At 37.5% G+C, this 72,089-nt stretch overlaps 2 protein-coding genes and 1 long non-coding RNA gene across 3 annotated transcripts; 1 reads left to right on the plus strand and 2 right to left on the minus strand.

The window, feature by feature from the left end:
* Positions 1-10,060: 10,060 nt before the first annotated feature.
* LOC111480512 (exocyst complex component SEC5A-like) lies at positions 10,061-40,524 on the minus strand. Its single transcript, XM_023125595.1, has 21 exons — positions 40,027-40,524; positions 39,550-39,701; positions 36,674-36,768; positions 30,808-31,002; positions 30,504-30,631; positions 30,260-30,418; positions 29,043-29,147; positions 27,000-27,074; positions 24,257-24,394; positions 23,962-24,150; positions 23,446-23,586; positions 22,817-22,943; positions 22,527-22,737; positions 18,032-18,147; positions 17,732-17,936; positions 12,762-12,858; positions 12,153-12,230; positions 11,926-11,982; positions 11,509-11,658; positions 10,918-11,127; positions 10,061-10,523 (listed from the first exon to the last, which is right to left on the minus strand). Exons 1-21 carry the CDS (start codon positions 40,405-40,407, stop codon positions 10,317-10,319), a joined length of 3,216 nt encoding a protein of 1,071 aa, XP_022981363.1. The 5' UTR covers positions 40,408-40,524; the 3' UTR covers positions 10,061-10,316.
* On the minus strand, positions 20,675-21,521 carry LOC111480733. The gene is made up of 2 exons (XR_002717907.1): positions 21,432-21,521; positions 20,675-21,349 (listed from the first exon to the last, which is right to left on the minus strand). It is a non-coding gene; the product is annotated as an uncharacterized LOC111480733 (long non-coding RNA).
* Positions 40,525-62,786: 22,262 nt separating the features above from the next.
* LOC111480755 (anaphase-promoting complex subunit 11) lies at positions 62,787-65,078 on the plus strand. Its single transcript, XM_023125919.1, has 4 exons — positions 62,787-62,800; positions 63,515-63,556; positions 64,357-64,475; positions 64,806-65,078. The coding sequence occupies exons 1-4, from the start codon at positions 62,787-62,789 to the stop codon at positions 64,919-64,921; spliced, it is 291 nt and encodes a 96-aa protein (XP_022981687.1). The 3' UTR covers positions 64,922-65,078.
* The last annotated feature ends 7,011 nt before the right edge of the window (positions 65,079-72,089 follow it).

The following is a 72,089-nucleotide window of genomic DNA, read 5'->3' on the forward strand; positions in this document are numbered from 1 at the left end:
TATTGAGCATGTTATGTGTTGATGAGTGTCATATTGCATCATGTCGTTAGATCGACATAGGACACAATCCTCAGAGCATGAAAATGGTATTAATATAAATATCTATGAGTATGTGTTACCTAGAGTAACAAAGAGATGAGACTAAAGGGTTATGTCAGAAGAGATGTTATGATGGATTTAGAGGGACCTCATGCCTATTGTATGTTCATAAGCATAGGTCTACTTCCCCTAGAGATGATGAGTGTGGACGCGCACAATACGATGATGAGTGCGAATGTGCATGAGCGCGAATGCACACAGATGAGGGTGTTCATGAGGCGCATGACAATATGGGGTTTAGCTGAACTCCGGACGTCGCTACAGATTAACTTGACCGAGGGTCCAAGGGGTGTGAGCACCCTAGGGATTCACACTCGCACGTGTGAGTCGTGTGTAGGGAAGTATTACACATCCAATTTGTTTGAGATTGGAGGCCACCTTATGATGATTAGAGATAGGTCCCTAAATCATGATTGCATGTGTTTTCATTTGCATGACCCCCTATAGTGGGGCCACTTACTGAGTATTCTTCGAAATACTCAGGCCGTATGCCACATCATTTTTTAGGTAAAGGCAAGACGCACTTGTATGGAGGGCGGCGGCATCGCGAGCATAGACTGTGGCACGTGCATAGGGTAGACTCATATTTAAATTCCTAGTCTTAAGTTAGAATAGGTTGTTTTGCATTTTATTATTTTAAACTATTTTATATTTATTTTTATTTTTTCTAAATTTCAGTATTTCGTATTTAAGCTCGTAAGACCATGGCTGTGTTTTCGAGAGAAGTTGTTTTAAGCGTTTTTCGAACTTTAAGTTATAAATGATGTTCATGTAAGAGTTATATTTCCGCATTAGAGATGAACATGAGATGTTAGTAACGACTCTGAGTATGTGGAAATTTAGGGTCGTTACAGCCTGCCACTATGCCTCGTTAGGCTGGGTCAGTAACTACCTATCTTATGCCCTTGTCGGCTCAGATCAGTAAAACTACCTGTCTTAGGAATAGTAACTACCTGTCACTATGCCGCTTGGCTAGATCAGTACAAAGGTCATGGCTCGTCCAACTAAGCACTTCTGACAGGTTACCACAGTAATATACTATGGTTACCCTCAACCCCCTGTGGGTGACTATTAAATCGGTACATTGTCGTTTACATAATTCATGACTTATGATAATTGACACATAACAAATGGTCCAACTTACAATGGGCTACCCAAACCCCACATCCAATGCCTAACAAAGAATCACGACATACAACACGTCACCATGCTAATCACGTAATAACCATCTAGCTCAATATGAAAACATACCATTCCAAACGCCTATCAGAAATTTCACATTCATGCCAACGAAATTATATAACCATAACTACAATCAAAGTATAACCAAACACATTATCAAAGTACCACTCCCATGAACTAAATTTATCCATCCCTAAATACGGTACTAAATTGCTTGCCCACAAATCCAAACCGACGCCTACAAGCATTACTTAGAAATTTGCTCTAGATGGTTACTTACCTCATCGTAGACTTCTCAAAACTTTATCGAGTCTTCAAGTATCCACTTGACTAAGCTAGTTGGATTTTTCCTATAAATAAGGCATTATGGAATGTGTGAGTCAAGTACTTAAATCTGAATAAAGACGAATCAAATGGTGTGAATTGGAAAAATTCGAGTTTTGATTCTATACAGGTGGGTCAGGTCAGGCCGTGCCTCACGATTTTTGCCCTCTTCTTCCCACCTTCTTCTTGATCTTTCTTTCCTCTCAGCACCCCATGTCTCGTTCTTCACGAAGACTCATCAACTTCCCTCGTCCATACCCTAGGTACGCGACCCAGTGTAATGTATTAGGGTTTTGGAAAGGAACAACGAAAAATCGCACCACTAGGGCTTACCGTCGGAGTTCTTCCTTTCTCAACCGTTTAGCCCCACCGTCGCTGACGAGCGCTCAAAACTTCATCAATCATCTCCTCCGCCCCACCTTCTTTCTTGTTGTTCGCTTCTCCCGTCATCCTCTCATCTGTTTTCTTCTTCTTTCTTTTCTTTTTTTTCCTCTCTACTGTTTTTCGTTTCCTTTCTTTTTTTTTTTTTTCTCCTAACCTAAAATGGTAGTACAACTAGCCTTTCTCTCTCTTCATTTGATTCCAGCTGCACGACTCTTATAACAAGTAACCACATGACTGGAGATTGAGCAAAGTTCAAGGAGATTGATAAGAAGTTCCTTGAAAATGTGAAGTTTGGCAATGGATCAATTGTACCGATCCAAGGCAAATGATCCATTTTGTTCCTCTGCAAGAATGACAGTTTTGCTTGTTTGGAGATTAAACAACTTTCAAATAGCTTGAAGAGTAATATTATTAGTTTTCGTCAGATGACGGAAGAAGGAAGTAGAGTGGAGTTAGCTGGCTCGTTCCTCAATATGTTAGACAAGAATTGAGCCTTGTTGATGAAGGTAAAACGGTCGCTTAACTGCCTGTACAAGATACTACTTGAGACCAACCAGCCCACCTCTCTATTGATGGCACTCGCAGACCGAGCTTGGCTATGACATGTAAGACTTTGGCACATAAACTTTCAGAAGCTCAAAATGATGGTTGAGAAGAAGAGGGCTAAGAGGCTACCCAAAATCATAGACCCAAACAAGCTATTTGAAAGTTGTCTAATCTCCAAACAAGCAAAACTATCATTTCTGGCTCAAACTAGTTTCTATGTTGAGCGACCATTACAACAGGTTCATGTAGATTTGTGTGGCTCGATCACTCCATCATTGATTGTTGGTAACAAGTATTGTCTCTTACTTGTTGATGATTATAGTTGTTGGATGTGGGTGTACATGCTTAGAGAAAAAGGAGAGGCATTATGTGCGTTAAAGAAGTTTAAAAGACTCATTGAAAATGAGTATGATCAGAAGCTAAAAACCTTAAGCACTGATTGAGGTAGTGAGTTCTTATCCCAAAAATTCCCAAGGTTTTGCAAAGAGAAAGGTATCAAGAATCAACTCACCGCACCGTGCACTCTACAAAAAAATTGTGTGGTCGAACAAAGAAACTGCACCATAATGAACATTGCAAAGAAGCTTAGTCAAGAGCATGCAAATCTTGGCAATTTTCTGGGGCGAGGCAATATGACATGTAGTTTATCTTCTAATTTGTTTACCAACAAAGGCATTGGATACTCACACCCCCTACAAAGCATGGTTGGACAAGACACCTCACTTTGAGTACATAAGAGTCTTCGCTGTACAACACATGTTAAGACTGCAAAAACATATATCAAAAAGCTTGATGATAGAAGCCGAAAGATGTGTACATTGGCGTAGAGGATGGGACTAAGGCACAAATTGTATGATCCACAACATGAGAAAATTTATGTAAGTAGAGATGTCATATTCGAAGAAGAGAAGAATTGGGATTGGTGTAGCATTGGTGATAACAAGCAAATTGTTATAGAGTTCATTGCTCTGGAAGAAAATGGAGACGTAGTAGACCAAGAAAGTGCACCAACAACAACATCAACAAATCCACACATGTCATCAAGAAAACTCGGGCGAGAGCACAGGAGGATCCACAACAGAGGGTGGGCCAAGTAAATATCGTTTTCTTGCTGAAATTTATGTGGATACACTTGAAGAAGAATGAGATCCTGACAAGTTAGTGCTGCTCGCGGCTTAGGAGCCGACAACTTACCGTAAGACAGAAACTGAGACGATGTGGTAGGAGACCATGCAGAAAGAGCTCCAAGTCATTGAGAAGAATAAGACGTGGGCACTGACTAACTTACCACCTGAACAAAAGCCCATCAGTTTGAAGTGGGTGTTTAAGTTAAAGAAGATTAATGAAGAAAATGTCATCAAGCATAAAGCAAGATTCGTGGCGAAATGATACATATAGTGACAAGGAGTTGATTCTGAAGAGGTTTTTGCGCCTATGGCTAGACTGGACAATGTAAGGTTGATTTTTGCCCTTGCAGCTCAACACGGGTGGTAAGTTCATCACGGACGTCAAATCAGCGTTCCTAAATTGTGATCTCCAAGAAGAAATGTATGTTGCCCAACCTGAAGGGTTCGTCATCAAAACCCGTATTGATCTTTTTCTTTTCCCTTGTTCAATCTATTGAAGGAGCGAAGCCACTTTACAGTTAAAAGAAGGAATCGGAAAGGGAGAATTTGATAAGCCAATGATTTGTTTTAGTCTAGAAAGAAGTAAAGAAGTACAGGTTTTCATGCTAGGTTCGATGAAGTTTGAGATGATGCAATTTCAACATTGACAAAATAGAAAGACTAGAGAGAAAATCTCTCGGGTTGTTTATAAAGGCTGCACGGTGACAATCGGGAAAAATAAAATAAAATAGTAATAATAATAATAATAATAATAATAATAATAATTAATTAATTAATTAAAATATATAATTAAAAAAAACATTGGTTAACCAATCCCTCCTCCTTCCTTCAATCTCTCACCACTCCTTCCATAAAAATAAATCTGTCCACAAATCAGTAATTCCTTCTGGGTAAAACCAACAGCAGAATTTCTTCCTTCCTACGAAAAACAAATAAAAAAATGGCTAAGGAGATATGTCATTTGAAGAAGTAGTTGTATGTTAAATCTTCCTTTTATTTTATTAAGTAATATTAATTAGAGGGTACGAACACGTACATCCAATGGCAGGACAACGATCGTTATGCTTTGCATAGCGCTGCCGTGACGATTACTAATTCTAACGGGTTCCGGCATAAGGGGCTCCCAAAGTATGCCCACCGAATAAGGAAAGTGACCCAGTGGTGTGCAAACTAGCTGGTGAGCCCATACTTGCACGTATGGGCTGTGTGTAGAGTATATGGTACACGTCCAAAATTACCCGTTATGACAGCACCGTAGGGAAAACGAAACGAAAGATAGGTCCCATCATTTCATTGCATGTGATTGTTGCATTTAACCCCAATAGTGGGGTCACTTACTAATTATTTCTTTAAATACTCAAGTCATGTGCTACTACATTTTTCAGGTTAAGGCAAGACATTCCTGTACGGCTGATGACGACATCGCAACTCGAGACCATGACACATGCATAGCGTAGTGGTATTTGTTTTCTTAGAATTAGGCTTGACTATGTTGTTTTTAACTTAAACTCTTATTCATTTTATTTAGTCTTTTGTTGTGTCGTTTTAAAGATGTTTTTGAAACACGTAAGTCCATGGCTGTGTTTTAAGATAAAGGTTATGTTTTATGGAATTTAAATGAAGTATTCCGCATTCAATGTTTATGGTACGTATACAATAGAGACCTTAAATTAAGTAGAAAATTTCGGGTCGTTTAGTGACCTCCAAGAAGAAATGTATGTTGTCCAACCTGAAGGGTTGATCATCAAAACCAAAGAGCACAAAGTGTACAAAGTTGTCAAAGGCCCTCTACAATTTATGACAAGCACCGAAGACATAGAACATACGTGTGGACAAGAGCTTAAAGAGTCTAAACTTCATGAAGTGCTTGCAAGAACAAGTAGTGTATACAAGAAACAATGGAGTGGAAACCCTCATAGTTGGCATGTACGTTGATGACCTGGTCGTCTCTAGAACAAATGTGGAAGGTGTCAAAGAGTTCAAGCAGTAAATGATGAAAGAATTTGAGATGACTTATCTCAGGTTACTGACGTACTACCTCAGTATTGAAGTAGACCAAAGGAAAGATTGCATCATGTTAAGCAGTCGACCTATGCTAAGAAGTTATTGCAGCAATTTAAGTTGGCAGAGTACAACCCGACCAAGTATCCCATGGAAGCAAAGTTACAACTCAAAAAATATTTTGAAGGAAACTTGGTGAATCCACTGACTATAGGGCATCATCGAAGGTTTGTTAGAATGGTGATTAGGTACATGCAAAAGGCCACTATGATGCATCATCAAGCGGTTAAGCATATTTTCCGCTCATGTGAAGGAAACCACAAGCTACAGGCTGAAGTATCAAAGAGGGCGAGGTCCTGTAGAACTAGTCGATTTTACCGATAGTGATTTAGCTGGAGACATTGACGATAGAAAAAGCACCCTAGGAATGACATTTTATCTCAACATAAATTTTATCTCTTAGTAATCTCAGAAGCAACGAACTGTGGCACTATTTTCCTGTGAGGCCAAGTTCATGGCAGAAACTGCGGCATTGTGCCAAGCATTGTGGCGGAGAACATTGTGAACAAATTGGCTTAAAAGTGAACTAAAATCGATAACTCTTTACGTCAATAACCAATTTGCGATTGCATAGATGAAGAATCTGGTATTTCGCGAACACAGCAAACACATTGACACTCGCTTCCATTTCATCCATGAGTGTGTCGAGAAGAGACATATCATTGTGAAGTTCATATGCACCAGAGAGCAACGTGCACATATTCTTGCCAAGACACTAGCACACTAGCACGGGTTAAGTTTGCATATATGCAGGAGTTGCTTAGAATGAAGAATCTCAAACAAATTCAAGATTAACCGTGAAGATGTGAGCCAATAAACTTAACTTAGGATAACAAGTTACTTAACTTATGGAGAAATTTTAGTAGAATTGTTAGTAGTTGTCAAATTGTGGACTAAGTTTAGTGATTTAATTAAGAAGATTTTTAGTGGTTTTAAGGAAACTTAAGTGATTTTTTCACTCTAAGATGTATATTATTTACATTTTTGTTCAAAATATTTCTCCACTCAAGTTATTTTTTTAGTTGTTTGTTTTGGCGGTCACATTGAAGAGCCTCCCATGAAAAAACATACCTAATATATGTGGGTTAGTTGGGGAATCTCTCTAATAAAACTAAACCTACCTCAATAGCTTAGGAAAAGCATATAAAGGTAAATGCCATTTATCATCATAAACCTAAGAATAAATGTGTAAACAACTCGTCCACAATATGCTAACCAATCAGGCAATTCATGTGAGTTATTCTCAATTTAGGGTTCCATTTCTCATTCAACTAAGACTTGGATGTCCTAAAGGGATACTTATAACTAATTTAAAAGGTCAAGAACTCCACCTTGAAGTCCTTCACATCTAAGGATAATTAATAACTTGAGTGATTAACTTTAAGTCGCAAAGGTTAAAATAAATTTGCGATTACCCGTAAAGGATTCCAAATAAATTAAATCCTCAACTAAAGCTCTAATCAAAATGAAAGACTTAAAAGACCATCGATGCTTAAAAGGAAATTTTTTTTAATAAAATAGAGATGTCACTATATGCATGACTTAAACGATACCATGGATTTAAACGTTCATAATAAAGACATGACTAACATGTAAAAAAGTCTATGAAGTTATTTCATAAATGATGTCATAGACTTAAATATTCATAATAAAGTCATTAAAAAAATATTGTTATGAACCATATAGCGGAAACCAAATAGCAAGAATTTAAATAAAAATAAAGCAATACCCTGATGTAACCTAAGGGATGCAAAAACAAAAATGAATGCAATTATCCTAGCTTCGGATCTCATGGCCTTCAGTGAGATGTCATCATCTGTACAAGAGTGTCTTGCCTTTACTTGAAAAATAAGATTAGCACGTAGCTTGAGTATTTTTAAAAATACTCAATAAGTAATCTCACGGTTGGGATCGAAAAATGCAATGACATGCAATTTAGTGAGAGACCTATCCTTTCATAAAAACATCATGGCCTTTGACTCCACTTTCCAATTGGAGCAGGGTTGGAAATGTATTACTTCCCTACAAACGACCCACGCACGAGCACATGAGTCCACCAGGCGGGCTCATATACATACCCCTAGAATTTACTCATCAGGTTAGCGCATGCTCGCACTACTAGATACTACAAAGGAAAAAGGCTCGCATAATATCATGGCGCACATAGATATCATATGGTACGCGTTCATACTAATCATAATGGGAAGTATCCTGATGCACATGACATATGTATATACATGAGGTCCTCAATAGTTTAAAACCATGTCATGAACAATTTATTATTGTTGCAAAAGACAACCAATAATATCATTGTCAAGTACAAAAGTCAAATATAGAGCAACGACTAGAGCAACTCAAAAAATTACGTGTGGGAAACTCTTAATGGAGAATTTGCTCCAAAAAGTTGACTATATGATACTACTTAATTGTGACAACCAATTTGTGGCTTGTCTAGTAGAAAATCTAATATTTCCTGGTAGAATGAAACATGTGGAGGTGTACTGCCATTCTATTAGAGGTAAAGTTTTGAAGAAGAATACGGATGACCAAGTAGCAGACTTGTCTACAAAAGGGCTAAATATTTGCAAACATGAAAGTTTTCATTGTCAGCTCAACATGATGTGATGAGTGAGGAATAGTGCAGAGAGGAAGTGTTAAAATATCATCACTGGCCCAATATAGTTCAACCTATTAATTTTATGAGCGCAGAGAGGAAGTGTTAAAATATCATCACTGGCCCAATATAGTTCAACCTATTAATTTTATGAGCTCATTGTCGGTATATATTTTAGAAAAAATGATTTAGGTGTTTTATGGATATACATATATATTTTAAAAAAAATGACTTAGTTATTTTAAGAATAAATGATAACATATTTTAGAATAAATTGTCCAATCTCTTCTGTAAATATTCTTCTACCATACAAGACTTCGATCACTAACAAGATAACACATAGAATTTACAACATCGACTTCGAGCACTACATGTAAGATATAAATTGCCTACATCATTTTTCTCTATTTCTATCACCATTTCTCGAAATCTAACAATCGGCTTAAAAAATAACCATACTTTTTGTAGTTAGAACATTTCATGTCATACTTTTTGTAGTTCGAACATTGAATGTGAGAAAAGTTACCACAATCACTTCCTTTGTTTCTTTCGCCTCCTCCTCCTAATGATGAAGAATAGTTTTCTTGCTAACTTTTATAATTCACAATATTTCTATTATCATAATCTCGTTCACCACATCATTACGTCTTTCATGAGAGCCACCTCTAAATGAAGTTTGCATCTGAAAAGCTTCTCGAAGAGTAACGTCATCTTCATTTAATCTAAACTTATGGAATTGGAAAGAATCCATAAAACTATTTACCGAAAATATGAATAAGTTTTTTTGATTCTTCAGATGCAAAAACAATAAAACTCGAACCTTCTTTGCATAAGAATCTTTTTAACAATTCTTTGATCCACAATTTCATTTTTTACAGCTGCAAGTATAAAATTTAAAAAAAAAAATCACTTATGCTGTTTATGCTCCCGTGGAGATGGCTTTCAAACTGATTCCACGTCCGCTGAAGAAATTCCTCCTTGGGTGAATCCGGATACCAAGCAAGTATATCTTGGACTAATGGTCCCTCTCCCGATTCAGTCACATGTAACCAGGCTTGAAACCTACTGTGCCCCTGTCCAAAAAAAGAAAGTACGGTCTTGATTTCGCACGCAACAATCCAATCCATTGGTCCTCTAAAACCTTTTAATAGCCATTTCTCCGCTCCATCATCTTAATTTAATCAAATTTAGATCTAAGAGTCGGTAGTTCTACCATTTTTACCCAACAAGTGGACTTTAAAGTATCTCAACTCTTTGAAGTTCTTTCAAACATATCTTCCATAAATGAGACTATTTTGATTCTCACTCCATTATATCATCTATTGACTGCACCAATGTTAGTAGTTGTGCCACCAACCTTGATCCACCTTATCAGAAAATAAAAACGACCAACCACCAACCGAATAGACCAATCAGTAGGTAGGCAATAAACTAACTCTGGTTTAAGACCACACCCATCCCGTTTCCACTGGATCTATTCCCAAAGATTTTAAGACGTTTACCACCATCGACAGTACCTAATGCAGCCAAATTCTTATAGGTGCTTCTGATTTCTACCTCATTTAGCAAACTATAGATAAACAAAATGAAAACTGGACTCTTAAATCTTTTCCAAGAGAACCTCAGCGTTAATCAAGCGAGACAGTTACAGACTTTAGACTACCAGAGAGAGCATACCAATCAAAACTTGATAGTTCTAAAGATGAAAAGACAGACTTCGACAAATGTATAAACCAAAAACAGTCCGAGCATATTATTAACAAAAATATTCATCGAAAAACATAACGTAGCCTCGGAAAAAATACAGCCAGTCCCACATCGCTGAAAGTAAATAATAGACATTAACCAAAGACAGAAAAACTGACCATGGAAAGAATAAAACAAGAATTACCAATGAAGATTTAATTACAAGGATGAATGAAAACGAAAAGTACTGATGCATTGACATGGGAATATTCATCAAACAAACAAGTATGAGACTACAAACGTTGCCTGCTCCGGGAAGAGGATCTCGGAGATCCAGTGGCAGTTGTGCCTCTGTAAGTGGCATTAAATGATGTGTATGCAGCCTTGATTGGTTCTGGAACAGAATCTAATGGAATCGACTCCGCGAAGCAAGCAGTGTTTATTCGCGTTCTCTCAAGTTCTTGTTGAAGTAACTCTGTGCTGTACTGCTGAGACAGTGCCTGTTGCATGGGAAAGTATTCAATTATAGTCCAAAGCAAGAAACTGCAGTAAAAGAAAAGAAATCATATGAAGTAATTACTGCTCCATTATAAATTGTAGTGGCTGATCATATTATATTGGAGGCTAATCACATGTTTTAGTCCCTAATCTTTGTGTTATTTCAATCTAATCTCTGTTGTTTACCTTTCAATCTACTTCCATACATTTGAATACTTAAAAGGGAAAATTTGAGAAACTTTGAGAAAACATGTGTTATAACATGAAGGGAAATTTTGAGAAAGCGCCTAAAATGCATGTGCCAAATATAAAATAATAAAGAGGAAGCCAAAGGAATATATTATTTTGAACTTTAACATGTTACAAGAGAATGCAATGTAAAAAGATGCTCCTTACAATAAGTTCATCTGGGGCAGCTGCTCCTTGCTGTCGTTCATCTAGAGCTTCCTCGCTCCCACGAGTCGACTGACGATTATGGCCTTGATTATCAGCTGCATCTGTCACACTTTCAGTAGCTTTCTCCAAAAGAACTCCTTGTAAAGACTTCAAAGACTTTCTTGCTTCGGGTGTGAAATAAGGATTTAATATGGTCTCAAAGTACTCAAGCTGCAAAAGGAACACAAAGTCAGCTACTACCATTAAAGTCTCATCTAAACGAAGCTCCACCAGTGCATGTTAAATGTTTGTGCATGATACATGCCCCATTGCAACAGAAAAAAGACATGAGATGGAAGGATTTTTTTTCCTTCAACTCCTTATTTTTTTACCTTTTTTTTTTCTGTTGGAAATAGATGGGAAATTTATTTAGTTTATTGCCGTTGATATAGACCAACAGTTCCTTTTTCTAGCCTTTTACTCGGTTGAAAGCTTAAATACATGAAAAACATCCTATACTTGACAGAATCGTATCATAAAGCTAATGCTGATTCTCTAGAACCTCTAGGTTATTTAAAATATAGAGAAACTTCCTAATGTTAAAAATTTTACCTCAAGCATGAGTTGACAGAAACCATTTGTATCAAGTGATCGTAGCTCTTTTGTTCCATTTTCATCAAAAATCCTAAGAAAAGTATCAATTAAACCTTCAACAAGAATGCCTAGAGTCTTGTCCAAAAGGGGCTTGGCACCAGCAAAAACCTGAATGAAACAATGGATTAATATAGGAATCAGTTAACTGAAACTAGTAATTAAAACTAAGAAGAGAGGAAAATGGAACAAGAACAAGCGAAGTGTTGGAGAGGTAACTTTTCGACAAAGGAAATAACACTTTCAGATAATAAAAGATTTTAAAAAAAAATTGTACAATTACAAAAGTTTCAGCATCCAGAAGAAAAATCAGAACAATGAGATGCAATTGCTAGCTTTTTGCACATGGTATTATCCTAAAACTCATGGTAAGATTACCTCAGCATGGACAGATACAAGAGTGTGGAGTAGCTCTACAGCTGCATCACGCACACCCTACAAGAAGAGGGGGAGGAAAAGAATAAAGGGAAAAAAAGGAAAAAAAAAAAGCAAAGAGAGCTAGTTTTAGATGCCCAATTTAGAAAGCATAAGTAAGGACAACAAAGGGCAGTGCTATCAGTTGGAGCACTTCGTACGAATGGTCCCCAGTAGAGAATACTACTTACCTTAACTGCAGGAGCAGCTCCCCAATGGACTCCAGAATCCAATAAATAGTTTGTGGCAGATATTCTCATCAAGTTTGCCTGATAGGAAGAGAATCACCTGTTAGTGCATAAATGCTAGGTGTAAACCTAAAAAATCTGGCTAAAATAATGATGAAAAATAAACCATCTGCTGCTAACTTTTGGGGCCCTGGAAAAGGAAATGTTGAACAATTTTATACCATAAAATAAGAACTTCGGAAAAACTTTTGAATAAGCAAGGTACAACGGAAGATTTTGTTCTTTTGGCTCCTCTTGGTCGTGTATTTTTTTTGTTCTGTACAGTTTTAATACAAAAAAGGAAGTATGCAATAGATATACGCTACAGGAAAACATCACAGAATTTTTTCTTGAATTTTGAAATTTTAAACTGTTCGATTGGATGAAATAATTTGACTATTTATGTCATTACGAGTCCCCAATTATCTTTAAGCTCCAAAAACTGCAGAGTATGTGTGTGTGTAAATAAAATATTACTTAATAACATAAGTTTAAACGCATGAAAAATACATAAACTGTAATCAACACTAAAAATTAATGGTGTTAGAAACTTAGAACGCATTTCAGCAGTACCTTTGCATGTGTGTACTGTTCAAGGACCTTTTCTTCAAGTGCAAAAAAGGACATAACAAGATCTTGTAGGTCACTGGTAACCTCTTCAGTTTTTACCCTACAATGGCAAGAGGGCGTTAGTGGAGAACCCACAAATACATAAAACTTTTTCAACATTTGCAGTCTCCTTTTTTATTAAAAAAACAAATTTATTGATGTATGAAATTTACAATAGAGAGAGAGAGAGAGAGAGAGAGAGAGAGAAAGCCCCCCCAAAAAAAACGAGAGGAAAATAGAGAATTTAGTTTCCACCAAAATAAAGCAAGGAAAGGAACATTATCATCAAAAACCGGATATGTTTTTTCCTAGGCCTAAAAAGTTCTATGGTTTCTTTCAATCCAAACTGACCACAAAACCCCGGACAAGATTCTGCCAGAGAATTGCTTCATTTCATTAAAAGGGTGATCCAAGCAAATAAAGTTTAAAAGTGTGTGGGGATCCTTTGGTGAGGACAACATCCAGTTGAAAGCAATCCTTAAAATCATTCCAAAAGAGCTGTGCAAAATTAAAGCAGATAAATATGCGGGATTGTCTCAAAATCAAATTTGCAAAGGATACACCAGCTAGGAGAGAGAGCCCTGGAGGGGACTTCATTTGGAGTCTGTCATGAGTGTTTAAAGTCCTGTGTGCATGTTCCCAAATGAAGAATTTAATCTTCTTTGGACATTCATCGGACCAAATGCCCTTTGTAGAAAGATAGGGATTTTCCACAAACGAGGAATCAAGGGTATTGAGCAAGGATTTCGAAGAGAAACTTCCAATCTTCAATAGAGGCCACACACAACTATCCTCCACATTAGTTAAATATGTGATATACAAGACAAAGCTCAATTCTGCCCATCGGTAATCTCATCTTTCCTTTAAGGACCTTCTGAAATTCAAGTCCCACAAAGCCAAATCATGATGCCACAAATCTTGGAATGAAACATGCTTGTCTATTTGATAAGGAGAAACGTAGAGGGAAAAAAAGGGAATAATTGAGTCACACAGCCAATGACCATGCCAAAAATTTGTGGAAGCCCCATTTCTAATTTTCATCAGCACAGAGCTGTGAATTAATGATTGATGCCTCAATATTGCCTTCCAAGGGCCACAAGAGGAGGGTAGAGAGGAAGTACTTGGATGGTTATTGAGGCTGTTGTGCCAAACTGAGCATCGATAATCAACTGCCAACGCACCATTTTTCCCTTTTGTTATCTCTACAACCGTTTAGCTAATAGAACATGATTCTTGTCTTTTATACTGTGAAGACCCAAGCCACCTTTCCCAATACGAAGAACTTTACCACATTTAAATAAGATGTTTAAGAAAGCCCTCAACATGTCCTTCCCAAAGGAAGTTACAAAATAATCACTCGACGTTCTTGGAAATCTTGTTAGCCATCTCGAAAGGGAGATGGTAGGGAGATAAAAGAGAGTTGCTTGGATAAGCATGTTCCAACCATTCAATCTCCTTTGTATTTTTTCCACAATGAAGGACCAAAAAGAGGAAAGCTTAGGGTTTTCATTCAATAGAAGACCGAGATAGGAATCTGGCCACCTCCGATTTTACCACCAAATTTGGCGGCAGTGAAGTGAAGAATGCTATCCTCAATATTCCTACCAATAATTTCTCTTTTTATATATAGGAACGAAAAACCATTTCATTCATATATGAAACATATATGCAAAAGATCCTATCATGTAATACAAAAAACATCTCCAGTTGGACATGAGAGTAGATAGACTATAATTACAAAAAGGAGATAATTTGCTCCATGACAAGGCTAATAAAGAAGTAGATTCAACAAAAGAACAACAGCTTTGTTTCTTATCTGAGAAGATATGGACATTTTTTATTCCATAGGAAAGCCGAAACAAAATTCTGCCGTAGGTTCGTTTCCTGGGAACAAAAGGATGCCCTGTGAGGACATAGGTCAGAAGAGAGAAACCATTCCCTGGCCTATGATAATGCAACCACATATTCTCAAACCGAAAGGGGGAGGGTCTCCAAGTAGAACAACCAAACAATAAGAGAATGGGGAAATGGTCCGGTGTAGGCCACTCAAGTCTTCTCACTTGAGCATCTGAAAATTTTTCCAACACCTTCACCGAAATGTGGAAGCAGTCGATTCAAGTGAGAGTTTGATAGTCTGTAAAATCAGACCAAGTGCATGGCACATTTTATAGAGGAAAATCCAAAAGTGAGCGCTTTCAATAAAGGAATTAAAACGTTTTATACTCCTCAAGACATGGCCCCTGTTAGATTCTCAAAGGTCCATCTAATGACATTAAAATAACCCCCCAACAGCCAACCATCTGAACAGAGGGAGGATAAAACATAAAGTTCCTGCTAGAAATGAGGTATATTCTCCAACTTAGGTGGCCCATAAATACCTGACAATAAAAGAAGTGTAGCCATCGACAAGGAGATATGAATAGGGAGACAGTACACCTTTGACAACTTCAAAAATCTCTAAAGAGTGATCATTTCACATAATAATGATACCACCCGATGAACCAGTAGCCTCAAGAGTTGACCATCGAATATGTCTGGAACTCCAAAGAAATTTGATGGTGAGTCTTTCCACCAAAGCCAACTTTGATTCTTGAAGAAAACAATGGAGGGATTATACTTGAGAATGAGAGATTCAATGAGATCCCACTTCTCCCAAGAACCTAAACTGCAAGTACTCCAAGAGAGAATAATCATACAGACAACCCACCCTTCACCTGCTGGGTAGGTAATTTATCATAATTGATATTAGAGAAGAGACTCAGAGTTATTCTATTTGTTGGTTGTTTTTGGCTTTTTGTTGCAGATGGTATAGACATAATACGGAGACGCTTCTTCTTTAGCCAAGGGACTAAGAAATGAAGATAAATTGAGGGGAGCAACGTGTTGAGGGTTGCTTTCTAGAAGAGTATTTTCTTCAAGCAATAGGGGTGAAGAGGCAAAGCAGCTTGGGAGTGGGGATAAAGGCAACCGATGAAGGGATGTCGAAAGTGGGGATAGGGGCAAGGGATGAAGGGACGGTGGAGGTGGTCACAGTCTCAATCACAAAGAGTTTAATGTGAATCAAAATTTAAAAGATATAAAACACTGCACTTAAATATTAGACATTGCATGTCTACCATGAAATCTTGTACTATATCTAAAAAAATTTATTATATAAAAAAAAGGAAATATTTTAACTTTCATCAATTTCAATAATACAAAAACTAAAAATACCCTTCATCGTTAATCTTAGATGTGAGTACTTTGTTCAAAATATACCTGGAACTTTCAAAATTTTCATTAATATCCTTAAACTTTCAAAAAGTTTAAAAGTACCATTAGTACCACGTTTCAAAAATACCCAACTTTCAATAGTTGGATTAATACTTGTACCCTTTAAAAAAAGTTTTCAAAACACTTCTTATCTCCTCTCTTCAATCTATGGTCAAACGACCATTTCGCTATTTTCCTTTTTTTTTTCTTTTTTTTTTTTCTATCTTCTTCGATACTCTCCCATTCTTCTTTCATCACCAATTCTAAAATAGCTCCTTATAGGCTATATAGCAAGAAGAAAGGAGAATAACCCTCCCCTTCTTCATTCTCCAATCTCTAAGACTACTCCTTTCAATCAAGGTATATAGGCTATATGGCAAGAAGAAACTGAATAATGAAACACAAAGGGCCCTTAGAACTTAAATGTTTTAACAAGATTGTAAGTTAATAGTTGTGTGTGAGTTAATACCTCATTTCAGTTTAATACACAAAAAGAGAAACACATTGAGAACTCGGGTCATATTTTTTAGAAAAGCTAGAGGGAGAGAAAAAAAAGAAAACCTGTGCGTTACCAAATTTGAAGAAATTAAGATTTTTTTGACCGTTCAAATTAGTCTGTTTGTTGTGATTAGTTAAAGGATTCCCATAATCAAAGATGATATTTCTTTGTCGGCCCTTTTTTATATTTGGTTATTCATCCCTTTGTTGAGTTTTGAGGGCAGCTTTTTTTTTATTTTTTTTTATTTTGGGGCTTTGCGGGATTTTCTGGGGTCTATACTACTTGAAATTTTAGATCATGTTTGGTTCTGGAGAATTGGTGTAAGAATTGGACAAATGGGAGAAAACTGAAAAATTTTAAAAATATATATATATATATATATATATATGTATGAAGGAAAAAAAAAAGAAAAAAAGTATCTATATAAGTTGTTTTATATTTTTTTCCGTCAAAATAACTTCAAAGGAATTGACTATCAGATATTAATTTTTTTTACACTTATGTTTGAGCATATTCAGAAACAAGAGTTTCTTCAATTTATTTAAAAATTGTTCTCAAAGAAGAGAGAGAGAGAGAAAAAAAGGAGAAATGGGAGAAGTTTTAAAGATCGAGAACGAAATAAGGGAATTAAGAGGGTATGGAAGAAATGAGGGAAAAAAAATGAATATAAGAAAGTGTTAAGCCATACATTGAAGCAAAAGAGAGAGAAAATGGAAGACAAAGGTAATCTAAGGTAGATAAATAGTTTTCATCCGTATCATAACCATAAGAGCTTTTAAAAAGAAAATTAACCTTCAAGGTATTAATGAAACTTTTGAAAGTTCAGCAGTATTTTTGAAACGCGGTAATAACAGTTCCTGCCTAAATACTATCGGTACAAGTATTTTCAAAAAAAAATTAAATGTTTAAGAGTATTAATAAAACTTTTGAAACTTCAAAGCTATTTTTTAAACAAAATATTAACGATTTCCATAAAAAAATTAAAAAAAAAAAAAAAAGTTATGGAAAGGGTATTTTTGAACATTTTCAAAAGATTTAAGGGTATTATTTAAACATTTGAAAGTTTAAAGGCATTTTTAAACCATGTACAAAGTTATCAGGTAATTTCTTTAAGTTAGCCTATTAGAAACCTGAATGACAAAATCGTATATCTGCTAGGGAAAAGTGTGCCGTAACCACTCACCTAGAACGTGACCAAATGTGCTTGTACTTGCCGTACAATTCACATGTAAGCTCATCTTTGCAAAATCCAATATTACTCAAGACTACTAACAATTGCTGATGTGGATTCGCAATACTCCCACGCACATCTGAAAGTAATTCCAAGTGTGGACTTTCTTTGTTTTGTTTGTTCTGGGCAAGCTCACTTCCTATACTCTCTAGATGACCTACATAAGGTATACATAAAATGATTATATCACTAATTACAATTAAGCAGTATTTCCATGCAAGGAAAATGATGACAGTTAGAAGCATATAATACCTGAAAAATCAAGGAAACTGTTCAAAAATGCAAGTCTAACAGATTCCTCAATTTCTTGAAGTTGTAAAAATATATCCTTCGACTTTGAAGCCTCACTTGCTAAAGACTGAACCATACTGAAAATTAATTCAACTGAGAATCAGTTTAAAAAATAATTAATTATTCTTTCAAAAGCAAGCCTTTTGTTTGCATCTCCAGATAATGGTAGATCTTGCAGTGAAATTTTGCTGAAAATGTCGTACATGAATATTTGTATGCATCTTTCAAAGGAATAAAAGAATCTTCGTTCACATACACATGGCACTTTATGTGCAAATGCCAGTACATTAGTTATGAACCAGCATATAGGTGTATATTACTCATTCATCTGAGAACCATAGGCCTATTTATAATACAATTAATTCTCTAGATAAAAAGAAACAAGACAGAAAAAGAAACAATAGAAAATAAGAAACACGTTAATTCCCTTATTTAATGGGATTACACCTATGTTCTTCAAATATTTCTTCGGACACTTCCCCTCAAGCTGCGAACTAGAAATCATGCATTTGGAGCTTGGATACTGACTCATTGAAATGGTAGGCTATGAAGTTCTTTTGTTAGCACATCTGCTAGTTAAAGTCGTGAGGGCACATAACTCATACATATTATCCCCTTCTCTAACTTTTTCCTAATAAAATGTCAATCGATTTCAGTATGTTTTGTCCTAGAATGCTAGATAGGATTATGAGCAATGTTAATGGCTGATTTGTCACCCTTGATTTAATGATTATTTTCAACCATAAAAGCTCACATAGTCCAGGTACAATAGCTCAAAGTTCTGATTTGGCAGATGATCAAGCACCACATTTGCTTTTTACTCCTCCATGTCACTAAATTTCCTCTATGAAACGTGCAATGCGCTGGAATAGATCTTCTATCCACTATTGATCCAGCATAGTCATAGTCGGTGTTATTGTAAGCTTCCAATGCAAATGAATTGTTTTGTTTGAACAAAATTCATTTTCCTAAAGTTCCTTTCAGGTAATGTAACACTCTATATACTGCATGAGGATGAGGCTCTCATTGGTCATGCACAAATTGGTTAATCACGCTCACTAAGTACACTACGCTCGATCTAGTGTGAGCTAGATATATAAACTTCTTGTCCAGCCTTTGGTATATCTCTCTGTCCACTGTAGCTTCTTCTTTTGACTCCCCCAATTCTAATGTTGATCCATTGGCCACTTTTTCTAGTTTCCATCAATAAATTCATCACATATTTCTGTTGTGATATGAAGATTCCTTGAGTTGAGTACGCTACTTCAATGCCGAGAAAGTATTTTAACCTCCCAAGTTCTTTGGTCTCAAATTCTCTCATCACTTTCCTCCTAAGTTCAATATTTTCTTCTTCATTGTCTCCAGTGACTATGATGTCACCTACACACTAGAAGCACTATAACTCCACTATACCGTAAGTTTGAGTATATCTCTAAGTTACCAACCTTGCTTTATACTTTTCCAACGTTCTATCAACCTTGTACTTTACTCTTAACAATATTATTCTCATGAGTTATTCTTTTTCAGAGCATGCATTTCTTCTCTCATATCATTCCATCTTTCACTTTTGGATAACGTATCAAAAACTGTGTTAGGTATAACAATTGAATTTAGACTCAAACTTGTGGATGGGATAATCTTTTAAGAAAAATATAGTTTGATAGAGGGTATAAGAATCATTTTGTGCATTCTCTAGTGTGTTTTTGGATAGCTATGGATCTATCATTTATTGGTTCATTTGGAGTTCCATTATGCATATGTGTTGCATCTTTATTTTGAGTCAGGTCCGATGGTAGGACTTGTACTGGTTCTAAAATGACTTTCCTCCTGGCATATACTTGAAGGAACAACGGGCCTGGCAATGAATGTAGATTGGATAGTTCAGTAGGTGGCTCTATTGTGACTGGATCTTGGCTAAGTAAGTCCTAATTGGAATTGGTGGTAGGAATGGACTCAATAGTTGTTGGTCATGTGTTCAGATATGTGAGTGTGAGGACATTTGAGGTTCAAAAGTGAGGATGAAACTGGTTGAGGACTTCTATTGGCCTTAGATTTATTTCAGACACGAGATGGAAGATGATTAATCAAATGAGTTGCAATAACTGCTTCTCCCCAATAAGACTTCAGCATGTTTCTGTGAATAAGCAAGGCCCTGGAAGTGTTAAGGAAGTGTCCATTTTTCCTCTCAGCCATTCTATTTTTCTTTGGTGTACATAAGAAAAGTCGTGGATAAATACCTTGAGATTGTAAGTTTCGAGATAAGGATAGCATTGTCAGTTCTAAATATTTTTATTTTAACTTAAAATTGGGTCTGATTCATTGAGGGGAAGGCAGGAATAATAGTACTGACGACAGATTTTTGTTGGAGGAGGAATAGTCATGCAACCCAAGTACAATCGTCAATTAATGTGAGGAACCAACGATCACCAGAAATATTTGGAACAACTGAGGGTCCCATATCTCACTTTGAATCAAATGAAAATGAGTAGAGTTTCCATTATTACTAAAGAAAAAAAGATACACGTGTATGTTTGGAAAATTCACATGAATCACAAACATAATTTTCAAAACTCTAAATGAGGGATGACCTATGAGAAGGTGATATAACCAAATCGCATTTTTATTTAATAAACTAAGAAAGTACACAAATGAGATACTCGTTTTTCTCTCGAGTAATTGCAAGTAATATAGATTCATTCAATTCCTCAGCAAGTCCAATCGTCCGGCTCAAGGCCTAGTCCTGAAAAACACAACATGATGAGGAGAAAAAACACAAGCTTGGCAATCATGGCCAAGCTTTTATATTGAAATGAGACTGGTAGATAATTTTGGGACATGAAGGACTTGTTTTAGTGTAAGATTTCAAGAAATGAATACATCATCTATTCCTGTCATAGTGGCACTAATCCCATTTGCCACTATAACTTTTCAATTACTCAGGCCGGTTTATGTGTTTTCAAAAATTATGGTGACTGAGGAGTCATGTGATCAGTTGCACCAGAGTCTCTAATCAAATTCTGAACCACACTTATCTCTCAAGGATTTATATAAAAGGTGAATGGAAGGCTTACCTGAAGGCTTGTTGAGCAAGTCCAAAAATACCTTCCATCTCTCTCTTCATTATTGAATCCACTAGTCTTTATGATAGGTAACTTTTGTTTGTCAGGCATAAGACTTTACATGCTTTCTTCTACTCGAATAAGAGAGATTGTTTCTTCTAGGACGGTGTTTCTTCCTTTTTGATGATCAATACAGAGACATGGTCAAACTCGTTCAAACCTACCAAAAAGTCATAGGCACGGTCTGCTTCAATCAATTTCTTCAGAATTACGAAATCAGCAACGCACTTCATCTCAAATACCCGATAACAATTGAGTTCATGCGACAACGTTTGCAAGACATTGGCATATTCTGTGTTGTGGGTCACCTATCTTCTGGGCGGCAGGCAGGAACTTCCTCTATTGATGATGGGATTTTTTATTCTTCTAACATGATGATGGAATAAAGAAAGGGAAGAACACTAAATGGGTCTTGGTCATGGTGAATGATCGTCAGCTATGAAGACTTCAATGATTTGAGTAGACTTTAAGTTTAATTAGCTAGGAAGGCTTTGATACCGTGTTGCAAGAGTAATGTATATTCTTCTGTTTTCTTATTATTCATCAAAGAATACCATAGGCCTATATTAATCCAACTAATTCTCTAGAGAAAAGGAAAGAACATAAAATAGGAAATAGGTTAATTCCCTTATTTAATAGGATAACACCTATACTCTTCAAATATTCCTTCAGACACCTCCATTCTCATTTCTCTTTAAATTTTATCTTCCTAATGGTTACATAATTTCTGTGTCTAATAATGCATGATAGGCACATACGTAAAGCACATCAAAGCAATGCAGTTCGAGAATTCCTATTATTAAAAAAAAACAAAAAAAAAAAAATGAAACCTCGAGTCTGAATCTATCAAATGCCTGTCTTATTAGTTAAAGCACTATTCTCCATCAATATCTGCTCATTATAATGCCAAAATGCAATTACATCAATTCCAAACCAGGTTATGGGTGGCATTTCATATCTTCCATTCTCCATCTCTTAGATTTTATTCTCACCATGACTACCTGACTTCAACGTTTTATAATACATGATAACCACACACATTAAGCGCATCACAGAAATGAAGATAGAAAATTTCTATCGTTCTAAATGTAAATAAAACATAATATCATCTGAACATCACTATCACATCCCAATTATAATTTTTTATGGCATTCTAAGGCATTCACGTATTTCTGCTTCAGTATAAAACAGTTATCCGAGAGCATAATAGCATGAATTCATGTGTGAATAACCTAGAAGATGTACAAGACCTCTACTTTATTCATTTTCTCTTTTTTATGGTATAAGGAACAGAATACAGTAGAATACTTGTATAGCACCAAGCTAAGGAGACTTACAAATTTATTTGATCCATTGCTGAAGACATGATAGATCGAAATGCTAGTGGCAGGAAGGAGATTGTGTATGGAGATTTATTCCTCTCGATAATTGACACAGGGACCCATGTTTCCTCTTTTGAAATCCTTACAATGGAGGCTCGCATCCAGGAACAAAGCCTAAAAATGTAAATCTTTGTCACCTCTGATTGAAGTGTTCGCAGTGCAATCACTGTGTTAACAGAGAGCAAAAAAAATGAGAATGATTTGAGTGGAAAAACAAAATTTAGATATAAATGATGTCAAGATACCAGCACTTGAAGGAGCTGATTCCTTCACTACAAAAGCTTCACACGCGCTAGATATTTCAGTAATGGCATCACTCATATATGACTGAAGTATATTTGATTCTTCAAGATCACGAAAGGTGCTGTGAACCTGACAAGTTAAGCATTGCACAATTTACCTAAGCTAAGCGCATGTACACCATGAAGGGATCAATTGTTATGAGTTATGAATTTAGAGACTGGTTTCTTAAGTTCGTAACTCTGAGTGAACAAAAAACGAAAGGAGAATTTCTTAACACCCGGCTCAAATGGGAGAATAGACTTATATAGAGAGGAAGCATAATAACCCATGTATCAGTTGGAAGATATAAAGAGGATATTTAGTTGTCATTCCCACTGTTCGGTAATTTAAAAGAAAATAAAGGGTAAGAACACTTCCAGTTACAAAAGACAACTAGCCCCCACCCACCCCCCAAAAAAATTCTTCCTATCTAGAAGAATCTTCTCCCTACGGGTGAGAAGAGGCACACTTCATAAACACAGTCGAGAGTATTTATAGAAACACTTATAGCATATCAGTAATTACTATACTCTGAAAAGAAATCAAATCAATACCATTATGCAATGACTATCCAAGGTATAAACATTATCACCTTTACTCCATATGCAGATAGTGTATTGCGAAGCATCCCAGCAACTTCCTCCACAGAATGATTTGAGTACTTACCCTCACTAACCTTGTCCTCATTTTTGCTAGCTGATGAGTTAGCAAATTCAGTAGAAACTTGAGAGGACTGAAATATTAAAAATCAAGCATCAAACTAAGGGCCTGTAATAAAAGTTAAAGGAAAAAAAAACTGATATCATCCTACCAAGAAAAATACTGAGGGTTATTCATGCATCAACCCATTGAAATTTAGAAAATATTACTGATATGTTCCATCTTTTCAATAAGAAATGCCAAGGGCTTCAGGAAAGGGGTATAGAGAAAGGGAAACAATATATCGGCTACCCAAAACCCACCCCAATTAAAAATAAAGGGATTAAAAGATTACTCACAATGAATATTAAAAACATAAATAAGTTAGAAAGAAATGCGCATAGAAAAGACAACTTGCAGTAGATCACTAATTGGTCTGGCATTAAGAAAAAAAAAATTGTCAAAATACCTTGGCAAATTTCCCACTGAAAACAGAAAGAGCAGTTTTCCAAAACGTTGGTATGTGGTGAATAAGTACAGCAGTCAATCTCCGAATATATCTAGCTCTAAGAGCATCAACTTCTTCACTATTTACTTCCACTGGTTTCACGCCCAACGGGAGATGGCCATCCAAAGCAGAAGAATGATGAACATCTGACTGACAACAATAAAAAAATTAAAAATTAAAAATTAAGCGATGATCAAATTAACTAATTTGCTCATATCAGCAAACGATAAAATCATCTTCAAAAGGTTTCACGTACAGATTGATCCAGATCTTGATGAATCTGCCTCCATCTTGCATCAGCAAGTGCTCTTTCCCGCATCTTATTATTCAATGCTTCCATTCTCGATTCATGATCCAAGGTACACTTTTCAAGTAATCCTCGTATCTTGTGATTCTATAAAAGAGAACAAAAAGTAGCTAAGTGAGCTGCCATTTTTTATTATTTCTTTAAGCTTGACCTCCAAGGTAATCCACTGGCATATGAAAAGAGGGGGAAAATAGGAGAACGAAAAGATACAAATCAGAAAAGGGTATTTTCTTTAATTTTTAAATAAGCAACCATTTCTTTTTGTTTTCTTTTTTGTGTTTTCTTTTTTTTTTTTTTTTTTTTTTTTTTTTTTTTCTCTCTTTTGTATAAGAAACAATTTCATTGATGTATGAAAGTCACAAAATGGATGTTAAATCCATGGTGATTACAAAAGGCCTCCCAATTGGTTAAGAGGGAGACATGGCTATAAGGGAGAAAAAATATTAGACAATTTATACCATAAAATAGCATTGTAAATAACCAGATCAAAGAACCTAGCATGAGATTGTCCCTATCTAGGGAGACCCTTTGATTTCACTCATTCCAAAGAATCCAAAAAAATAGCCCAATAATATTCTTCCATAGCAAAGCCTTTACATCCTTGAAGGGGTGACGCAAGCTGTATGGAGAAATCATTTACCTCACAAGGGAAAGTTAAATACCAAACAAGGGCTTTGAGAACTCTATTCCAGAGTTGCAAGCATAAGGGCAGTGAATTTAAAGATGGTCCGTGACTCATCATTTTCTTTGCACATAGGGCACCAGCTTAGGAACAAAGCCAAACAAGGCATCCTTTTTTGAAGGTTTTCTTTGGAACTGATGGTTTTGTGTGCAACTTCCCAAAGGAGAACTTTTACCTTTTTTGGGTGCCTTTCTTTCCAGTTTTCTTGGACCAATGTAGGATCCAAGATAGCCGTTTTTCCACATATCAGACAACAAGGATTTTGTGAAGGATCCATCCACACTAGGGAGCCATTTAGTTTAAGGAAATTATTCCATTGCTTCCATCTGGTATTAGAAGTAAGCAGTTTGTTGTGATTGTGGCAATTATGTAAAATAATTCATGAAGATTATTTTTTGAAACACAAGAATTAGGGAACAGATCAAAGAGAACTGCTTTAAAGAAATTTTTGCAGCATCAATGTCCAGATATCGTGTTAATTTAGGTGACTAAGATTATCTCTTTTGATCATGTGGGATGAAAACATATTGAATATTCTGGAATTCATAAGAGATAGAAATTATTCCATTGCTTCCATCTTGTATTGAAAGTAAGAAGTTTGTTGTGATTATGATGATTATTTTTTAAATAATTCATGAAGACTATTTCTTGGAACACAAGAGGATTAGGGGGCAGCTCAAAGAGAGCAGATTTAAGGAATTTTTTGCAGCATCAATGTCCAGATATGGTGTTAATTTAGGATCCGAAGATTGCCTCTTTTGATCAACGCTTGATAAAATGTTTATGGAGCTCTAGCGATGTGAGATGGGTTAATAATGTGTATTCACGGGGAAGGTCAAGAGGTCTTTTAATTATGTGGGATGAAAAGATACTGAATATTCTGGAATCCATTCAAGGTGGATATACTTTACCAGTAAGAGTTCCTTTTCAACAATAGGAATGTTGGATTGCTGCCTTCAACCAGTGTGAAGATTGATAAAATTTTGAGATCATTGTCCAGGGAAGGTAATGAAGGAAGCAAAGTAAATCATTTGGTTAGATGGAGTTTTGTTTCAAAGACATTAAAGTCCGTGGATGTCAATTTCAAAATTTTGGCAGAATTTGATTCACTTGCTCACTTTAATTTGATCAATGGAATGAAGATTCAGTTTTGGGAAGATCACTGGTTGAATAATTCTGTTTTAAAGACTTGTTTTCCTCGGTTGTACGCTATTTCATCTTCTCCTAGTGCCTCTGTTTCAACATTTTGCTATATCTATAATGATTCTTGACTTTTGAAAGATGAGATGCGCTGATTTCAGACTCGATTACTAGACACTTATGTTACAAGTCTTGATACAAACAAAGATTCTAGAGGTTGGCCAATTGATTCTTCAGGTATTTTCACGGTGAAATCTTTAAATAATCGTCTTATATCCTCTTCACATTTAGAGAAAGAGTTATATTCAACCTTATGGTAGTCCAAGAGTCCTAAGAGAATTAATATTCTTTTGTGGATAATGCTTAATGGGAATCTTAATAGATGTTTTGCAAAAGAAGAATCCAGCTCACTGTTTATTAATTTCTCTCATGCAAAATTTGGTTGGTTGAAGCTGACCCCACTTTTCAATTTACACTGGGTTTTTTATAATTATTTTCGCTTCAATATCTCCCAACTTATATATGGTCCAGCACTTCTGAATTCTACGGCCAAGCTATTGTGGGTTAATGTGGTTAAAGTTTTTCTATCAGAATTATGGCTAGAACGAAATCAAAGAATTTTTCAAGGAAAACAGCTTCCCTGGCATGATAGATTTGAATCAACTCGTGTCAAGACCTCTTCTTGCTGTTATTTGACAAAGTTGTTCGTAGGATTTTTGCTTCAGGACATACTTACCAGAGTTACTCTACAACCAACGCAACTAATTAAATATACTTCAATAGAATGAGCCCAATACAATATTAATTTCACGCTACATATTGGATATATATGATCAGAAAATCCAAATGCCATGAGAAAGCACTGCTTACCTGTATGTTTAAATAATGCCACACAGGATCTGATTCAGGCTCCAGCTCCAGTAATAGTCTCACGGTGTTTTCAAGCTACATGAAATATCATAAGAAAAATTAACTACCCTAAAAAATGAAAAAGAATAGGATACAAGAGTTTACACATAAATGAGAACATTGCAAAAACATCAATTGGTCTATTCAATTACAACATACAAAAAGAACGAGCCACAACTTATTGCCTAATGTTGGAAGGAATTAAGATAGAAGAATAGGTATTTTAAAGACCGCTACTAAAAATGTTAACATATTTCAACAAAGTTGACAAAAATTTTGAAAGCAGGCATCAAAATAAACAAATAAATTTGAAGATCCTAAGATATTGGCTGGACAAGTGTTGACTTCCTCGGTAGATTGGGAGGTTTATTGATTCTTTGGAATGAAAATAATGTCAAGATGCATGAAGTACTAAAAGGTGGATATTCCTTAGCAATCAGAATCTCCTATGCTGGCTAAAATGAGTATGGATTTCAAATATGTATGTGGATATTCCTTTGCCGGCTTTGGGGTGGATTTCTAAGAAAGCATTTTTTGCAGGAGCTCAGATCCCTTAATGGGGTTCAAAGAAGTTTGAAAGGTGACAAAGTTTGGTTGCTCGATTCTTCAGCTTCTTTTCTGTGAAACTAATGTTTCAAGAGCTCACTAATAGTTCTCCAACGTCCTCTTCACTGTTTGGAAATCTACTACTCCTAGGAAAATAAGCCTTTTCACTTGGGTTTCTCTCCACAGTAGTCTCAACGCTTCAGTAAGGCTTCAAAGAAGGCCCCTTCCATGACATTATCTCCCTCAATTCGTGATTTTCCTTTTGTGCATGTTGAACTCTGATGATAAGAACCACCCCGTATTCTACTGTCCTTGTGCATTTCATTAATAGTGTGCTTTTTTTAATCTTTTAATATGTGCCGAGTTATTTGGTTTGAATTCATGTTCAAACATTAAACATCTCCTTTGTGGTCCACCTCTTCCAACAAAAACAAAGATTGGATTAATGCTTACAAGGTAATTCTTTGGAAAGAAACCAAAGAATATCCTAAAATAAGTTTCTTGATTGAGAAAAACGCTTTGAACTAATCAAGATCGAAGTTTCTTGTTGGTGTTCTCTATTTCAAGTTTTTTTTTTAGGTCTATTCACTTTCTGATACTTTCAAATTTGGAGGGCTTTTCTATAGTTTTGTTCTCTTGTTTTCCCCTTTATTTTTGCTTCCTTCTTTCTTTGTCTTCGTAGAATATGCACTTTTGTACATCTTTTAATTTTACAATCATTAACAAGAAGTCTTGCTTCATGCTCAAAAAATTTTAGAAAAGACAGGCTATAGCTGTCTGATTACTTTGCAAAATTACCCCCCCGGATTGTACTAAGTTGACCCATGGATTATACTGACTACAAATTTTCGCAGGTTTCTTTGACCCACGGTTTCTTTTCAAAAAAAAAAAAAAAAGTCAATCAATACACATTTGTGTACATTCTAATGTTTATCATGCATATCCTCCATATCCAACCATCTGAATAACACTCGCACAGCTAATAATAATCTTTGCAGTTTCAATTATAGAAATACATGCATTAATCATTACAACTTAAAACTGCTCAGTTGGCAAATTAAATAACCATTTCTAAGGAGAAAAAAGTAACAAAAAGGAGCATCACGTTCTCTAATGTATAAAACTACCAGTTAAAAAGTAAAACTCTCACCAGTAATCATTATGACGGAATCAATCTAACTGAACTAATATGAAGGGAAGTTAAGAGCTGACAAAGATGCAAGCATCACTTCTTTTCTTGTATGTGAAGTTATCTGGAATATATTTCCATAAAGAAACTTGCAGCAAGACTAAATACTAAAAAATAGAGCCGACTCTTTCATTTGTGAGAAATAACTGTTGCTCCCAGCAGACTATACAGATGATGGCAGCCAAAAAGGCATCAGAACGATACTCAAAAGTTTCTATCATGTAGAGGATCAAGTAAAAATTATGAAAATGGTTGAAAAGAAAGCTCACGTTTGTCAAATCTGTTTGTGGGTCCTCCATTGTATTGTAAAGTGTGCCTTTGAACTCATGCATCACTTTTTCAACCTCCTCAAGAACTTTTTTCAAAATTCCCACCTGAAACCAACACGTAGCAATGAGAGTATTTAATTATCATCCAACAAATCATCAAAATCTGACTACATAAACCAAATACATTGTCTCTAACCTAAAAGTTATACATTAGATCTTGGCAATCATACGATGTTATGTATCAGATATTGGCAAATGATACCAAGAAACAAAGAATTGAATGTAACCATACAAAATAACTGGACTAAGGCTAGAGTATTCCCATATTCATACCGATGTTAGTGTCTAAGCATTTCCTTATATATGGAGAGAAATTTGCAAGGAGTAGCATCAGGAAAGTGAGGAAAATTAACACCCTTTTGAGTAAATTTTCACGGGTTGAACAATGTAACGAGTCTATGCTGAAAATTTCATTTGTCAGTTCTATCCGAGATTGCCAGGCAAGCATGGTCCAGTGCAAAAATTCTCAACATCATGGGTTATATCATTTTGTTTGTTTGACAGTTCAAACTTTTAGGTGCTTGGATGATACACAACGTTTCCAACATCCTGAAACTGAAATACCTTTCACTAGAACCCTTTCCATAAGTTATCGTTACCGTAATGATGTTACATGTTATTATGGAAATACAGAATTGATAAATACAGAATATCTCAGGATAGAGCATGTCCAGTAATTTTGCCACTGTCATATATAAAACAAATTGCAGGATACAAATTTTCAATATTCATTCAAGCAAAGAACTTCATTAAATGTAGAAAAAATACATAACCATATATAGGATATACATCCAGCACAATTGGCTAAAGAAAGCAAAAGGAGTTATCCAAAAAAAAGATTAGACGTTATAAGTATTATTCACTCAGCATTGAACATGAAAACCACTTTTGCAGAGAGGCAGAATATGTTTGCAAAATTTGACATGATTTGGACAAGAGCATGAAGAACAGAGGAACTTATGTACACAAAGCTTTGAAGGAAGGCAAAGCATTAAGCTTCCAACTATGCAAAAGTAGATTTAGAAAACACATCTGATGACAGTTGATAGAAACTTAAGAGTGGCTTCAGCCCCAATATCAAAATAAGTGCTCCCTTCATGCATTGTAGCAAGACATCAGGTAAACAAAATATGAGAAGTTATAAAACTGAAGTTTACGTGAGATGGCAGAGCAATTGACTTTGCTTTTTTGTATTCTCGAACTGCCAGATCATATTCACCCTTACTAATGCTGCTGCGAATGGTACTTGGTAAGTTAAAAAGCGTTCTGAACCTTTGTAGCATTCCTTGGACTGATCTGATCTTTTCAGCTTGTGCCTAACAAAAACAACTTTATATAATCCATTTCCAATCAAGAGTTCAAAACTTCAAAATCCCTTGCTCAGTTTGAAACTACACTGACCTGTCTCTCAAACAGAGACTGAAAAGCCCGATTTGCTTGCTTACTTACTCCTTGAATACAATTATACAAATGTAAAGTTCCAGAACCTTCAGGATCTTCTTCAATTCGTCTCAACTTCGACTCAATATCTAAGAAATAAAAACATTGCCATCATGACCAAAAGAAAATGCACATTCATGTCAGAAGATGAAACTGTAAAAAGCTGAATAAAACAAGAAGAAAAAACAAATTTGAGAAAATATTAACTCAGTAGCCAATAACCATATTTAGCTGAAGATAAACATGATAAGTGATTGTTGCACACCATCAATTGTGGTCTTGCATGATACAAAGCAGTCAAAATTGTTTTTGACTAATTGTTTTCTTTGCTGGGTCCGGCCTTTAAGGTCAGTTTTTAAAGCAAAAGCGCCTTTCTCCAAGTCTGCCGCACTTGTGTTTTGGTGTATCCGAGAAATGAAAATCTTCGCATCGAACCGTTCAGATAAATACAGTAACTTCTCTGCCAACATGCATACAAAAAATGTGTCAGCATCAATTGCAACAAGGGGTAGACTGAAGTATCAAACTTATGCAACCACCAAGAATATCAAGTGTGAATGCACAACAACATCTTAATCTAGTTGTGATCTTATAATAATATTATGTAGCACTTACAAGAACCAAAAGTAAGAGAACTCAACAATCCATTTTCAGTTGGAGCAAAGATAGATATGAAGTCTGGGGGCAACCAGGAAAGAAGCAGTTTTTTTAGACTCATCCTACTTTGTATGGTTTTAAAGCCCCCCGAAGTCCGTCTTTCAAGCTGTTTTCAACAGTTTTATTTTTTTGACTTAATCTAGGACATGTTGGAGGAATTCTAGGAAATTTCGAATTTATAGAAGACCCAAATCGAGCTCGAGAAGTCAACAACCAAGTAAGTAGCAACATGAATTATTTCTCAAGCAAGACTTACCCCAGGGCCTGTTACAAAGGAAATTTGACACGCAATTAGCACAAGGTTGAGGTTAGACTTTGGAAAACGAAAACATAGAGCTAAGCATGTTCGAAAAAACCTACATTATGGCCCCAAGGGGATTAGGTATACACCCTAGGGTAGGAGTGTATAGGGTTTGGGTACATATGAGCCTTATACTGTTAGCATAGACCACATGTCATCATAGTGCCTAACGTTAAGGTTAGTATATGAGCACATAACTTAAGAAATTGTCACAAGGATGAAGTCCGATGAAAGCTTACAAGTTGGTTGCTGACCAAGTATTTTTATACTCTTTGTTGCTATTTTTTGTTTATTTTTTCAGACGGAGCATAGACTACTGTCGATGGCAGGAGCGTATAGAGCCGTGCGGCTGTAGGAGGGACCACTAGATCGAGTTTTTTCCTTTTATGTTGCTTTCAATATTATTTTAATGTTATTTACCTCAAAACTCGTGCTATTTTGTAACTGCTTTTTATGTTGACTCCATGGACATGATTTTGTACCTTTAAATGCTTTATAACATATCTACTATTGTGCTTGAATTTTAAATTCATTGCATCTCCCGCTTTTACAAAATTGAATAAAAAAAATTATCGTCCTTTCTAGGTTGAATTTACGCGACAATCTATGATTCGAGGTATCAAAAAGTTAATCTAAGAACTTCTAATATTTTTGGATTTAGAAGATTCAAGATGCATGTTTTTTTTCTAAACAACAAACTTTTCATTGATAAAATCAAAAGATACAAGAGTTGTCTTTATGCTTAATGCTTCTTTCTAACAATTAACAAACTTTTCATATATGAAATAAAAAGATACAAAAATGATCAAGGGAAACAAACTCCTCGTGAGAGTGATAAAGAAGAAAAATAAAAGGACAAGGAATCAATAAGAGAGAATGAAAGTCTCCCAATTCATGCATATATTGCTAGGAGACTAATCATTAAACAGAGTAAAAAGGATTATGTAGCTTTAGAGATGACTTCACCAAAACACTCCAACTAAACTCTAGCTTCAGTTAAATCAAATTAGAAAGAGTTACCAGCTTCGGTTAAATCAAATTAGAAAAAGTTGCCTTTATGCTCGATAGGAAGCAGACTAATTCCAACTTTATTAATGTTCCTTCAAAAAGTAATATCAAACCCAAGGGCAAATAGTTTTTTTTTTTTTTTTATAGAAGAGACAATTTATGCTAAGTGCTTTGTACACTATTTTCTGTAAGGAAAACTTCACATTTTTTGGGTGATTTCCTTTCCATATCGTCTCTTTGCTAGTGTGTGGGGTTATGGCTTCTACCTGTTCCTCACATCCATCATCAAAGATTTTGTGTAGAAGACCTCTTTGACACTAGGAAGCCATTTCAATGAGTCTGCTTCTTGGGACAGAACAATTTGGGCAAGGTAAGGCTTAATTCAACCTATTTCGTAGCTTTGTTATCTTTTAGGTTCCTATTGATCCCAAATTTCTTTAACATCTTTTCATGTTTCTTTGAGCGTGACCGTCTGACAATGAGAGAGCCTATACAAAAGAGAACACTGCAAAGCTAGCATGAAATCCAAGGATCAATCCAAGATGTGTTTTTTCCATCACCCACTCTATAGCAAATATGGCTGGTGATGAGGTTTTGGTGCTATTTTATGAACTTCCATCGCCACTTTGCAAAAGGTGTAGGATCAATTTATACATGATGTAGGAGTCTATTTAGCCTTTATAAGATTCCTCCACAGGGTAGTGCCCTCGTAGTAATATCTCCAAACCTATTTGGCAAGGATAGCTCTATTCTTCTCCCTCATTGAATATAGGTCAAGACCTCCCTTGTCTAACGTGAGGTTTATGGTATTCCATCGAACAAAATGTGTGTCATCTTTCCACAAACAGTTTCTAAATAAACTTTCTATTCTTGTAACCACTTTGTGAGGCATTCTGTATAGAGACATGTAGTAAGTAGGAGGGTTGGACAATGTGGCTTGTATTAGTGCGAGACTTCCGCCATTGGAAGTGAAGTGTGAGGACCATGTTGATAATTTTCTTTCTATTTTTTCAATAATGATCTACCAAAAGGAGAAAGATTTGAGACTCCTATTTAGGGACAATCTCAGGTACATATTCGGCCATTCATCCTTTTTACCACCATATTTGTTGGCAAAGTCATCGATATCCTATGTGTTAACAAATGTTATCTGTTCCCCGATAATCGTGAAAGGGAGAACCCTTTGAGGCATTTCAATAGCACCTTTGTTATAACTTTATAAAGTTCAGTCATAAGATTTATCAGGCGAAAGTCAGCAACAAAGCAAGCATCCATTTTCTTTTAGATCAAATAGATATAAGTTTCATTTAAATTTCCTTCGATAATTCCATTCTAGAAAAATCCTGGAACACTCTCCTACATTACTAAAATTTTCAATGAGACCTTCAGTAGCTAGAAATCTATCAATGAGTGTCAAAGTGGGTGAAGATTTGTTGTTCAATCAAGTATAAAGACTATTACTGTGGAAGAGATCAATGAGTTCAACTTCTCTTATGAAATTATTGAAATGTCTCATCCCTCTAGTGGCTTTTCCGCAAGGTTTTTCATGTGCCCACCGGGCTATTGAAGTCACTGACCATAAGCCAATTTTCTGTGCAAAGGCAAAAGAGGTCCTATAATTCCTGCCAGAATAAGGGGTTTTTTTTTCGTATCTGCAAAGGCCATGGATCCTTGATATCCAAAAGCAGCAAACGTCAGTCAAAAAAATTTGTGTGGTTAAGGTGTACAAACCTTTGGTGGCTTCAGAGATGATTAGAGTCTGGTCATTCCTCATCACTAAGATTCTCCAATGTTCTTGAGGCATCCAATGACGTCTGATCAATATGTCTAGCACTCCAAAGGATTTAACAATCCAACAATCAATCAAATTCAATTTCGTTTCTTGAATTACGATCATAAGGTTTTGATGAGGGCTCTCTTCTGCTAGTTTTCCAAGCTTTTGACATTCCAAGAGATGATAATCATAAAAGGCTTTGGTCATCTGATTGGGACTCGTTGGATTTATCATAATTGATGTTCGAGAGGAGGCAAGCAATTTTTCCTAGTTAGTTCACTCTATCTTGGTTGTAGTGAGTTCTTTTTTTTTTTTCTTTTCCAAATGGAATGTCCAATGCAAATGTGGTGTTCTTTTAGCTATAGTGACTGAATTTAGATGGTTGTTAGTGGTGTGAATATTGTCGAGATCAGGTGACTTCTTATGCCTAGCGATGGGGCAGAGAGATTTGGCAACCCAAGGTACAGGATGGAGGACTGTGTTGAGGGGAGAGGACTGGATGCATAATCGTTGTTGGAGGCTTGGCAAGAGCCAAAGGTGGAGAATTTTGTTCGGGGACAAGCAAGGTTTTTTGGTTTTTAATGGTGATGGCACGATGTCACAATTTGTGGATCATAGGGTGGGTGCATTTCAAAAGTGGAGGAGGTGATGCCATGGGACTTTTCCTGAGAGAGTGGGGGATGAGGGATTCATAACACTTCCTGTAATTGCAATTGGTTTTCCATTGACCACACTCTTTTGAACTTCCATGCTCGTACCTTAGCCCAAATTCCAATAATCAACTACAGGATACCCAGCAACAAAAACAGGTTTAAGAAACCACAAAATCAAAAAAGGCCCTGTTGACGAACGGATAGCAATACTTGCAAGCATGAGGTGACTGAACAATGGCAAATGTGGTCGACAATAAGCCCTGTTCGGAACCCCTACTAAAAAAAACTCTATTTGGAATCCCTACCATAGCAAATATGGCCGGACAAGGAATCACCCCAAGGGAAAGTAAGATTCGGATTACCTTGTTGATTGAATATCTCATGACAAAATCACTGGTTTGAGATTCAAATCACTCCACAAGCAAGATCAATCATGTCAAACTTGAATGATTCTAAACATGCAACCTAAACTACATAGAATTGCAAAAAGAAACTTAACCCTTGGCTAAAGAAAAGCACAAATGCTCTTTTCATTACATTTTCCAAGTCTCCTTACAAAGATAGCATACATGGCTTTGTATAGCCTCAAAATGAAACCCTTAACCTTAAGAGCTGTAACTTTCATATTTTATGACCATAATTGGCCATAATTAGCCACTATGTAACTGTAATTTTAATTTAAATTGAAATCTTAAAATAAATTAAAGAAACACCATAACTTTATATTATCATCCACCCAAAATTTGTAACCATTCAAGAATAAATGAAGCTTGATTCTTCTTTAATGTGGCATGAATTGCAACATCTTGTGATAATTTAAACAACATTTTCTTCACATTTTCCTTGAAGTTTATCTTGCATGATTGATGTCTTGTTCATATCATGGTCAATGCTTACTAGTTGGTGATTGAATATGCTTTATTCTATTAAAAAAATGTGAGTCACACTGGGGCTGCCAAAAAATTACACAAACACGGAAATTTGCTACAAACGAACTGTTGTGCTTGGGAGACTATCGAGTGTCATGGCTCGCAGCTAGAAAAGGCTGCATTGTTGATTTCACCATGTTAAAAAATGGCTCTATTTGCATGGGTCTCTATTGGCCAAAAGTTGTTTGTTGGGCAGTGGTCAGGGTAGATCGTTAGGCATCTAGGGGAGAGCACAAACATGAAATGGCTGGAGCTGCAACTGAGAAAACAAGAAGGGGAGAAAGCCATTCTCTAATTTCAATTAGACACCTGATAGATCTCCGACCAAGAGAGAGTGGAATGTGTCGTGGTGTCAAGAAAAGCAACCAAAAAAGCTGCTACGACTCAGCAGAAGCTATGTTTGCATGGGTCTTTATTGGCTGAAAGTTGGTTATTGGTTAATGGTTGTTGCTTGGTCGGGACTCATGTTATTACCTCTCTGTAGGAACTTCTGTAAGTATACTATTACAGCTAATAGTGACTATCATCAACTCAAATGAATATTTTGCAAGTAGTTTGAGTAGTTGGGAGGATGTGAACCTTGAATAGAAATGTTAAGTCAATGGGGCATTATCAATTGAGCTATCACTAAGGATTACAAAAAAAAAAAAATGAAAACAAATTCATTGATTGAAGTAGTTTCCAATAATGATCAGAGAAGGAATGCAATATTTTTCCTCAATAAAATATGTCCTTATTCGAGAAAATAAAAAACCAAAAAAACAAGTTCAACAGGCACCTATACACCAAAACCAATAAAGAAGATATACCTCGTAGGGTACCATCAATGTAATCTTTCTCAGACCTAGAAGGAGAATTCTCGGATTCCTCTGTGATCAATCTTAATGATTTACTGTCTATTACTCTGTAAACCAACACAAACCCAAATTAGCAGGAATGACATTTATATCAGCATTCTATAATTTTTTCTTTTATTAACAAGGAACAAAAATTTTCATTTTTTTTATAATGAAGAACCGAACTTTCATTGAGAAAAAAAAAATTAATGAATACAAGAGCATTCAAAAAAAAAAAAAGAACAAAAAAAACCAAGCCAAATACTCTATGCCTAAAGAAAGGGAATTCAATCAAGTAAAATAAAACATAGAGTATAGTTACCCTTCATCGCCGACACCCAAAGAGAAACATAAAACCTAACTCAGGACCACACATTCTAGGATCCCTCTCAACCCTTTTGAAGGCCTATTATTTTTCTTCCCTCACATAATCCCATCAAAAAACAGCACACTATCTGACAGACAAAGTTTTGGAAGAGAGAACCATGAAGATTCCAACAAGAGAGACTGATCCAACCACCTTCAAAGTTGTTAAACACCACAAAGAAATATTGAAAACAAACCCTCCAATCAAATGAGAAACCTGCAACATACTCAATGTAACACTCTGGGAAAAAAAAATATATATATATATCTATTTAAGCAGCATGCAACCCTAGGAGTCGGCTTCATTCTCATTCTCATAGGCTCGGCAACACGTCTCCCTTATCCTTCATTTCTCTCCTTCCCCAATCTCCCTCTCGTTTTTTTAGCCTCCTTCACGAATATCTCTTGTGTCTCTCACTAATTCTCTCATTTTTTATCGCCTCATGCCCCCATCTCCCCTCCTCCGCGGTCTCCATCCAATTTCATCCATGTCTGAGCATGAATGACTATTGTAAGATTGAGCATTCAGCATGGGTGTTCGTACGATTGATTGCCGTTTTTGTGATTCGTCTAGCAAGTTCACAACTTCTTGCAAGGCTTTGCTTCTCTCATACGCTCTCATCTTTACCAGCGCCATCCCTATTTTCTTCTCCTTCATGTCATCGGCATATTCTCCGATGTAACTTTCCTAATGCCGTTCGACCTGGACAGAAGCTAGGGCACCGATGATGGCTAGGTAGGGTTTGTTTCCAGTAAGATTTGTGTTTGATTTTGGGTGAGATTTGAGTTGACCAATAATGTTTTGACACTGTTTCATAATAACCATAGCATTTGGAGCTTGAATCTACGAAATTGGATCAAAATTGAAGCCAAATACCAGCAAGGTTTCAAGCTGATCTGTTAAAATTTTGTAGGGTCGAATTTGTTCTATGTTCAATCAGATCCTTGAATAATGCTGAATTAAACTCTGACATTTGAAGCCTCGTTTGTGTAGACTTGAACGTGCTATCTAAGGTTAAGGTTGGCATTTGGTGAGGAATCTTTTGGATGACTCTTTTGGTCACTCTTGGGTAGCTAGCAGTCCTAGAGAATTTGATTTTTTAATTTTGGATTCCTTAGGTGCTTAATTGTTACTGAAACTTGTTCAAATTGGACAATGATACTTTTTTAGGAGAAGCTAGTTTTACCTGAAACTCTCTTAAGGTTACGATTGGATCAACTCCTTGAAATCCTTGGTAAGAAGTACAACATATTTCGAATGCATGTTTGGCTGGTTGTATGTGATTTGATGTTATTAGGTGATCTGTTTAGAATATACTATGATTTCATTACGTATGTGGTTTGTTTAATTATAGTCAAGCTTTCTGTGTAGAGGGGTCTCATTGCACAATGAATTGGTGGTGCATCTTATGGTTTTCACCATATTTAAAGGGTCTCAAGTAAATGTATGTCACTGCCAAATTTATGAGAATGTTAGTGACATTTACATTCCCCTACATGTTATGTATGTTTCCTTGTATGTTTTCATGAGGCATTATGCTAGAAAATGGTTGATTCTGCTAGAAGGTCGCCAAGTTGTAATGTTTTATTGGGATCCCAAGTTTTGTTTTCTTATCATGAAATTTTGATCAGTTAGTTACGTTTTAAATACTCTCTTTTGTTTTACTTGAGATTCTGCTTGTTTCCAACAGTCCATGTCATGCACGCCTAGGGTGCATTTTAAAATGTCAGGTCGTTACTTGGAAACTTAAGAAACAACCTCAATAATATCTAAAAAGTCCTTTGAAGCCCTATATACGTTGTGTCGATAACTAATGATAGAAGAAATTCCCTAGAAGTAGGGGGAGGAAATGAATCCCTATTTCACCTAGATCTTTTTAGGGGCCAACAAGGTGGATTATCACTAAAATCCAAAACAAAATAAAAAATAAATATAAACTCTTCCACCTTGTAGAAAATATTAAAAGCTTAAGCTCGTTTACCATCCAAAAAAGGCATAGATTTGTAGGTTTAATACAACTCCCAGAATATGTCGGATACCAAGTGGAATTTCCTAGTTCCATTCTCAAAATGTTGGGAATGGGAAGTAAATGTAAGCATACTTCAAAGAGGGATTTTCCATTTTCAACATCCGAAAGACAGCAGCCACAACACAACCATTGTTTTATTTTGAAGTAACAATAGTTTCATTAAGGATAAAGTACTAAAAAATGAGATATCCACCCGAACCACATAAGAGGTTGCAAAAACACACTGGGAAATGCAAAAGTTAATTTAAAGAAAAAGGGCACTTATGGTTTGGTGCACGGAATATTATTGCAAGGATGTGATAAATTAAGCCTCCAGGAAGTAGAATAATTACTAGCATCACCAAAAAAATAACAAAAGTCTTGTTGTAAACGTTATTACAAAATAAAGTTTATGACAGGAGTAGTGATAAGATCATGAAGCAATTACAAAATCAAAGCCAGAAATAAACTTACCCCAACCCAAGTGGATCTATATATTCCATACCACGAGGCATCGACGGCAAATTGCTGAGTCCCGGTCTACCGACTGCAGATACCTTTCGGTCGAACTTCTGAGGAGCGGGAGCTGTTCTTGTCTCCCGCATTTCACGTACTCTTCTAGCGAGCTGTGAAAAAAAATAGTATTTATCCTCAATTGCTGATTGGTTTATAGATAGATATTGGGAAGTCTTTGGGCGGGGAGGGTAATAAACGATGGATAAAACTTGAAGGCAGCCCTCTAAAGGCTTAAACTACTGGTAACTGAATCACCATTTCAGAAAATGTGACAAACCAAATAACGCAAGCCATCTAAATATACTTCACAAAATAGTTTAACGAAGAGGAGGAACATGAAAAGCAATAACTCTCCTAAAACAACAAAAACATGAAGAGAAGACCGTATAAGTGGAAAACATTGACGTAAATTCTAAAATGAAGATATAGAAGAACCTCGTCTTCATCAACGTGCTTCCAGCAATGAGGCTCCTCGCCGTCCCAGCCCGGATCATCGTCCCTTCCAGAGGACCTAACCGCCCTACCACCGCGTCCTCCACCGGCGGACGCTCGTTGATCTTTCGTGGAATCCTCATCGCCACTGGAAATGCTCAGCATCTCGACCTCCGAATCGTCATCATCGTCGACAACCGTCCGACCACCCTTAGGCTGCGCATTACTGCCACTGGTTTTAGAAGCAGGTTTCCGGTGCTGAGACGGCGGTTGGACGTAATTAGCAACGGGCTTGCGAGAATTAGGGAGATAATTGACATCGCGCTGTTCTTGCTCCTTGAGAGCCATCTGCAGCAGCTCGTCCTCGTCGCTGTCGCTCGACATTTTTGGCTGATTCTGATTCTGAAGCGACGGGAGATTGAGAATTGAGAATAGATCTGAGAATCAGTGGTAAAAGACTCAAATCAATTGAAATTTGGGAACTGAGAATTGAATATGAACAGCAACTGAAAGTGAGAAAAAATGGAAGAGATGAAAACGAAGCACCCATACCACCGGGGGGACACGTGGCTATACACGTATTTGTAAATAAATACCCTCATTAATTGGTATTAATGAAAAATACAAAATAGTTTTCTTTTTTTTACCTAAATTATAAATTATTTGAGTTTAAAAAAATAAGTTCAAACCATCCCTTATAAAACGATAACTAGTTTTTTAATTATATCAAGGCAATATATTATAAAAGGTAAAATTTTAAAAATAAAAAATGTGAACATATCAACAATAATTTGTTGTAGTATGGTTTTTAGTCAAGATTGAAAACGAAGATGATTAAAATTACGATCGAAAATAGTAATAGTTTTGATTGTAGATTGATGTCTCGGAGAATCTTTTTGCCCACATCCTCGATTAATTTCTTTATAAAATTTAATCAAATTTAGTGATTCCTTTGTATGGATGCATAAATTTTTGCCCACTCTCTTTGCTTTCTCTCAAAAATGGAATCCTCTTATGAACCACAAATTACTTGGTTGAGTTCTTCCACATAGTGTCAAGGAATCGAAGCTATAAATAGGAAGTAGACTTCATTTCCCACAAGAGAGTGATTCAGTCAAACAAGAATTTCATTCTCAAACGTCTATCAGCATCTTCACTACACCATACCAATTGAGGCTTTGCACAACCTCAATGTTCCAAATTTAGTCTCTAAAACTGAAAGTTTTGAGTTGTTTCAGCGCTCCCTTGAGTCCTCTGACTCCACTCCTACAGCATTCACAGCCACTAATCGTGGTCGCACCCATGAAAGTCACTCTGTTTCCTTTATCAATCAGCGAGGTCGTTCTTATTCTCACAAAAACAACTCTTCTAATCGAGGACGAACCCACTCAAGTCAGGGTCGTCGACCACCTCATTGCCAAATATGCCGCAAAGAGAGCCATTATGCTGACCGCTGCAACCAACGGTATGTTCGACCTGATTCTTCTCATGCTCACCTTGCTGAAGCCTTTAACACGTCATGTTCTATTGCTAAACCCGATGCTGCTGAGTGGTTTCTGGACACTGGAGCTTCGGCCCATATGACTGTCGACCCATCAATTCTAGATCAGTCTAAAAATTACACGAGTAAAGACTCTGTGATCGTAGGAAACGGTGCATCCCTACCCATTACCGACACCGGTACTCTTTCTCCTATTCCAAATATTCACTTATTAGATGTCTTGGTTGTCCCTCACCTCACTAAAAATCTTCTTTCCATAAGTAAATTAACGTCTGATTTTCCTCTCTCCGTTACATTTACTAATAATCTTATTACTATCCAGAATCATCAAACAGGAAGGGTGGTGGCAACCGGTAAAAGAGATGGAGGGCTCTATGTGCTGGAGCGCGGCAACTCTGCTTTTATTTCAGCCCTTAAAAACAAATCTTTACGTGCTTCATATGATTTATGGCATGCTCGTCTGGGTCATGTGAATCATTCTGTTATTTCTTTTTTAAATAAAAAAGGTCATCTTTCTCTTACGTCTTTATTGCCTTCTCCATCATTATGTAATATTTGTCAGCTTGCGAAAAGTCATCGATTGCCTTATTCTCGCAATGAACGTAGGTCGTCTCATGTGTTAGATCTTATTCATTGTGATCTTTGGGGTCCTTCTCCCGTCAAATCAAATTCGGGTTTTCTTTATTATGCTATTTTTATTGATGATTATTCTCGATTCACTTGGTTTTACCCTTTAAAATTAAAATCTGATTTTTTTTTATATTTTTCTTCAATTTCAAAAATTTGTGGAAAATCAATATTCTTCTCATATCAAGGTATTTCAAAGTGATGGTGGTACCGAATTTACTAGTACTTGTTTCAAAACTCATTTACGTAATTCTGCATCCACCATCAACTCTCTTGTCCATATACACCTGCTCAAAATGGTCGTGTTGAGAGAAAACATCATCATGTGACTGAGACTGGCTTGGCCCTTCTCGTTCACTCTCATCTTTCTCCTCGTTTTTGGGTTGACGCCTTCAGCACTGCAGCTTATATTATCAACCGGTTGCCTACTCCACTTCTTGGAGGTAAGTCACCCTTTGAACTCCTTTATGGCTACACTCCACATTATGACAATTTTCATCCATTTGGTTGTCGTGTTTATCCTTATTTGCGTGATTATATGCCTAACAAGCTTTATCCCCGCCGCATTCCTTGTATTTTTTTGGGTTATAGTCCTGTTCATAAAGGGTTCCGCTGTCTTGATCCCGCCACCACTAAGCTATATATCACCTGCCATGCTCAATTTGATGAAACTCACTTTCCTGCTATCCCTAGCTCCCAAGCCCAACCTCTTTCCACTATTCCTATTTCAAATTTCTTGGAACCACATCTTCATCATATTGATTCATCCCCCTCTACCACTTCATCACCGCACATTCCTCAATCCAGTTCATCCCCGTGTGATATTTGTTCTGACCTTGTAGATGAGTCTGTGCAGGTTGATACTTCTCTTGCAGGTTCCACTTTGCCACCCTCGACTTCTAATTCGACCTCTATTGAACCTCCTGTTGATTTCTCTTCTTTGGGCACTCATCCTATGATCACACGCGCCAAAACTGGTATATTCAAGACTCGTCATCCAGCAAATCTTGGTATGTTGGGCTCATCTGGACTTCTCTCTGCTCTTCTTGCATCCACTGAGCCAAAAGGATTCAAATCTGCGGCTAAGAATCCTGCTTGGGTGGCTGCCATGGATGAAGAAATTCGAGCGTTACAACAAAATGATACTTGGACTTTGGTTCCTCGCCCTGCCAACACCAACATCGTGGGCTCTAAATGGGTGTTTCGTATTAAATATTTTCTCGATGGATCCGTCGAGCGTTTCAAGGCTCGTCTCGTTGCCAAAGGTTATTCTCAGGTTCCTGGTCTTGACTACACTGACACTTTCAGTCCGGTTGTCAAAGCTACCACTGTCCGTGTTGTGCTTTCTATTGCAGTCACAAATAAATGGCCTCTTCGACAACTTGATGTCAAGAATGCTTTTCTCAATGGAACGCTTATTGAACGTGTTCATATGGAACAACCTCCTGGTATGTTGATCCTCGATTTCCTATGCATGTTTGTCTATTAAAGAAAGCTCTCTATGGCTTAAAGCAAGCTCCTCGTGCTTGGTTTCAGCGTTTTAGCTCATTTCTTCTCACACTTGGGTTTTCTTGCAGTCGCGCTGACACGCCCCTTTTTGTCTTTCATCAGCAATCTAACCTTATCTATTTGCTTCTTTATGTTGATGACATTATTGTTACCGGCAACAACTCATCTCTTATTAATAGCTTTACTCGCAAGCTTCATTCTGAGTTTGCTACCAAAGATTTGGGTTCTCTCAGTTACTTTCTTGGTCTTGAAGCTTCACCCACTCTTGATGGTCTCTTTATCAGTCAGTTAAAATATGCTCGAGATATTCTTACTTGTGCTCAGTTGCTCGATAGCAAACCAGTTCACACTCCCATGGTTGTTTCTCAACACCTGACTGCTGATGGTTCTCCTTTCTCTGATCCTACTCTCTACAGATCTCTTGTTGGCGCCCTTCAGTACTTGACTATTACGCGTTCAGATATTGCCTATGCTGTCAATTCTGTCAGTCAATTCTTGCATGCCCCTACTGCAGATCACTTTCTTGCTGTCAAACGTATTCTTCGCTATGTCAAAGGAACACTCCACTTTGGTCTTACCTTTCGTCCATCCACTGTTCCTAGTACGCTAGTCGCTTATTCGGATGCTGACTAGGTTGGTTGTCCCGATACTCGTCGTTCTACATCCGGCTATTCTATTTATCTTGGTAACAATCTCATTTCTTGGAGTGCCAAAAAGCAACCTACTGTATCACGCTCCAGCTGTGAATCTGAGTATCGTGCTCTTGCCACAACTGCTGCTAAACTTCTTTGGGTTACGCATCTTTTGCATGACCTCAAGGTCCCTATTTCACAGCAGCCCTTACTCTTATGTGACAACAAAAGTGCTATTTTTTTGAGCTCTAATCCTGTTTCTCACAAGCGGGCCAAACATGTTGAACTAGATTATCATTTCCTTCGAGAACTTGTTATCGCTGGCAAACTTCGCACACAATATGTACCCTCTCATCTCCAAGTTGCTGACATCTTCACAAAGAGTATTTCTCGACCTCTCTTTGAATTTTTCAGATCCAAGCTTCATGTTCGTTCAAATCCGACGCTCAGCTTGCGGGGGGTGTTAAGGATAGTTGACCGTTCATTATAAGGCAAATATTTAGATATTTGCCTTACATTACGGGTTACCATATTTTCTCTTTTATTAAATGCAAATATATTGTATTCATTTATTATTCTTTTCTTTGATCGTTATTTCCTTATTATTTGTAATTTACCTTATTTCTGTATTCTGTAAATGATTATAAATAAGAGAACTCTCACCACCATTTGGGTGTGGTGGATTAATCAAACATTCACAGACCCCCTGTGTGCTGGTTAGTTACTGAGTCATCCTATGTGGCTCCACGTCCCCCGCTCAGGGACGGGTTTCTACGGCCCAGAAGTTCTGTTCAGAAGACCCCTTAGCTATCACCACTAGGGTTGGACACTTGTCACACTTCCCTATCCATATCTGCAAACCTCAACGATCACCGTACCGAAGCTCTGTCTCGACGGTACGGTATCGGAGGAGAGAGGGAAGTAGAGGTTCTGATGACACTATCTACACTGTTCAACTCTAGCGGGCTGCCTATAGTTACTGTGGTGACCTATTATTCTTTCTAGGATGAAACTTGGTGGCTTAGACTTGGATTCATGTATCTCTAGGATTCTCATGTCTAGTCTCACAAACCTATCGGGTTTGGAATTCTGGGCTCTGGATCCTTCGGTAATCATTTCACGGGCCTAATTGCACAGTATTCTAGAGGTCCCCCAATCTAGGGTCTCATCTAGCCTACTTAGTCACAAGCACCCTAATCTAAGTTCGTAATTTCTTCCTATTCATCAAGAAAGATACACAAGAAATCATCATGCATAAGAGTTAACACGCAGCAGTTTATGCAATATTCACAAACATGCTCAACGGGAAGATAACGTCCATCTTTACCCAGAGCGCAGATTTCACAAGTTTCTCATCCTCCTCATGCATACATACTTTATTAGAATCTCAATAAAACAGATTTAATAAACATTTCATGTCAAGCTTTCCTTAATCATTTCATTTTCGCAGTTTCCATAGTAACATACTAGGTCCGGCTAGCTAAGTTAATGGGTGGCTGCATGCATGCTTGTTCCTAGCGGTTCCTACAAGTACTACTCGTGGGAATCCAAATAGCTACTTGGTTGATGCGTGTCTTCCCGAGTTCGAGTTTTCTTGACGGAATGGGTTCCAACAATTCTGGAATTTCCTTGACAGGTCCTAATTTACATAATAATAGGGTCAGCATCAAAATCAAGTCGGAAAACAAGCAAACAGAGACCGAACGGAAAGAAAAACAGTGGCTCATGCGCCCACACGCGCTTCACACGCGCCCTGGAAGTTTCCACGCGCAATTCCTACGCACGCGTGCCAACACGCGCCTTCCCGAGCAGGCGCGGTTCGGGCCGGCCGAATCCGCGTGCTTGACGTGTGTCCGCTGTCGAGTGAGGGAGCGCCTCACCAGCCGTGATCGACATGTGTCGATCACCGGTTCCACCGCGCTCCTCCCCACGCCGGCCAACGCGTGGCGGCGTCTCCACCCTCTCTCCTGCTTTTCTTTTTTTCCATTTTCCAGGCCTCTTTCACGTTTCGATCTATTTTCTTCCGATTTTTTTATCTTCCAATCCATAATCCGATTCAACAAATTTTCTACCCGAACCTTTAGATCTCATATTCTACTCCTTCGAAATAGTTTTCTTATATTTTTCTGATAATCACAGATCTTAATATTTGAGTTCGAATTCGGAGAAAAACACGAGTTTTTACCGAAAATCCTGTTTCTTTAAACTTCGATTCGAACACCAATCTTGGCCGCCTTCACTCCAGAACTTAACCAGGTAATGTTGTTGAGGGTAAGAGTCTAATGATCAACACAAAACGTCACTATCACATGAAAATCTTGATGACTTCTCAATCTAGACACTTGTGAACTAACCTGAAGTTCTTAAACGTTTTGACGAAATAGGAAGGTGCGATTCGTGAGAGCACCTTGCCTCGGACTATTGACGGTTTAGATTGGGGACTTGGATCTCCGGCATCGGTTTTGATCCGATCTCCTCCACCTTCCTCAAAAGCCCTAATCTTCTTTCCCTCTTCTTTCTTCTCTTTTTCTCCCCTCTTTTTTCTCTTTTCCGAATTATGACTCAACCAAATCAGACCCCTCAAGTAATAAGAGCAAAATGATTAGTTTGCCCCTATTGTGACCTTTTTTTTTTTTTAAAACTCGGGTGCTACAGATAGACAAGTTCCTCACCAACTGTATCACACTCTAACTATCTGTATAAAGAATCATGTCGTGCTACTTCTTGTCCAGTTATTCTAGATAGTTTGTCATCCATATCATTTCTTTCTAGCTTCAGCTATTGCTATGTACTTGGCCTTAGTAGATGAAGAGTAATGCATTTCTGAAGCCTAGACATCCTATCATTCATGGCGTGCTTCCACGTGGTTATATCCTCCAACTGTAGAATATCATCAAAGAGCTTTAGTTCTCCTTCATCAGTCAGCAACAAATAGTGTAATGAAGGTACATACCTCTTTGGTACTCTGATAACTCTGGATGATATTTTTAACACATGTTCAAGTGTCATTCGCTCTATCTCTAGTTCCTCAACGTTAGTCTTTCCTTGAATATCTGTTACAACATCACTAAATGAATTTTTCTGCAACTCCCACTTGTTTCATTGTCCTAGAACCTTTTTCTCTCTGTTCTTGTACATGACATTTTCATCAAAAGTCACGTCACAATGTCTCAGGATTCTCTTGTTCTTAACATCTCAAAACTTGTACCCAAACATGTTAGAATCATAGCTTATGAGGTAGCACTTCACAAGCTCAGCATCAAGCTTGTCACTCTTCTTTGGATAACACGAACATATGTAGTACAACCAAAAGTTCTCAAGTGAGAGTACTTGAGTTTTTTTCCTTTCCATACTTCTTCTAACAACTTGAACTCCAAGGGTATTGAGGGTCCTCTATTGATCAAGTCGACTTCTGTATTTATAGCATCGACCCAGAATGTATTTGACAATCCAAAATAAATCTTTATACTCTCTTCCCACTTATTCAATGTTTTGTTCATCTTTTCAGCAACACCATTTTGTCATGTTTTATCAAGAACCATCCTTATTAATCTAATTCCCTCAGCTACACAAAATGCTTCGAATTCAGACTTGTCATACTCTCCTTCATTGTCAGACCTCAGACATTTGATCTTCAAGTCAATGTGATTTACAACTTCAGCTACCACTTTTTCAAGGTGGCAAACACATCTGACTTGTGTTTCAGGGATCCACACCTTCCTATTGAAATCATCGATGAAGGTGACGTAGAACTTTGACCCGCCAAGTGATGAAACTAGAGAGGGTCTCCAAACGTCTGTATGGACCATGCCTAATCGCATTTTCTTCAATTCTCTAGAAGCCTTTATGAAGCTAACTCGTTTCTGTTTGCTCAAAACGCAGTTCTCACAAAGACCCATATCAACTGATTCCAAACCTTATAAAGCTTCTTTTTGCAGTCAGCATCTTCATTCCAATTATATATCCAAGTATATTATGGCATAGACTTGAATTTGAAGCACTCTTAGCAACAACAACCATGTTCATACACCCTATAGTGGTGTATAAGGTTCGAGATTTTATGCCACGAGCTACCACCATAACACCCTTCACAATTTTCCATGAACTCTTTCCAAACTCTATTGCATAACCTGTATTGTCCAACTAACTAATAGAGATCAGGTTTTTCTTGAAACTAAGAATATATCTACATTCTTTAATTTTCACGGATTTCCTGTGAGAGTTTTTATGCAGCTCCTTCCATCTCCAAAGCTTTATTGTCGGCAAGACATGTCTTCTCGAAATTTTCAGACTTGAAATTTCGGAACTCTTTACTTGGAGACATGAAAAGGTGCACTTGAATCCAAAATCTAGGATTCAATCAAACTATCAACACTGAGGATTAAAGCATCCCCAATGTCTATTCTGTGGCATCAGGTGACGTGTAATACGTTGTGTCCGATCAAGCCAGGCCTAGAGGATACGTATACGAGCCCGCCTGGTGGGCTCATGTGAGCGTACGTGGGCCGTGTGTGGAGAAGTATCATACATCCAACCATGTTCGAAAAAGAAAAGAGCCCAAGGCTATGTAAAGTTTATGAAAGATAGGTCTCACTCATGTTGTGCATGTGTTTGCATATCTAACCCCAAGAGTGGGGTGACTTATTGAGCATTTAATAAAATACTCAAGCCACGTGCTACCAAAAATTTTCAGGTAAAGGCAAGGCTCCCATTCACGGTTGATGGAATGTTGTGAAGACTATGAAAGTTGATATGAGGGCATCATAGGGTAGCAGATGTTTTAATTGGGTTTTAAATTTATAAAAACATTTTAAATTCCATGGACGAGCATAATCAATTCAAAACTTGAAATTCGACTTAAGGTAACTATAAATCTAGTTCCAAAATTAAAAACTAAAAACGTGTAATCATTCTTTTAAAACTAAACGTTAATAATTAAATTAAGACGCCACTATAAATATTAATGAAATTATTTAAATAACAGAAATTTAAAAGGAAAACACAAAGGAAGTACACACTTGACCAAGATTCTTCTTCTCGCCGTTCCCGTCCAGTGTGAACGTCGATGCCTCCTTCCTAACGGTATTCTCTTAAACTCCATCTAACCATCTATGCCTTTCTTCACAACAATTCAAATTAGGGCTTAAAGAATATTGTGGATCTTTGAATTGCGTTCGAATTTGTCTTGGAATTTTATGCTCTCGTTCTTCAGTATTACGTACCTTTTATAATACAAGTACCGATTTGTGTAATGTGAAGATGATAAGTTTCTCGAGTGTTGACACTTTACTGTTATGCCTATAGGTCTTACGATTGGTTATTCTTGCATCGAGATTTAGGCTTCTGGTTTATTTGATGACATACTAGCAACTTTTCCTCTCTTCTTCTCCATTTTCATTTTACAATTACTGTAACGCCCCCTAATTTTCATAACCTAATTAAAGACGTTGACCCATGCACGCTTAATCATAAATGTGAAAATTTATAAAAACATTTTAAATTCAAAGCCATGGACCATATTATGTCCCATACTATCTTTCATAGTCTCCTCAGTATCCATCGTCGACCGTGCATGAGAGCGTTTGATAAGATAAGGATCCACTACAAGGGGAGTAAGATTCGGATTACCTTGTTGATCGAAAATCTTAAGGCAAGAACATTGTTTGAGATTCGAATCACTCCACAAGCAAGATCGATCACGTCTAGCTTGAATGATTCATGTTGATCAAATATCTCAAGGCAAGAACACTTGTTTGAGATTCGAATCACTCCACAAGCAAGATTGATCATGTCGAGCTTGAATGATTCTACATGCAACCTAAACTACATAGAATTGCAAAGAAACTTAGCTATTGGCTAAATAAGAGTACAAATGCTTCTTTTACTCTATTTTCCAAGTCTACTTACAAATACAACATACATGGCTTTATATAGCCTAAAAAATGTAACTACTAAGGGCATTCCAAGAGTTGTTACATTCATACTTAATCCATAATTAACCATTATGTAATTGTAACCTAAAGTAAATAAAAACTCTTAAAATACATTAATGAAATACAATAACTCTAAATTGTAATCCACCCAAAATTTATTACATGAAACTTCATTCTTCTTCAATGTGGCATGAATTGAAATATCTTTTGATAATTTCAACAATATTTTCTTCACATCTTCATCGAAGCATATTGTATGAATGATGTCCCTTGGTTCATATCATTCTCCACTTCTTCAAGAGGATTCGTCCTCGAATCTATTTGTGAAACTTTGCTGCAAGAAATAAGTAATGGAAATACAAAGGACTTCACAACACTCTCTCACGAGTATATTCTCAAGGAATTTTTAGGCCACTCTTTTTACACTCGTTTACACAAATGAAGCTCTCATTCTCACCTCTCAAAATTTTAAATAGAGCAAATATTGAATTTTGAACTTTGGGTAGATTAAAAACTAAAAAGATAAAAATAAATAAAAATCAAATTGAGAAGAAACGCAAAGGAAACATATACCCGATCTTGAGCCTGAAGCTCTGATATCAAATGATAAGATAAGGAACCACTACAAGGGGAGTAAGATTCAGATTACCTAGTTGATCGAATATCTCAAGGCAAGAATATTGTTTTAGATTCGAATCACTCCACAAGCAAGATCAATCATGTCTAACTTGAATGATTCTTGTTGATCAAATATCTCAAACACTTGTTTGAGATTCGAATCACTCCACAAGCAAGATTGATGTCTTTTGGTTCATATGAGCGTTGCCTTTACCTAAAAAGTAGGGTAGCACATGGCTTGAGTATTTTATGAAATACTCATCAAGTCACCTACTGTTGGGGCTAGGCATACAATACACATAGAACACATGCAAATCAAGTGCAGTCACACCACTGTTGGGATTAGGCATATAATACATATACAGAACACATGCAAATCAAGTGCAGTCACACCACTGTTGGGATTAGGCATATAATACATATACAGAACACATGCAAATCACGTGCTACACACACATGCAATAACATGAGGGGGACCTGTCTTCCATTACCTTACATGGCCTTACGCCCTTGCTTTATCTGTTGGAAAATAAACTTAAATGGTTTTTCTTTTTTTAATTAAGTCAAATCTATTTAATTATGAGGGCATAATTATCTCAGGTAGGGAGAGCAAATAGGGGATAAATTTACTGAACGAAAGTAAATGGATGAAAAAAACAGTGGGTAGTTAAAGCCAAATTTGGCTCACGAAATGCCATAAAAAGGCCACATGTATTCAATGTAATAAAGTAGAGAGAAATAACAATAAGAAAGAGAAGAAAAACATTGACTGTCTGAATTGGTGTGTAATAACCTCTTGAGGACTTCTTTGTCTCCTTGTCTCTCTCCCCCTTTGCGACACCTTCTTTAAGATTCAGAGCGAGCGTTTTATTTTGAGGTTAGTATTAGAGAAACTTTAGCTTACTTCATCAAATTGGTATCAGAGCGATTTCAATTCCAACAAATTGGTATCAGAGCAACGTTAGTTTCAACAAATTGGCATTAGAGTTGCGTTCAAATTTTTACAAATATTTCTATAAATTGGTATCAGAGTCGATGGCGAACATGATGAGACAAATGCCGCAACCACGATTAACGAAGACGAACTACGAGAATTAGAGCATCCAAATGAAAGCTCTTCTCAGTTCGCAAGACGCATGGGAGGTGGTCGAGGACGGTTTCGAAGAACCGTTTGATACCACGGGTTACACGGTGGCGCAAAACAAGGCGCTAAAGGAATTACGATCAAAGGATAAGGCAACACTATACATGCTGCTCCGAGCTGTTGACGAGTTGGGCTTTGAGAAGATTGCAAGGGCAACTACTTCAAAAGAAGTGTGGGACACTTTAGAAAAGGTGTTCAAAGAAATCGATCGAGTCAAGCAGGTGCGCCTTCAAACTCTGCATGGCGAGTTGGAGAGCATGAAGATGAAGGAGTCAGAAAATGTATCTTACTACATTACTCATGTACAGACCGTGGCGAATCAGTTAAATCGGAACGGAGAAATGTTACCTGAAATGCGTGTTGTGGAGAAAATCTTGAGGTCATTAACAGATAACTTCGAGAATTTTGTTTGTGCCATAGAGGAATCGAAGGACCTGACGAAGTTCACAGTCGATGAGCTTGTCGGTTCTCTCAAAGCACATGAGCAACGTAAGAAAAAGAAGGAGGAACCACTCGATCAAGCGCTTCAAACAAAGGCAACAATAAAGGATGGAAAAATTCTCTACTCACAAAATTTTCGAGGTAGAGATAGTGGAAGCCGCGGGAATGGTTGGGATGGTCAAGGCCATAGTCATGAAGAAAACTACCAGGAGAAAAGACTATCGAGTCAAGCAAATTGTCGTGGAAGAGGACTTATTCAAGGGTGCGGTCAAGGATACAATCCCAACATCTAGTGCTTCAAATGTCAGAAATATGGTCATTACGCAAATAATTGTAACTTCGAAAAATGTTACAATTGTGGCAGAATGGGTCACGTTGCAAAGGCATGTTGAGCCGGGAAAAGGGTGGAAGAAACAACCAATCTGGCCATGGAAGACGTAACAGATGACGGTCTTCTTTTAATGGTTCAAGATGAAGAGAACGTCAACAACGACACTCTCTGGTACCTCGACTTAGGGGCAAGCAACCATATGTGTGGTCACAAGCACCTATTCAAAGAAATGCGTAAGATTGAAGATGGTCATGTGTCATTTGAAGATGCGTCGTAGGTGGAAGTCAAAGGCTGAGGTACGATACACTTCTTACAAAAGGATGGTGTGATGGGGTCAATCCAAGATGTCTATTACGTACCAGATCTCAAAACCAACATATTGAGTATTGGGCAACTCACCGAGAAAGGTTACTCGATATTCCTAAAGAACTACTTGCTACACCTGAAGGATAACAAAGAGCGCTTGTTTGCTCGAGTCAAGATAGGAAGGAATCGAATGTACAAATTGAACTTAAGAAGCATACGAGAAAAGTGTTTGAGAGTTGATGTAGAAGATAAGACATCACTCTAGCATCTCCGCTTTGGTCACCTACATCATGGCGGCCTAAAAGAGTTAGCGAAGAAGAATATGGTACATGGGCTACCAAACATGGACTTTGAAGGAAAATTTTGTGAAGAATGCATGCTTAGCAAGCATGTGAGAACCTTAATCCAAAAGAAGGCTGAATTTTGGGCTAAACAACCCCTCGAGTTGATCCATACAGATATATGTGGATCAATTAATCCCGAGTCCTTCAGCGAAAAGAGGTATTTTATTTCCTTTATCGATGATTACTCACGAAAAACTTGGGCTTATTTTTTGAAAGGAAAATTTGAGGCGTTCGAGGTATTTAAAAAGTTCAAAGTAATGGTGGAGAAGGAAACCGATAGACACATCAAAGCTGTACGATCTGATAGAGGTGGCGAGTATACGTCGACGGCTTCCATGGAGTACTGCGAGGAACAAGGCATAAGGCGATTTCTAACCGCACCGTACACCCCTCAGCAAAATGGTGTGGCCGAGAGAAAGAACCGGACCATTCTCGACATGGTTCGCTTAATGCTTAGGAGCAAAAGGATGTCGAAGGATTTTTTGGCAGAAGCCGTGCAATGCGCCATCTACGTACAGAATCGATGTCCACATGCAAAGTTAGATGATCAAACACCACAAAAGGCTTGGAGCGGACAAAAGCCTACAATTTCTCATCTCAAGGTGTTCGGTAGTGTGGCTTATGCTCACATACTAGATAAAAAAAAACGAAGCTCGAAGACAAAAGCAAAAGGTATATTTTTATTGGATATGATGAGAAGATGTTGTTTTCAGAGAAATTCGGTGAGAGGAAATTGGTTGTTGGAAGAAAAATGCGTAAAAAGAGAGAGAGAGAGAGAGAGAATGGCTGAAATTATGACTGCGTTCAAAATCATGTAGTTGAATATTCTGAACAAATTTTCTATTTAAATATAAATTATCCTAAAAATGGCTGGAGAGTGGCCAACTAAATCTGTGCCACTCCCTACAAAATTGCCGTCTAAAATTTTGGTGATCCATTCGACGTGTTTTGTCAAATGGTCAAACGGAGATATTCTGAAATCGTGTGAATAAGGAAAAACTTAAAAACTCAGGTTTTATCTAACAATCTCCTCCTAAAACCTGTAGTATATCTACCTTATTATTTGAACTTCGATCTTTGAGCGTAGTTCTTCAAATTTCAACCGCGCCAGGGATTTGGTGAAAATGTCTCCAAGTTGTTCCTCTGTTCGGATGTAATCAATGTTGATGAGCCCTCGATCTGCACAGTCTCGAATGTAGTGGAATCTGATTTCTATGTGCTTGCTTCGTTCATGCAAAACTGGATTTTTGATCAGGGAGATCGTAGCTTTGTTGTCTACGTATAGCATTGGTGGACCACTTTCTCTCCCGATGAGTTCTTCCATTAGTCGCGCAAGCTAGATCCCTTGTGTTGCTGCCATCGAAGCAGCGATGTATTCTGCTTCGCAGGAAGACAAAACAACTACTTTCTATTTTGTTGATTGCCAGCAGATTGCGCCGCCTGAGAGAAAGTATATCATTCCACTAGTGCTCTTACGATCATCAACGTCACCGGCCATGTCACTATCATTATAGCCGACCAGTTTGAGTTTCTCCTTTCCGCTCCCTGCGCAGTATCTTACACCTCAGCCTCTGGTTCCGGCTACATAGCGTAGGATGCGCTTGACAGCCACTAGATGCTTCTCTCTAGGTGCTTCCATAAACCGGCTCACATATCCAACAGAATAAGCAAGATCAGGACGAGAGTTTACCAGATAGAGCAGACTCCCGACAATGCTGCAATAATTGGTGGAGTCGACTGTCATCGTAGTGCCGGCCTTCCTTAGTTGGAGTCAGGCCTCCATTGGCGTCCTTGTAGGATTACTGTCCACAAGCCCAGTTGTGTCTAGTAGCTTCTTCGCGTATGCACTTTGGCAGATGGAGATGCCGGTAGAATTCTGTTGCACTTCGATGCCGAGATAGTAGCTGAGCACGCAGAGATTGCTCATCTCGAAGTTTTTCGACATCTCCTTCTTGAACCTTCCAAGGACTTCCACGTCACCTCCGGTGATTATGAGGTCGTCGACGTACACTTCCACGATCAATCGCTTCTTGCCATGGCCGTGCATGTACATGCTATGCTCAGAGGCGCAAAGTTTGAATTTCAGTGACAGTAAGATACTGTCGAGCTTTGCGTTCCAGGCTCGTGGAGCTTGTCGAAGTCCGTAGAGTGCCTTGTGCAGGCGCAGTACTTTATTGGGGTTATCGTTGTCCAGGAAGCCAGGTGGTTGCCGGACATAGACGGTCTCCTTCAGCTCTCCGTTAAGGAAAGCAGACTTTACGTCCATATGGTGAACCTCCCAAGAGTAATGTGCCGCAATTTCCAGCAAGAAACGAACGGATTCTAACCTTTCCACTGGCGCAAATACCTCTTCGAAGTCCACTCCTTGCTTCTGGACGTAGCCCTTTGCCACCAGACGGGCCTTGTGCTTCACAACTTCTTCTTTTTCATTGCGCTTCAGTTTGAAGACCCATTTGAGCCCTATGCTTGGTGTCCCTGCGGCATATCCTCCAGACTCCACGTCTGGTTCTCGGTGATGGATGTCATCTCCTCCTGCATTGCCTTCAGCCAGCACGGGTTCTTTTCTGCTTCGGCGAAGATGTTTGGTTCATCTGCACTGATGGCATGTAGTTTGGCCACTTTTTTGAGCTCGCGCACTGCCAGTCCAGGTGGTTCACCTCCTCTTACTAGGTCGTCCATCCTCCGGTACCTGGCCTCCAGATCAGTATCGTGATCGGCATCCAGAGTCGAATTCGCAGTCCGTGGTGTTGCGAATTCCACTGGTTCAGGGGTTGCACCTGTTGGCGGCAGTGACGGCTGTTGATGCAGGGCTCCTCCTTCTTCCGGCTTGGTGACGAGGTACTTCACCGTAAATTGATTTGGATTATGGTCTGCCTCGATCATGAAATTTCACTGCCAGAAGGTGCTTTCGTCGAAGACGACGTCGCGAGACACGTGAGCTCGCCCCCCTACAGGATCATATAGTCTGTACGCCTTGCTCCCGGGTTCATAGCCGATGAAGACGACGGCCTACGCTCGCGCTTTAATGCACTTAACCGCCTCTGCCGCCTCACTTTTCGCTTGCAGTAGGGTCAGCCACATGAAGCGGCTTTTTTCATCGACTAACAGGAGGAAGAGACTCTTACAGCCTGGGGTCGTAGGCTTGATGGGCCCGCAGATATCGCCGTGTACAAGCTCCAACGGCTCATCGGCTCGAGACGAAAAGGGTGTGCGTCTCTGTTTGCCGATGAGGCACCCGTTGCATAGCTTGTTCACGCCTTTGATTACTGGCAAACCGTGCACCAACTCCTCCTTCTGTAACTTTTCTAGAGCAGGAAAGATTAAGTGCCTGTACCTTGCATGCCACCTCCAAGATACCTCTTCGGTCTTGGCCGAGAGACTGACAGGTTGCTCTATCTCTAACTCTAGGATGTAAAGACTGTTTGTCGTGCGCCTTGCCTGCGTGAGCAGCCGTCGTTGATTATCACAGATTTTGAGTAGTCCGCGCTCGATGGAAATGAAGCAGCCTGTCTCATCCGAGTTGACCCAGGCTCACAAGGTTAGCCTTGAGCCTCGGGATGAAGTAAACGTCGGTCAGCTTGCGATGCTCGCCTCCCTTCAATCTCGACGACTGATGGAGCCGTCGCCGAATTTCACCGTCGTGCGGATCTCCGAGTCGAGCTCGGAGAACGCAGATCTAGCCCTGGTCATATGGTTTGTTGCCCCTGTGTCTAGGATCCATCGCTGATGCTTCTGTTGCTCGTCCTGCTCGCCGATCTGAGCAAACACTCGCTCTCCGTGGATTTGGGTCTCGGAAGAGAGGACAACTGAGCATGGATTGCTGGAGCAAGCTCTCGGAAGAGAGGACACCTAAGCATGGATTGCTGGAGCAAGCTCTCGGAAGAGAGGACAATTGAGCATGGATTGCTGGAGGCAAGCTCTCGGAAGAGAGGACAACTGAGCATGGATTGTTGGAGCAAGCTCTCGGAAGAGAAGAGGACAACTGAGCATGGTTTGCTGGAGCAAGCTCTCGGAAGAGAGGACAACTGAGCATGGATTGCTGAAGCAAGCTCTCAGAATTTGTCAAATGGTCAAACGGAGATATTCTAAAATCGTGTGAATAACGAAAAACGGTAAAAACTCAGGTTTTATCTAACAGAAGATAAAAGGGTACAAAATACTTGACCCGATTAGCAAGATGGTGGTAGTCAGTCGTGATGTGCGAGTAAATGAAGCAAGCGAATGAGACTGGAACAATTCGACGGAAGTCAATGTCGAAGTTGGAGAATCATTAGTTGCTGCACCAACAAGTGCACCAACAGACTTAGAAATTTCTGATGATGAAGATGAACCAAGACAACCCAAAATGCGAAGTTTGCGAGATTTATATGACTTAACAGATGAGGTACACCTTGTATGTCTTCTGGCAGATGCTAAAAATATCAGCTTTGAAGAGGCGGTGTGAGACACGAAGTGGCAAACTGCCATGGATGAAGAGATTAAAGTGATCCATTGCAACAACACATGGGAAGTAACAGAATTACCGGAAGGAAGTCAACCCATAGGTGTGAAGTGGGTATTCAAGAAAAAGATGAATGCTCAAGGCGAGATTGAGCGGTACAAAGCGCGACTTATTGCGAAGGGATATAAGCAAAAGGCGGGAATCGACTATGACGAAGTGTTTGCTCCCGTCGCTAGAATGGAGACAATCTGATTGATAATTTCCCAAGCAGCCCAATTTAAATGGCTGATTTTTCAAATGGATGTCAAATCAGCATTCTTGAATGGTGTGCTTGAAGAAGAGGTATATCTCGAACAGTCTCCCGGGTACGTGAAAATTGGAGAAGAGAAGAAGGTATTAAAACTAAAGAAGGCGCTTTACGGGTTGAAACAATCACCGAGAACAATCTCCCCACGAACATTCACTCTATATAAAGAAGAGTGGAGGTAATGTGATACTTGTCGCTCTTTATGTCGACGACCTCATCTTCTCAGGCAACAATGATGAAATGATAGAAGAATTCAAAAGCATAATGACGCGAGAATTGGAGATAACAGACTAAGGCCTGTTAAAATTATTCCTCGGTTTGGAGGTTAAACAAGAGGAAACAGGTATTTTTATATCATAGGAGAAATATGCGAAGGAAATCTTGAAGAAGTACAAGATGGAGAATTGCAACCCGGTATCCACACCAATGGAACCAGGTGCAAAGCTCTCAAAGTACGATGGAGGAGAATGAGTAGGTACAAGTAGGTACCGAAGCCTGGTGGGAAGCTTTCACTATCTTACATGTACAATACCAGATCTTTTACCAAGTATCGACATAGTAAGCTGATTCATGGAGAAGCCAATTTATTCACATTGGAAGGCATTGAAGCGAATCCTATGATACGTTCAAGGAACATTGTCACTTGGATTATTTTACTCAAGAACATAAGATTACAAGTTAGTTGGTTACTCCGACAGTGATTGGTGCGGAGACATAGACGATCGAAAAAGTACATCAGGTTATGTATTCTTCATAGGCAATACAACATTATCTGGCTTTCAAAGAAACAACCTATCGTGACACTCTCGACGTGTGAAGCTGAGTATATAGCAGCATCTTGGTGTGTGTGCCACGCAATATGGCTTATAAATTTGTTGAGTGAGATGGAAGTAAAGCAACGAGGTGCAACCAAATATAAGTTGACAATAAATCAGCAATTGAGTTGGCCAAGAACCCAGTGAACCATGAAAGAAGTAAACACATTGATGTTCGATTTCATTTTATCCGAGATCATGTGAAGGAAGGAAACGTGGAATTACTGCATGTGGCAAGTCAGGATCAAGTTGCGGACATCCTTACAAAACCGCTACCGAAAGTACTTTTCGACAAATACAAGAAAATGATTGGCATGACAGATAGTAGGAGCATGTAAGTTTATGTGGGAGTTTTGTTGGAAAATAAACTTAAATGGTTTTTGTTTTTTTAATTCAGTCAAAAAGATTTAATTATGAGAGCATAATTATTAGGGAGAGCAAATAGGGGAGAAATTTACTGAACGGAAAGTAAATGGGTGAAAAAAATCGTGGTACTTAAAGCCAAATTTGGCCTCACGAAATGCTATAAAAAGGCCTCATGTATTAAATTTAAAGCCAAATTTGGCCTCACGAAATGCTATAAAAAGGCCTCATGTATTAAATTTAAAGCCAAATTTGGCCTCACGAAATGCTATAAAAAGGCCTCATGTATTAAATTTAATAGCAAAGAGAGAAATAATAACAAGAAAGAGAAGAAAAACATTTACTGAATTGGTGTGTGATAACCGGTTGAGAACTTCTTTGTCTCCTTGTCTCTCTCTCCCCCTTTGCGACACCTCCCTTGAGATTCAGAGTGAGCGTTCTATTTTGAGGTTGATATTGGAGCAACTTTAGCTTACTTCATCAATTGGTGTCAGAGCGATTTCAATTCCAACAAATTGGTATCAGAGCAGCGTTAGTTTCAACATATTGGCATTAAAGCTGCGTTCAAATTTCTACAAATATTTCTACATTATCCGGGTAGGGTGGATGTCTGGTACTTCTCCACACACGAACCACGTACATAATGTGGGTCCACCAAGCGGGTTCGTATACAAACCCCCTGGGTCTGATTGGTTGGGTACAACGTGATACACATTATCGGACACCACGAAAAAGGAAAGACATGCATGATATCATAGCGAGCATGATATCGAACGTACACGTCCATACCATCATAACATAACGGGGAAGTATCCCTATGCACATGATGTTGGGTTTTATGTCCTAAAACTCATAGTTTGTAAACAAAAACATATTCTATTTTCAATAAAGTTATTATTATTGTTTATTTAGTAAAGATTCTTATTGAATAAAGTGAACTTTACGATCATTAATCTAAATTCAATAAACTAAGAACACTCTGCTATAGTACGATTACTTGAACTATATGCAGAGACATAAGAGTTGATCAAGTTCAAGTATATAGTCAAAATGATCTATAGTACAAGGATAAGACTGAGTACCTTATTTTAGGGACACTATAGATGTGACCCACTTTTGTATATGAAATAAACAATGTGATCACTAAAATTGTACATGTGGAGACATGTGAGTGAGGGCGTTCTATGCAATGAGTATTGCATAAGATCGGACCATGAAGAAAATCACTCTCACTTTATAATGTCGTTTATTGTTGAAACTGATTTTCTTTTCATTCGATGACCTAGGTAACTCGATCTTAATCCTGAGCTAACCATGAACTCTTGTTTATTCAGAATTATCCTTAGATTTGCATGGGTGGGAGTGACTCAAGTTCGCCGACTCAATAGGCCTCCCATTTCAGGGGTAAGACTGGGTAAATGGCTGGGGACGTGGGGTGTAAGTACTAACTCTATATCTTGAACAAGGGGCCCCACCCTCTCATTGGCCTGAGAGGGATTTGGTTTACTAGTTGGACCACAAACCAATTGTTCATTAGAGGATCAGTGAGACATAAGGAACAAGAAGTAACTTCAGGGTTAAAACGGTAAATTGACCCAGCTCTAGTTACGAACAATCTGTGAAGGATCGACTTACTAATCATGATTGTATCAAATGGATAGAAATATATCTATAGTGAGGGAAGTGCAACTACTAGGCTATAGTGGAATGTCCTAGTAGTTAATGAATGTTGGTTAACAAGGTTAATAATTTAACCGGTTAATCTTGGATCGTTGGAGCCCATGATCTATAAGTCCATTAGGTCCCTCTGCTAGCTCATATCAGACTAAACCATAGAACAGTGTCTAGTGAGTTCGAAGTGTTCGACTTCAAATTAGGGAGAATGCGCTACACATATATGCGATATATTTAACCGCATTTTTGTTTCATTTACGAATTAAACAAAAAGAGAGAATCTGAGATATTTAAATAAGATTTAAATATCTTAATCAAATATGTGTCGGAATTAATTGGGATTGACATTTGAATTAATATTAAATATTAATTAAATAGTTTAATTAATTCTTTAATATTACTTTAATTTGAAATTAATAATTCAAATTGATTGTTGAATCAAAATGAAGAAAGTCAAAATGTTAGAGTTCATTTAATGGAAAAATCCATGTTAGTGGAATTTTGAGGTATCAAAATTTGGTTTAACCAAACTTGCATGCTTGCCCAATAAACCTCACAAATTTGAGTGGAATTTTGAGTGTCAAAATTTGGTTAACTCAAGCATGCATGCTTGCCACATAATCCCAAACATTTGAGTTTAGGGTTTAGAGTATCAAAATTTGGTTGATTCAAGCATGCATGCTTGCCACATAATCTCAAACATTTTGAGTGGAATTTTGAGTGTTAAAATTTGGTGATCTCAAATTTGCATGAACATGCAAACATGACTCTATAAATAAAGTGATCATAATACATGAAAGGTCTTCTTCTTGAGAAAAACCTCTCACAAACACTCTCTTCATATATACAAAATCCCTCCCAAGTTTAAGTCACTCACTAGATTCCACAATCCCGTTCTAAGGCCGGAGGATAGTGGAGAAGACACTAGTGGTCGTTCGAAACCGGTTCGTGAGGAAAAAAGAATTTGAACTACAAAATGTTAGTATTCAAACTCATTAAGTTTTAATACTTATGAACATGCTAGTTATTTACTATAATTGATGTTCTAAAAGTGCCTAAGATTCAAATTGCTTCCGCATGTGTTATATTAACACCATCACATGACACACAACATGTATGAGGTCCCTATGTCTTACCTTTCATAGCATAATACATACTACGTTCGTTTCATTCCCTTGTCGTGTTTCATAACATTAATACATACTATAATTCATTCCTTGCCGTGTTTCATAACATCAATACATACTATAATTCATTCCTTGCCGTGTTTCATAGCATGACTTAGTTAAATATTATGTAAGCATATCGTAGCTCTTCAGCCACTGCATCCATAACATGCAAAGCGCTCATCACATTCATGACAAGTCAACTAATTTCACGCATACGAAGAAAACAATTCATGGCAAGAACAGAAACACATAGGCACGATATACATCGACGTTTCACAGCAAAAATACATGGCATGATATACATCGACGTTTCACAGCAAAAATACATGGCATGGTATACATCGACGTTTCATAGAAAATATGGTGCATGCAAAGGTCACAGGACACACACCATCATACATAAACTAACTCCAATATTAAGTTACCTCTCTAGCTTTGGCCGAAGTCACTTGCGATAAGCTAACTCCAATGCCTAACTACTTCCTCTAAAACCACATTATATACATACATCGACTTTTCATAATGTAATCCAATTAGACCTTATGTCTAGTATCAAGGTAAGTTCCTATCATAAAAACTTTTCATAATAATGTAACCAAGTAGACCGTATGTCTATATCAAGGTAAGTTCCTATCATAAAATATATTTTTAGCAATTAAGAGTTACAATGACCTCAGATAGCTAAAACAAGGTGGAAATGGCTGCAGAAGGATCGAGAACCTAGGAATCGGTATATTATTTGTATACCGAGCCACGAAGCCGAGCCACGACACCGAGCCGAGCCGATGCAGCCGAAGTACCGAGCCGACAAGCCGAGAAGGTCACTGGCGGCGCACGGCTTCTAGACGCGGGCTGGTATCGCTGGTCTTGGGCCGGAATGGGTCGTGGCCCAGAGTCAGTGTCTGAACGCGGACTGCAAGGCACGGGCCGAAACAGCGGGCCGCATGTTGGCTGAAGCGAGCTCGCGGGTACCCGAAGAACCCGACCCGCGATCAGCTGCTTTGTCTTCCTCAACGGAGAATCTCGACAGACCCTAATCGCGGAACTCGACTGCCGTTGCTGAAACCGCCGTCTTCCGTTCGTCCTTGACGGTGCGTCTGTCCCTCTTGTTACGAAGTACCCCGGCGTTGGTTAGCTCCTACCTAAGAACTCACAAAGGTCCGAAGCCTCGCGACGTTTTCGATTCCTCACCTCAATCTTTCTGCTCCTCTCCCACAGGTACAACAGCGGCTCAAAAGGAAAGGAGTGCCTCGCCGGAAATCTCGCGAATCCGACGAGATTTCAGGCGTTTTTTTTTTGAAACTCGTATCGTTACAATTTCCTTTATTGATGACAGGTATTGGCTTACCCGGAGTGGAGATGAAAGTAAAAATTTTGAGTATCCATTGCATATCTGTTTTCATGTCCATTCTCGAAACATCTGTTGTATATTGATCGACTCTGTCGTACTTATTCCTAATTGAAAGGCAGCAAAATCTCACTATTGGGCTTTTGGTTTTTGTCCTCCTTAATGTTGAGAAATCAGTAATTATGTTTTCATATTAGTTTGTGCCCCTTGATTGATTGATCGATCCATATGTTTTCAAGCTTAAAAATCAAATATGAAAGTTGGACGTGGATATGATTAACAACTTCATGTTCATCTTAATCCTTTTTAATCCTAAATGGTTGGGCTTGGTGATGAAGCCCCTATTTTGGATAGGAAGAAGAAAAGGTTCTACTGGAAAGGTTTGCAAAACAAGGCCCTCAGTTCATTCAACCTAATGGTTGCAATAATGTTGTGATTGCTCAATTACTCTCTTTCGTAGTTTCAGGTATCTTTTTATTCTTACCACTGAGGAATTTTCTGTGTTCTCCATGACTTATTTTTGTTGATGTCTTAACATGTGCTTTTGGATCTCCTTTTTATCATCATTCTGGATCAACTATAATTACCCCATTCCAACTATGTACATTTCAGTACCATATCTCTGCTAGCTGTTGTACAATATTCTGTCTGCATCAACACATTAGAACTGGTATCTTTTAATCTGCCATATATGCAATTACATTTTCCTTGACCCAGACTCCTCTGCAAACGTGTTTGGTGTCTAAAAAGAGTACGCTCCCATTTTTCTTTTCTCACATTTCCTTCTGTTGAGTATAATTAAATTAACCATTCCCTTCTGTAAAATATAGGTGGCATGCTGTTGCATCATGGACTTGGAATGCTCAAGATGAAACATGTGGAATTTGTAGGATGGCTTTTGATGGTTGTTGCCCTGATTGCAAACTCCCCGGGGATGATTGCCCATTGAGTGAGTTAACTAGCTTTGTCTTCCTAACCTCATATACTTTCTTTCCTGCCACAAATAATTGCACCGCACAGTTTAGCACAGATGATTTGTGATGCTTAATATCATGTGTGAGTGTGTGTGTATTTAACTCACATACATGCAAGAGAGCTTAAGATACCATTTAGTTGGTTCTTTAATTAACAAGAAAATGAGGCTGCACCCTGTTCTAATTCCGGATTGATAACCATGTTTGGATCTAGTTGGTTCTTTAATTATCTCACTTCCCTTTAAACGTTTTTTTTTCTTGAACAAGATGGTAATGCCCCTCATTCAGTTTTTCTTTAAATGCAGTTTGGGGTGCATGCAACCATGCTTTCCATCTTCATTGCATCCTTAAATGGGTGAATGCACAGACTTCTCAGGCTCATTGCCCCATGTGCCGCAGAGAATGGCAATTCAAGGGATGAGAGCACAATTGTATTACTTTATTTACATTACATTTGTCCAGCGCATGACTTGATTGAGAATTGAAACAGAGCATGTGTTTTCTCGTGTGCTTGAATTTTTAAACACTTCTAGTTGGACCTTTCTATATGGAATGTGAATGGTCAAAGTTCCATCCTACTAGGTTTAGATGATATGTGAAAAAATCTAGTTTAAACGTACCTCATCTCTATCCATTAGTAAAGCCAAGCACTCCTGCGGGTAGTCATTGGAAAGGGTTTCATATTCCAAATTTCAAAATTATAAATACCTTAATCACTTCTGAAAAGGTGATGAAGAAACTGGACAGCTTTCTAGAGGAGGGAGATGAACCTTATCCAATTCCGTTCTTTCTAAGTTTAACTTGCCAAATTTATTTCTGTGATTGATAACAAGATGGGATTTTCTATGGGAGGGCAATGAAGATGGCAAGCCCAAACATCTTGGTAAATGAAACTTGGTTCTAAAAGCCACTGATGGGGGACTTTTAATGGGTGGTTTGAAGGTCAATAAAATAGGGATGGAGATTTTTCCATGAGTCATCCTCTCTTTGGCGGTAGGTAATTGCAAGTATACATGGCCTTGATTCTTTGGGATGGCATACTATTGCTAAGAGAAATACTTGTTCTTGCAGCCCTTGGGTCAACATTTCTAAGCAACGTAAATCGGTGAAAGATATAAGTTTGGTATGATGAGCTTGTTTGTTCAGGATTAATCAGCAATTCTATCTGACATGATTCGAATTAGTTTATTTCCAGTTACCTATAGTTATTTGATTCAGCGTGATTGACAAGCTCAGCTGCTTCCTCTATATTGACCTCAATTTCTAATGTCATTGCTCCAAACTTATCTGACAAAAGTTAAGCTTGTAGGACAGACAATTGCGCAAAACAAATTTCCAATAGCATGATATAGCTTTTGCAGCATCAGCTAGAGCTTGCCATTTCAAACCAAAAGTGAACATTATCCCTCTCCTTGCTTCTTGCTTCTAAGAGTGAAGATTATCCTCATAGACCAACACAAGTTATTTTGCTTACTCCTTGATGGCCCTGACATTCCTTTGCGACATGACCACGTTACTTCTCACTTCTTAGAGCAAAGACTCACAGACCAACACGAGTTCTTTCAGCATGCTTTGTCCTCATTTGCATGCATTTTTTTAAAATTTCCCAGAGGCTATCCAATATAAAATTGTTCAAAACAAAGCACACTTAACTATTGAGTTTCTATAATTGAGCCTTCGAAAAGGAAGGTGCACCTTGTTGGTATAGGTAGTAATTTTCAATTCTTTTAAGCCTTCCTTAGTTATTTTATTCTCAACATTGCTCTCATTCGGATGTGGTCGCAGTTCATTCATATACCCCTCATTTACTTAGGTGTCACATGCCTAGACTTTAATACTATTTGTAATGACCCATGCCCAAAAGATTAGGAATACGAATTTGGCGCCTAATGACCTCGGCATTCCATTGCATCCCATGCGACATAGTCACGTTACTTACTTCTCGTTGCTAAGAGTGAAGACTAGGCCCATAAACAAACACAAGTTCTCCTAGCATGCTTTTTCATCACTCACATGCATGTTAGGAAAATTCCAAGGAAGTCACCCAACATTGAATCGCTCCAAGAAAATCACGCTTAATTATGAATTTTTTATAATTGAGCCACCAAAAAAATGTGTACCTTGTTGGTTTAGGTAGTTACTTTCTATTTTTTTAAATCTTTCTAAGTCATTTTATCCTTAGGATCGTTCTCATTTGAATGTGGTCTCAGTTCATTTATGTACTCTTCCTTTACTCAGGTGTCATGATATTTAAACATAAAGAATAGTATTCTTGTTTTGGGAAAGAAGAGGTAGAATGACGTCTCCAAAAATGGTGCATACTCCCGCAGGACAGTTGAAGCAAGGCTAGTTGGTGAAATCTAGGTTCAAGCAAAGTGATGGAACTGCCCTTCATCTGCAATTAGTAAAGGAGTCCTCCAGGGCCCTCCACTCTGTTGCAGAGGAAGAGGATATGGGCATGTTATTTGTTTTACAGCACCCTTCAGCCATATTTCCTGCTCAAGTTCAACAGCCTTTTAGAAATAAAAGGGACATAAACATCAAGAACAGAATATTGCACAATAAGTGAATATGCCTTCAAGCTTCTACATAAATATATGCTTGATCTAGCTGATCCTACAAATAAGAGCGCAAACTATATTAAAGTTGGTCATTTTGTTGTTCACCTTTAGTTTGGTTTATGGTTTTTTGTTGTTGGGAGTTTGACTTTCTTACATTGTGCAAAAGCGTTCGTGAAGGGGGGATGAAGACTCGTATAGTCTTTTACTTTGCATGGGAGTGACGTTGTGAGGCAAAACGTAAACTCTCATTATCTTTGTGAAGTTCTGCCTCATTTTCTCACTGACAATGTGATGAAGGATTATACAGCATGGCTCCACAATGCCGCCCATTATATATATATATATTAAGTTAACAAAGCTTTTCTTTATTATATTTCAAAAATTATAGTTTTTGTTTACACTCCCTAGATTCAGTGACACTATGACCTTACACATATGATTGTTCAAAAGAGATGACGTCATATGGTCTGAATAGGTATGATGAGGTCGTGCTTCAATCCAGGATACTAGTCATTTACTACTGTGGCATATAAGTTTACCAAGTATGGGAATAGAAAAGTTGGTCCACCCTGAGATGAGATCTGTTGTTCGGAAGATCTGCGGCACTAGAATCCAATGAACAACTTTCAATCTCCAACAGGGTCTTCTGACATGCAAGAGAACCACTTGGAACTTCAGACATTTCTAGAAGATCAAATAGCTATAGTAGTAGTGAAAAGACAATGTTAATCCTCATTCTAAGGATCCCAGCCTTTGTTGAAGCAAGAACCCTCGAATCAAAGAAATTAACACTTTCTTATACAAAATTTGTATCGACCAAGAGATAATGCTAAAATTAGAATACCTTTTAAGATTAGAAGCAAGATTTGAAATCTTGTTCTAATTTGAGTCACTCCACCATCGAATTTGATCACAACTTGATTGAATAACTCAGATGTAATCTACCACAAGAATTTCTTGAAAACTTAGAAAACTTAGAAATTACAAAGATGAAACTCAAATTCTAAGGGGAAAATCTTAACTAGAATCTTTAAAAAAAAAAGCTAGGCTATTTTGACGAGTAACTTTCCACCCTTTGGCCCACTACAATAATTTATGGAATTAAAATAATAAATAAAGTTTTATAACAAATTATCAATCAAGTGCTATTTATAGCAAGTTCATCCGCTACTTCAACGTACAAATATTCACTTCTAAAGCTCCAAATGGTGTTTCTTCAATCGAATCAGTTTGTAACACATGAAATAATAGTTGAATCGAGTTTGTCAAATTCTGTAGATGAAGAATAAAAATACTTGTTGAATCTTCTTGGCTTTGGATCGTGTAATAGATTCAGTTGGAATACCGTGATCCTTATCATCTTCCCCTTCTTCAAAAGGATTCGTTCTCGAATCAGGAAAATCATCACCTACATAAAAAAGACTCAAGTTGGCAACATTGAAAGTAGAATGTATTGAAAATTCTCTCGAAAAATCAATTTTGTAGGTGTTGGATGTATCTAAACCCAATCCAAGGTTATCTCCTCTTGGATGTAACTTTGTTTTCTTTTTGAGTTGGGAATAACTTCTTGCGAAAATGTATCCAAACCCAATCATCGATTTGAAAAATTATTTCCTTTCGTCATTTATTAATTCTTAAAACAACTTTGAAATCTTGTTTTTCAATTCTCTTCTTCACCTATTTGTGCACCGTATTGATCAAATATGCCTTACTTGTGATGACTTAACTCACAAAGGAATAGTGAGCAAATCAAGAGCACAAGTGGATTAAATCCATAAATAACTTTAAAAGAAGAACAATGAGTGATATTATGAATTGCTCTATTATATGCAAGCTCTCCAAATGACAAACATTCGTCCTAAAACTTAATATTATTAGGAATATTAGCCCTAAGCAACGCTCCTAATGTTCTATTAATCACCACAGTTTGCCCATCATTCTGAGGATGACATGTAGTTGAAAATAACAATTTGGTACCAAATTTACCAAACAATACTTTCCAAAAGTGTCTTGAAAATTTAACATCTCTATCACTAATAATAATTTTGATGATTCCATGTAATCTTACTACTTTCCCAAAGAACAAGTCAGCAACATGGTTTGCATCACCTGTCTTGAAAATGAGCGGTCTACCATAACAAGAATACTATTTTTTTTCCTTTTTTGTATGTGACAAATCAAGAACAAAATCTATAGATATATTAGTCCAAGGTTTGTTAGGTACATTCAAACGTGTATACAATCCATTTGATCGTGATATAGATTTAGCTTATTTACATTAAAACATTGGCTACAAAACTTATGAATATCGTGCTTCATCTTTGGGCAAAAGAAGTGTTCATGCAACACATTATAAGTTTTATTAGTCTCAAAATGTCCCATTAAGTCACGACCGTGTGTTTCTTCTTATCCAGACAAATCTCTTATAGAGTATTTAAGAATACAAAGTTTACTTTTCTTAAATAGAAATTCATGAAACACATAATAATCATTCACCGCATTTATTGCCAGACAAGATGCATAAATAGTTCCAAAATCCTAGTTATCTCTATGTAATTTGTGATATGCTCAAATCTAGAATTTTTGTTAAGAGAAGTAAAGAAATTGTACTTTCTAGATAATGCATTAGCTACTACCTTCTAGATAATGCATCTAACTACCATATTATCTTTACTTTGCTTATATTTAATGACATACATAAATGTTTCAATAAACTTCCCCCACTTTGCATGTCTACGACTCAGTTTGCTTTGACCCTTAAGATACTTCAAGCATTCATAATCAGAAGATATCATTTTTCGCTAAGTCATTCAATGGTGGAGTTATCGTGCTAAAATCTTTTATAAATTTCATATAGAAGCTAGCTAACCCATGAAAATTTCGAACTTCACTTGTATTTTTTGAGGTTGGTCAATCCCTAATTGCTTTAACTTTCTCTTCATCTACTCAAACTCCATGTTTACCAACTATGAAGCTAAGAAAGTTAACTTTTTCCATACAAAAACTATACTTATTAAAATTAGCACAAAGTTTCTCTTTTTTTAAGTGTAATTAAAACTGACTTAACATGCTCCACATGCTCTTGCAAAGTTTTCGATAAATTAAAACATCATCAAAATACACAACACCATGTTTCCCAAATATTCCCTCAAAACATGATTCATTAAGTGCATAAATGTACTACGAGCATTACTTAACTCAAAAGGCATAACAAGTCATTCATACCATCCAAACTTAGTTTTGAAAACTGTTTTCCATTCATCTCATACATGCATTCTAATATGATGATATCCCGATTTCAAATTAATTTTTATAAATAGACATGAACTAGACAATTCATAAAAAATATCGTCTAGTCTAGGAATAGGATGTCATACTTTACAATGATTTTATTGATGGCTTTACAATCCACGCACATGCATCACATTCTATCTTTCTTTGGCACCAATAAAACTAGTATCGAAAATGAACTCAAACTTTCTCGTATATAGCTTTTTTCCATGAGCTCCTCCACTTGCCTCTAATTTTTTTTAGTCTCAGTTGGGTTGACTTTATAAGTTGTCCTATTAAGAATAACACAACAGCTCCCGGAATGAAGTCTTTTTTATGCTCAATACCTCTAATAGGAGGTAGTCCTTTAGGTCCTTTATCTTGAAACACATCCTCAAATTCTTGTAAAAGAGATTAAAACAAACTAGGCAAAGACAAATTGTTATTATTAGGGACCGAACATCATTTCTTGTACGGAAGTACAAAGATGGTTGTTTGCGAAAACATTAGCCTTCTTACCTCTCCAACTCTAGCCAAACAACTCACTTTTTTCCTTTTTTTTCAATATCATACCTTTTTTCATTCTTATTATTATTTTTTTTTGTATTTTTCTCTTTGATTTTTTTTTCTAAATTTTCACTGGATTCTTGTTTTTCTTTCCATTCTTCATCCTCAAACCCTTTTATTTTTTCTCCAACTTTAATTGACCAACAAATACAAATACATAACTCAAAGGTACAAGAGTAGTTTTTATGCTATCTTTTGTAAAAGCATACCTATTCAAATAACCATCATACATGACTTTCTTATCAAATTTTCAAGGTCGACGAAACAATATGTCTCTAGCAAGCATTGAAAACACATCACAAAGAATTTCATCTTTATATTTTTTTTAAAGTAAAAGATATTAAAGCATGAGAAACTACCTTCATTGTACCACTGACCTTGTGCCTTTGAAGCTTGTAAGGTTTAAGATGGTGTTGGGTTGGAACTTACAATCTTTTGATCAACATGGTACTTACTACATTGGTGCGAACTTCCATTATTAATAACAAGATTGCAAGGAGTCCTCTTGACTAAACACCGTTTGTGAAATATGTTGTCTCTTTGATCATCAACATCATTCTTTGTAACTTGAGTTTTAAGAAGTCTTCTTGTAAGAACTACCAAATGACTCCCATCTTCCAATTCCTCTTCATCCTCTTGGACTTCTTCTTCAACTAGCTCATCTTGGTCACTTTCCTCACCATCTATGATAACTTGGCCATTCTTGATGATCATGACTCTCTTGTTAGGACAATCACAGCTAATATGACTGATTCCTTGACATTTCCAATATTCGTTGTCTCTATGAAGGGTTAAGAGGGATTACCAATATGAGAGAAGAGAAGAAAGAGGAGGTAGGAGAGTAAAACTTCAAAATTTCAACATTTTATGGAAGTCTGATCTAGAGAAGAATTTGTAATATGAGAGCGAAATTGAGCATTTTTTCGATTGCTACAATTTTAGTGAAGAAAGGCGCTAAAACTTGCCATGACTGAATTTGTGATTATGCAATTATATAGTGGACATGTTTGAAATCAAAGTGGAGGAGAAATTATAAAAACCGATTGAAACGTGAGAGAAAAATAATACATTGATAAGGAAAAAGTACATTCCTAAGCATTATTCTCGAGGACTCAAGCAAAAATTTTATACTTTACAAAAGGATTAAAAAATGTAGAAGATTATTACAAAGAAACGGAGACTCTTATGAAT

This window comes from Cucurbita maxima, unplaced genomic scaffold, assembly GCF_002738345.1.
Source record: "Cucurbita maxima cultivar Rimu unplaced genomic scaffold, Cmax_1.0 Cma_Scf00006, whole genome shotgun sequence".
Classification (NCBI taxonomy): domain Eukaryota; kingdom Viridiplantae; phylum Streptophyta; class Magnoliopsida; order Cucurbitales; family Cucurbitaceae; genus Cucurbita; species Cucurbita maxima.

What these genes read in the sequence shown, in the direction of transcription:
- LOC111480512 (XM_023125595.1), bottom strand. Translation starts at nt 40,407, where the DNA reads ATGTCGAGCGACAGCGACGAGGACGAGCTGCTGCAGATGGCTCTCAAG. An exon ending in ATCAAGATCTGGATCAATCT is followed by an intron (nt 24,151 to 24,256) that starts GTACGTGAAACC and finishes TATTGTTGTCAG; the next exon opens with TCAGATGTTCATCATTCTTC. An exon ending in TTGTATCTGTCCATGCTGAG is followed by an intron (nt 11,659 to 11,925) that starts GTAATCTTACCA and finishes TGTTTCATTCAG; the next exon opens with GTTTTTGCTGGTGCCAAGCC.
- LOC111480755 (XM_023125919.1), top strand. An exon ending in GATGAAAGTAAAAATTTTGA is followed by an intron (nt 63,557 to 64,356) that starts GTATCCATTGCA and finishes TGTAAAATATAG; the next exon opens with GTGGCATGCTGTTGCATCAT. An exon ending in CGGGGATGATTGCCCATTGA is followed by an intron (nt 64,476 to 64,805) that starts GTGAGTTAACTA and finishes CTTTAAATGCAG; the next exon opens with TTTGGGGTGCATGCAACCAT.